The sequence below is a fragment of the Lineus longissimus genome, chromosome 10 (assembly GCF_910592395.1).
Source record: "Lineus longissimus chromosome 10, tnLinLong1.2, whole genome shotgun sequence".
Lineage (NCBI taxonomy): Eukaryota > Metazoa > Nemertea > Pilidiophora > Heteronemertea > Lineidae > Lineus > Lineus longissimus.
Window position 1 is genome coordinate 12,589,488 of NC_088317.1, and position 60,948 is coordinate 12,650,435.

The 60,948-nt window shown below is 42.4% G+C and overlaps 2 protein-coding genes and 2 long non-coding RNA genes across 4 annotated transcripts; 2 read left to right on the forward strand and 2 right to left on the reverse strand.

The window, feature by feature from the left end:
- The first annotated feature begins 40,039 nt into the window (after positions 1 to 40,039).
- Positions 40,040 to 41,162, forward strand: LOC135494914 (uncharacterized). Its single transcript, XR_010448489.1, has 3 exons — positions 40,040 to 40,257; positions 40,587 to 40,676; positions 41,018 to 41,162. It is a non-coding gene; the product is annotated as an uncharacterized LOC135494914 (long non-coding RNA).
- Positions 41,163 to 41,857: 695 nt separating this feature from the next.
- On the forward strand, positions 41,858 to 43,637 carry LOC135494915 (uncharacterized). Its single transcript, XM_064783242.1, has 3 exons — positions 41,858 to 41,940; positions 42,280 to 42,468; positions 42,783 to 43,637. The coding sequence occupies exons 2-3, from the start codon at positions 42,336 to 42,338 to the stop codon at positions 43,004 to 43,006; spliced, it is 357 nt and encodes a 118-aa protein (XP_064639312.1). The 5' UTR covers positions 41,858 to 41,940; positions 42,280 to 42,335; the 3' UTR covers positions 43,007 to 43,637.
- Positions 43,638 to 45,605: 1,968 nt separating this feature from the next.
- On the reverse strand, positions 45,606 to 47,662 carry LOC135494881 (uncharacterized). Its single transcript, XR_010448481.1, has 3 exons — positions 47,059 to 47,662; positions 46,493 to 46,645; positions 45,606 to 45,972 (listed from the first exon to the last, which is right to left on the reverse strand). It is a non-coding gene; the product is annotated as an uncharacterized LOC135494881 (long non-coding RNA).
- Positions 47,663 to 56,027: 8,365 nt separating this feature from the next.
- Positions 56,028 to 57,155, reverse strand: LOC135494352 (uncharacterized). The gene has a single exon (XM_064782269.1). It carries the CDS (start codon positions 57,153 to 57,155, stop codon positions 56,028 to 56,030), a length of 1,128 nt encoding a protein of 375 aa, XP_064638339.1.
- Between the last annotated feature and the right edge of the window lie 3,793 nt (positions 57,156 to 60,948).

Genomic DNA, 60,948 nt, shown 5'->3' on the forward strand with positions numbered 1-60,948 from the left:
AGTCCGGGTCCTGTTTTATTTACTGAACTTTTAGTTTTTCTAGCATCTCTGTCTGTGCTAGTTTTTTTCCTTCTTCTAAAAAAGTCTTCTTTAAAGACTCTACATCAACAGCTGAACTTGCCTCCCTTTGTTTTTTCCTAATGGCATTTTTCATCGAAATGTATTTCTCCTTCTCCTTGAGAATCAAAGTAAACTCATCTGTAGATATGTGAGAATTGGTTAAGGCTTTACTAACCAAATCATTGATTGTGTTCAGTTTTGAAATTGCCAACATTCTGATATTCTCATGCTTTTCAATTTTCCTTAGAATATTCTTTTTCTCCCAGCCTAAGGCTGATGAAATAATGGCACTACCTATTGTTACGCCACCCAAAGCTAAGCCTATCGGTGCCGTGATGACACCAGCTAGAGCGGAAACACCAACATAGCCAGCTGCAACGCTGGCAAAATTAAGGAAATGGCTAATGCCAGTAATTACGCTAAATGCTTTTTTGTACTTTGAAAATATCTTTCTTCTAAATTCAATCTCGCTTTCTAAGAAACTCTTAACATCACATATTTGTTGTAGTCTGAAAGCCTGAGGGTTACTTTCTGTATGCTTTTCAGACCTTTCATAGTTTAAATGACTTTCAGAGTTTAAATTACTTAAATCTGGATAAACCTTGTTGTCTCCATCCATTTAATTAGTGGGAAAAACTAGAATCAGTTGTTCTGTCATTTCTAGTGTTTAGTGTTGATCTTGCAGACACTACAGGTTTTTGTTGTACATTAAATTTTAAAGGTTTTTCTGACCCAACAGGCCCAGCAGGTTTTAAAGGTTTTTCGGGACCAGGCTCCAACTTTGACTCTACTTCTGCCTCTAATTCTCTATGAAATCGTTCTAATCTTTCTTTCCAATTACGTGGTCGTTTTGTGTAACCCCAAGTTCTATTCATTTAATTAAGTAAAATAAAATCAATTCACTGCAAAGAGTAAATTTCTTTCAAGTCTATTATTCAACTTAATCATCTCGTTTATGATTTCTGTCTGACTACATATGTTAATGTTCTGGTTCATTCTCATGTTATTATTTAAATTCGATAATCTATCAAGCAGAATCATATTTTCATCACGAAGATAATCCCCGAAATGCTGTGATATCACTATTTTCCAATCTGGTATTACATCCTGATCTCGAAAGACAAACCAGTTTTCACTTCTCATTTTTACCATGAAATCCATTGACCTATCCAATTGATCCTTAAATAGTGTGTAGTCTACTTTAGCACTCTTCTGTCTGTTTTCTGTCTTTTCAATTGGTCTCATGTTAAACCAAGCAAAGCACAGTTCAGGTTTATCTTTGAATTCCTTGATTGGTAAGACATGATCCAACTCTTCTTCTACTATTCGAACTCTGTTCTCGGGACTTTGTCCTATTGGAGATAGACTCCTCTGGTACTCTAACCACTGTGAGAAGAAACTGTCTGTACATCCTAGATTGAATGATGAATTACCGGTCGGACTTCGTCCTGAGAGCAGAGCTCGATTACACTCTCCCTTAGAAATGCGGTTTAGACCAACTCTAATTTTGTGTCTGTCTCTATAACCATTTTGGTCAAGGTAATCATTTTTGTAATATGAATTAAAACATGATCTGCAGTTACCTCTATTTCCGTTTTTACCAAATTCACCATCACTTAGTAATTTAATTTCATAACATTTATTACATCCCTTGATTTTACTTGAACCACATTCTTTACAGTAATCAAGTAGTTTATTACGCCTGTTCTTTTCAAAATTAATTTCAGGTTTCTTTTCACAGCACTTAACACAATAAATTGTAGGTTGATTTTCCATGTTTTGATTCATCATATTATTCTGATTTATCATATTTTGATTTTCCATGTTTTGATTTTCCATGTTTTGATTTAACATAATCTGATTTAAGATAAACTGATTTATCATATTTTGATTTAACATAATCTGATTTATCAGATTTTGATTTAACATATTATTTTGATGCAAATAATACAAAAACTTCTGAATATTCTGATTCATCATATTATCATGATTCATCATATTATTCTGATTCATCATACCATTTTGATTCATCATACCATTTTGATTATCAAATATTGCTCCATCCATTTCTTTCTTTATTTAGTAGGACACTTTTTTTTTAAATTACGTTTTTCGAACTTGTTCTTGTGACTTAAGTCACTTTAGAGACTTTATTTCATTTCAATGATTTGATATCAGAAACTGGTAACCATTCATTGAACTTATCACTGTAACCCTTCCACTTCACTAATCCGTATTTCTTGCCTTTACTGGTCTTGTACCTGGATTTTCTCGATCTTGTACTCTAGCTGGTCAGGATTAGGAACATAGCTCAATTCCTCTTCATAGAAATATCCTTGAATTTCTTCTTTGTGGTAATCCTCAAGCTGGTAGACGATAGGGTGAGTAAAGATGATCTGTTTGATTTGGAACACCTCCTCAGTGTAGTTGGGCATGTAACCTTTACCGAAAATGGACTTGTACTTTGAAATTCTTACACTGTCACCTACTTTGTACTTTGGATCACCAAATGTCTCTTTGAGGTGAAGACCGTAAAGATTGTACCACACTGTTCCTTCGTTTTCCATCTTTCTGGCGTATACAGGTTTCATACCTATTGATGAGTGAAATGTGTTATTGTAGCCGCTGACCAGGTCATCCAGAACGTCAATCCACTTGTCAGTCTCCTTAGCGGTGAAATAACGCCACATTTTTTCTTTAAGGGTTCTATTGAATCTCTCTACTACTGCTGCCTTCTTATCAGATTTTGTGGAGAACCATTCTATGTCATTTTCTGTTAAGAGTTCCTTGAAGTGTTTGTTGTAAAATTCTTTACCGTCATCAAACTGGATTTTCGTTGGTTTTGCTTCCTCAAATATCACTTTAAATGCATCTCTGATTTCTTCTCCCCTCTTACTCTTAACTGCTAGAGCCCAAGAAAAACGACTAAATAGATCTATGACTGTTAAAATGAATCTGAAACCCTTATTCTGTTTCTCAAATTTTTGCATGTCCACCAGATCTGCTTGCCATTGTTGATCGATGTACGATACCATTGTCTTCCTGAAGGTGAATTTCTTAATGGCCGGTTTGTGTAGTTGGTGAGTTGGTAGTGTTTCTAGAAATTCTTTCACTTCTTTTTGTTTAATAAGTTTTCCTGAGCTCTTCTCTCGTGACGAAGTCATATCTTCCTTGACCTGTTTCCAGATTTTACTCAAAGAACTGTAAGCCACGGGACTCTCGGGGTTGTAGTACAAATCCCTTAGATACTGCTGTGTGTCATCCTTTACATCCATTTAAATGAGTGAAGTATTTATTTACGAGCCACACAATATGTTAATTTCTGGTGTTACCAATTGTGGTAAGACATATTCTGCCCTTGACCTCTTAGAAAAGGAGTATCGGCACAAGTTCCAGAACATAGTCATTTTCTGTCCAACATATTTCAACAATAAGACATATGAAAGGAAATGGATTTACCAAGACAAGAACGTCTACATAGTTAATCCCGAAGCTGTGGCCAGTAATTTGGACCTTGTGCTTCAGTTTGCTACTCTGACCTTTGCTGGTTCTAACACATTATTCCTCATTAATGACTGTGCTAATTTGAGAGACACAAAAAAGAAGGTGTCCGAGTTATGTAATCTTGCCTTTTCCGGCAGGCACTACAATCTCACTGTTTGGTTACTAGTTCAGAAGTACAATTCAGTTGTTAAGGACTACAGAGAGAACATAAGAATTTTAGTCCTGTTCTTTAATAAGGATGAATCAGCCATGAAAGATGCCTTAGAAGAAAACAGTGTTATTCCTAAGGAGAAAAGACAGTACTACATAGAAGAACTTAAGATGAAAAAAGGATCAAAACTGATCATTAGACTACAACATCCATTTGGATTTACTCTTTCCCATCAAAAATCTTAGTCCCGCTTCTCATCAATGGTCTTAGTCTTTCTAACCCTAGTAAAATAATAAATTAATAATCCTAAACCACTAAGTCCTAGGATAATCCATAGGTACTCGTATTTCTTCATTTCATCACTAGGTTGGTAGTAATCACTTAATTGTGGTCGCTGAGGTAGTACAATAGTTCTTTCTGGATGTAAATGATTGTAAACAGTAAGTGCTGAATCAGTATTGTTAAAATCAATAGAAGCGTCTCTTTCTCTCTTTAATTCAAGATTAACAAAGTCAATAGTACTCTTTCTATGCTCCTCCCATTCTGTGGAGGCCTTCTGTAATTGCTCCTGAGCCAAATCATGTCTTTTCACTTCAGTCTCATAGCCATTCTTGTCTAGTTTTTTAAAAAGGTAACCGGATCCAGTGAATGCTAATCCATTGATTATTGCAGATCCAAATAACATACCAATGCCAGCCATTTAATTTCAACGAATTTTAATTTCAATGATGTGTCCCTGAGAGCATAGCTCGAGTTAATACCAATTGGTACTGTACATTATGACCATTAAGATCGATGATGTCACCTTTTTCATCAGTTAAGCGAATATTCAGCTTATTGAATCTTGGTTTACAGGGAATTGCTATTGGTTTCTCAAATGTGTATGCTATTAAATCTCCAAAATTAGCTTCCTTTATTGGTCTTGTGGTTAGCACATCAGATGCTTCACCATTACTTAATACACTATTAGATTCGATTATGTCACAGTGAAAAACAAAATGGTTAATTGGTCTAAAATTGATGGGTTTCTCGCTTACAACATCATCCTTACTTTTATTGTCTAAAGGGTAAGGCCATTCTGATTTCATGCCAAATAATTCATTACTTTTACCAATAAAATAGATCTGATAATGCGCCTCATTTTTTCTCTTTAGGAAGTGTAAGATGGCCTTACCTGTTGGTTCTTCAAGGTCAAATCTGACAGCACCTCTACTCATACTATTTTCTTTCAACTTATCCGCAAATACTTTTGAAAAGCTCTGTAGGTCATAGAGACCATCTGGTAGCGTAATCTCTGCCACATCAAACCCCTTAACTTTGATTCGGTTATTCTCCCTGGCTGCACTTATGTTGTAGAATGTACAAGGTATTACTGCAAAAGTTAAAGTGATGCTACATGCATCTTGAATTTCAGTCTTGAGATTGACTGTTAAATCACTTGAACTCTGATCTGGATAGTCACTTGAATCTATGTTCATTACAGTAACCATTTACTTAAGCAAATTTTCGTTTTCAAATTTACCTTTTATCAAATAAGTAAATTATTCTTACTTCATAATATTTCTGGGTAGGATTCCTTGATCGTAAAGGTACTCTAATGTTCCATTACTAATAGCTACAGTTCCGCCCAGTTTAAGAATTTCCTCTAGGTCGGCCTGACTTGGGGGACCAATATTGATTCTCAAGAACCTTTTCAGTAGCATAGAGTAACCAATTGTTGTTGATGCCAACAGTAAACTTTGATACAGTGTATTTATGATATCTTTCTTTCCTGGTGTATCCATTTAATTACTTAGAAAATCACTAGTAAAACTCATTTATCTAGTATTCAGTATTTAATTTAGTGTTGTACGAACTTTGTTTCAGTGTTGGAGTGAAGCAATCTGAGAATTCTGAATGTTAACCTGGGCATCAGAAACCACGAATATGTGCATTTTGTATGGTCCCTTTCCAGATCTCTTTGTAATAGATAATTGAATACCATCTTTTGTGTTCTGGAGCTTCTTTCCTGATCCGTGTAGACGATTATCTTCAGAAGTTCTCAGGTCCAACCATAAACCATAGTGATTAGAATCACCATAGTATTTCTCCATGGTCATGTTACAGTCATGAGTTTTCTTCAAATCTTCAGACATAAAATGTTTCTTGATCTCCTCCCATTGATCCATCATTCTCATTCCTTCTGGGAACACCTGATTGGCAACACCCTCTATTGTGATCTGCACTTTACTTATGTTAGGGTTTTCAAACTTCTCTGAATCTCTAGCTCCATCTACATAGTCAGACACAAATAGTAATAATAATCCTTTAATAGACATTCTTGGAAAGTTGATGTTCTCATTAATTAGTGTTTCATTAGCAGTAACATTGACTGTCTTAAAATGGTCTACCCAATCATAAAATATTGAGAATCCAGAGTTGTACTTGTTACTCAATTGACTAGCAATCATTTTGTTGGCTACGGTATCATATTCAAAACAAATATTCTCTAGTTTGTAGCCCATGCTAGCTGTGGTTGTGGTGACTATGATTTCCTCCTTTGGTGCTAAAGTTATTTCAATAATCACATCTTCTTGAATTGGAAACTTGTAAAATGGAGCATGATGATGGAATAGTTCAAAATCTAATGGTATTTTGTACTTCTTGTCAAACACTTTCTTTAAAGTCTTTTCATTAGCTGTTTCTCCAGTGACATCAGCTTCAGCGACTCCTGATCTTAATTCTCTAAGATTTTTTGACTGAATACCCTGAAAAACTCTATCATTTCTTTCTTCTTCTGTAAACCACAGATCTCTAAATGTAGAATAATGACTGTATTCGTCAAGGTCAAATATCTGCTCTGTTCCCCACTTAACCACCATCTTTGAAATCAGGTTTCTACCAAGATTATTTACAACACTATTTTTAGAATCACCAGAAATGGTTACATCAGCAGACAGATAAAGAGATTTAGGTACAAAGAATGTATTCTCTCGCAATGCCGGTATTCTAACATACAGTGTTTCTTTGGGGTTAGCAGATGAGGGGTTATGAGTAATGATATGATGCTGCCTCTCAGCTTTTAAACCAAGTGGAATCTTATGTGCCCTTTCGGTATTTAATAAATATCCTGTTGCCATTTTCTATTTATTTACTAGTAAAATTATGTTACATTTTCCAGGCAAAATAAAGGCCTCTAAAAACCACTTGGTTCCACAGTAAATAGAAATACTACAGGTGGCGCCACATGGTGTCAAACTGGTACATCATTCCCCTTACTACACAGATAAACCACCGCATCTAATCCCTTTAAGCAGAATTACATGTATCTTTGACTACCGGTAGTTCAAAAATTCCCGCCCATGACGTCATCACCTAGCTCATGAAGAACTGAACCAGGGCACACCAGGGTACATGTGAATGGACACAGTCGTCGTCAACTAGGGCCTACCAGTGGTTGTCTGCAAGATGAATGAAGATTTCAGTTACGCACAACCCATTGAACTCTAGTATTCCCTCACCATTTCATTGACCATTTCATTGCAACGCTTCACTGGGAATCTCATGAATGAATCATTTCATTGAAGAATGATAGAATATATGTATTGTGGTGGATTGGTTCTTTGGGGTTGTAGGCTAATTTGGGGCAAAAGCCCTGTAAGGGCTTTGGTCAAAATAGCTTAGAAATACCTACATTCCTACCACCACAATACATATATTCTATAGTTGATACGTCACATCGGCAAGATCTGATTTCACCTGCAAATCTCTTAGATCCCCACCCGTTGTCCATGTGCCAGACAAAGTTTGGTCCTGCTGTTGTGCTGCACCACAAGGTGTATGCATAATTAATTTTTGACACCCACCCCCCTTGTTTGTAGGCCTGCTCCCCCATGCATGGCATGAATTCAAAAAGTTAGGGGTGGAGCACCTTCAACTTGATCAGACATGGTCATTGGTTTTGCTCTTGTCTGATATATGATATGAATTATGACTTTAGTGTGAGTACATGTATGCTACGAATAGCCATACTTCAGAAAATGTGATTGAACTTTCTGTATTTGGGCATGTTCACATAATGGGGACTCGAACTGTGACATCAAATATCAATCATGACCAACGTCCAACACATACAAATGTAAACAATCTAAGCCGCGACAGAAAATGGTCATTTATACCCTAAACTAGTAGTTGAATTCTAAGAGAATGAAATTCCTAGATTTGGCCTTCGGGGGAGCAGTATCATCCGTGTATCCACAAATCAGCACGAATGCACTTCTACTGCTCTTCATTTCATGTCAAGAGCATTTTATTTGGTGTGTTGGTTGTGATTTTTTAAAATGACAACATTTAAGTATCACAACTGAGAAAATAACAATCTGAGATGAAGTCTTTGATGAACACCAGGGCCCAATTCCATAAAAGCATTCTAACTTAGCATAATACTAGGCCTTATAATGATTCTAAAACCCTAGTTACATACTTGTTAGCAATCAACTTATTTCTATTCCATAAAACCATTCTAAGAAGCATTCTTACTAGTTGCTTGCTTAGACTTGGCTAGAATGGTGTCTGCATGGGACAACCACAAAACCACAGGGTCAATTTCTCCGAACAATAGGTAGTGACAGGGAGAAAGCTAAATTTAGAGCAGGGTGAGGGCTGTGTTGGTCAAGGCATTTCAGTGTATTCTATAGGCCCTGTACAGAAAGTGTTCAAAATGGCGACTTCAGCTAATGCCGCATCAGGGAAGAGACCACGAAAGCCAAATTATTCGGCGCAAGAAAATATGTTTATGGCCGAATGTTACGAGGAATTCAAGGACACACTAGACAGCCAACACAAGGATGCTAACACCAATGCCCGGAAAAATAAAGCATGGGAAAGCATACTTAATCAGCACAAGGCAAGATTCCCTAATGTGTCGAGATCTTTGGATGACTTGAAAACAAAACTCTCCAAACTGAAAATGGAGTCTCGTACAAAGCTGAATGAGCAGAAGAAGTCTCGGACCAAGACTGGTGGTGGAAAGCCAACAGCCGATCCCACCCCCGCCCAGCAAAAGATCATTGATCTTTGTGAGGAAACCCCGGGGTTCAACGGACTGGAAGGAGTCGAAACGCCAGCATGCCAAACTGCTGCAGCATCAGTTGCACAGGACAGTTCAGGTAGGAGTGTTTGCAAATACATGTAACACAGTTTGGTACCAAGTAGGCATTATTTAATTCAAACCTGAAATTTGCAGAGGTCTATCAGGTAACATCATCAGAGTAACTTACAAAGCGCTAAATCTAATTACTCCATCCTTGCAGTATTTACATTGATACTGTGTTCATGAGTATCATTTTGAATGAATTTTAGGCATGATACTCAGTATAACATTAATTAAGAATGCTTTGAACCCTATCTTTTACACTGTAGGTGATGATGATAGCGGCCTCTCTAATCCAGCCATAGTGCCGGCAGTTCATGCAACAGTGTCATCTGGCAGTTCGGAAATTCAACCAGGCAAGGTTCCAAGGAAGTATGCCTCATTTGATGATTTAGTGGATATTGAGAGAGCAAATGCACTTCTTAAGCAAGAAAATCTTCGTTTAAAACAAAAGAAATTAAAACTGCAGATTGAACTTTTGGAACGTAAAGTAAATGCAAGCACGCCTAAAGATGACAGTGATAGTCATTCACCAGTATATTTCCAATTGTAATGTAGGAAGTTTGCCTCAAGTCAAAACATTAAATCACTGTCAAATCATTAAATGTTCTTTTTCATTTATCTTCATTATCAAGAACCTATTCCAGAATTAAGTTTGGAATCTATTTTGTATAAATAATGCTCGTGCTCTATGTCCGTTTAACTGTCCTATGTATTCGACCAAATCCGGTTGTGGCTGCCCTGGTTCGATATCCTCAACCTCTGGCTCATTTCGATCGAGTGCTATGTTGTGAAGCACTGCTGTTGCTGCTATCACTTTGCATGTATCCTCAGGATTCCTCAGACGACATTCAAGGTGTAGTGTGTTGAACCTTCTCTTCCATCTTCCGATAGTTTGCTCTATCAAAACTCGAGTACGCTTATGAGCTGAATTATAACGTCGTTCAGATGCTGTTTGTGGGTTCAGAAGAGGAGTCATGAGCCAGCTGCGGTAAGGATACCCGCTATCTCCAAGAATGAAGGCATCAACAGCCCCACCCTCCATTAGATCCCATACTTGGCTAGTTCTCAATATCCTGCTATCGTGAGCTCCTCCAGGCCATCGTGCCACGATATTTGTGAATTTTCCCTTGTGATCACAGATAACTTGTACATTAATCGAATGATATCCTTTTCTGTTCACATAGTAAGCTTCGTGAAGGTGGGGAGTGGCGATCCAAATGTGAGTCCCATCAACGCAACCAATCACACCTGGGAAGTGTACGTTTCTCATCCTGTAGAATCCATCCTTGATGTGGGCCGTATTTTCTGCATTAGGAAATTTCACATAATCACCAATCCTTGCTGCAAGAGCATCTGATACACGATGAATCGCACGCCAAGCAGTTTGCTGGGACACTTGCAAAGGGTCCCCAACAACATATTGGAAAGTGCCCGTTGCGTAGTATTGCAGGGCTATCATTACCTGTTGGGATGGTAATAAGGCATGATTTCTCCTGGTAGGATGGGTAATGTCATTTTTTACAATGTCACTTATCAGCAATATGCCTTCTCTGGAAAATCGGTATCGTTTTACCAGTTCCGCATCATCAAAAATGTCCAACGGATTCCTTCTATCACGAAACACTCGTTCCCGCCGCATTGCTCTGCGGAGTTCCACAATTTCTAAGATTCTCCTGGCCATCCTTACACCTCGGAGGTATGAGCAGAAATGACTTAGAATGATACCAGTGATTTAGAAGTACTCCAGACCTACTCTAACTTTAGCATGGAACTTAGAAATATACTAGGCTTAGAATGGTTTTATGGAATAGATATAGTATGCAACTAGAGATAGAATGAAGTTTAGCAACCAACTAGGGCTTAGAATGCTTTTATGGAATTGGGCCCTGGTTCTCTGTTGAATGACCAAATACTGGGGTATCGGGTAGGAGCCGCTCATAAGCAATCATGTTATTTTGTTACTACTGTAAAATTGAAAGGGTCTCAGGCAGGCCTACTCTCAACGATTATAATTTTTCACCCAAAATCCCTTATGGAAATGGGTCTGGCCTGTGACGGACACAACAGCTGCTTGTATGGGCGAAAGCTGTCTGTGGACAAATGAGCGGCTCCTAGCCGATTTTCAAGTAAAACGGACATGATTTTTGACATCACGGCTAGGTCCCTGTCATGCCTATTATTATGGTCATGATGGTTGTGTGAACATGCATATTATCATTATAATTAGAAAATTATGGATTTCTTTTTCGAACGCGAGTTCAATACCAATACCATCCTCTGAAAATGTTTCCATTTACCATTGTTTACAGGCTCAACAATATGGCAACCGGCAGTGCCAGTGACATGGCAACGGACGATATCATCGCTGTTCATGTGACATGTGGCGGACTAAAGAAATTGGTTACGGCGAAAAAAGCCAACATTGAAACTGAAATTCGTAAGATCATGGTAGCTGATCATAATGTGGTGAGCGTCCAATACTATGACAAGGGTTGGGGTATTGGATCGATATTACTTTTGATGACATTGAAGCTAACATGAAATTGCAAATAGTTCAGAAAATTGATTTGGTGATCCCAGTTCAAGGCGATTCGGCTGATCTCTCAGGCGGTTTTGATATGCTCAACACAAGTATCGTGGATTCGGCTGATCGGACAACAGGCAGTGCAAGTTTCTTAGCTGACACGAGTGTGGAGGAAGATAATCGTAGCATCTTGTCTACATCTACAGTGGATTATTGTATCCTTACAAAGAACGACACTTCAGGGTAGGTATTGAAAAAAATATCAACACCACTACCTCCAGTGCTTTAGGATTCATGTATCGGCTTAGTTTGAGAAAAAAGAACATCTGTTCAGTTTTGTCCATTCAGAATCAAGAGTGTATCGGATGATTCCCAAGCCAGCAATATACAGAAACACTCTTGCCTAAAGAGTGTACCTTCGGATGAAAAGGTGTGACAGGGAAAACCCTGCTCTGTTTCAGCATTTCAGCTCATTTTCGATTGGATAGATGGAGAGTTTGTCATTGGAATTGAAATGGACCAACTTGCAGCTCATGAGCTGTGTGTCTGATCACATGTAGCCTTGTTGAAATATTCATTGCATGCCTTTTGTTCCATTCCACAGGAAAAAGCCTTGGTCATCTGACTACCGCGTTCCCAAAGAGCAGTTTTCCAAGAAACTCAGGAAGCACCTCGAAACTGAACATGAGGCAAGACCGCTAGGGAAGGGACAGAAGTCAGAACTATTTGGGGTTTTGTATAACGACCTCAATTATAATTATGGAATTCAGTAAGTTTTTCTTATGATTTAAAAGAGAAAGCTAAATCATGTGCTGTGTACTGTTCAATGCCCAGTAGTTGTACCAATTACAGGAGTTCAACTAAAAGGGGGCAGGAAGGAAATATGTGTCCCTATTACCAAGTTTGGAAAAGCTTGACCAGTAAGGATGGCACGCGTTATCTTCCTTTTGGTAATGCTCAAGAAGTACTGGTTTAATAGACCTGAAAGTTACAGGTATAAATAGAGGAGGTCATAATCAAAACATAGAAAATATTATGGTAACTGGAGACAAATCGATATAGGAAGGCTTCTCTTATTGAACATGTTGAAGGAAAACCTGCAGGCTGAACTGAAAATAGAGCTTTTGATGGACTTGCTCCTTATGGCATTTTGTATTTTTAGAATATCCCCAGGCCAATAAGTTTGATTCAAAACAACTTTAGTCTACTGGTGTGATTAGAAATTTTATTTTCACTCCAGCTATCCAGGATCATCCCAAAAGAAGGATATTGCTAGCGCGTTATGCGCGTTATACCCTTGCCTGAGGTCAACCCTTCCAGGTTCTAACCCGACGGTATGTATCAGACTTTCACAAAAATTAGTTCTAGTTGTGATCCCAATGAAAGAAATTGGGTCCGGGGTATGCTATATTGCTAGTGGGTAGTATCCATTCTATGGACTCAGTCCAAATGGAATGAGTGACTTTGACCGAGTGCCAAAATGTGCAAAATGCAAGAAAAAAGCCGCTTTGTAGATAAAATGAAAGGATATTGTGTAAGTACTGATAGAATTTGCACCAGCCATCAGTCACATAGTGCGGTTTGCTTACAATAACAAGCTTATTTTACCTTCCAGGACACTTTGTACTCCCAGATAGGCACAAACTTTCGAAACGCACACTACAGAGGGGCTGATAGTGATGTTGAAGAAGTTGCAGCGAAGAAGAAGAAGACGAAGACGACTCAAAAGGCCACCACATCTGCCACTGGTGCCGAGAGTACCACTACAAGTCCATGGTCGTTGCCCAATTTCTTACCTATATCACCGCCTGGAGAAAGTGAGGCAACCATTGCCAAGCATAAGGTAAATTGTTTGTTTCCCATGCTTGATGACTGCCTAATTCTTCTACTTGGTGAGCCCAGAGATTGTGTGCACTGTATCAACACTATATCAACTTTTCAGACTGTGGCTTGGCATTTGCTGGTGGCCATCTTTAGTCTCATGACCCCCTCAGTGTTGGATTTGTTAACTTTACAACCCCCCCCCCCACACACGCATAGTGATTTCTTGAATTGGATGGTGTTATTGCCGGAAATCTCAAACAACCATTTATGATGCCTACCAGATGTCACGGAGGATGGACTGTTGGGGTTGCATTTTGATAATACTGCATCCCATAGGCATTAATTGCACACAGATAAAGTCAATGCAATAAACTAAAGCTGCTGCATTTATGTTCCAGGAATGGATGAAGGTAGAGGCGACTAAAAAGAACATGGATCAAACGAAGATGAAGGTGTTGATGGACCGTACCTTTGCGGATCGTCGGAGGCTTGTTGTAACTGAAGGTTACTCTGTACAGCAGATAAAAGAGCAATACCCGTCGCTCTTCACTGCCAAAGAGGTGTGTATTCTAAAATACTACATTTCAGGTGTATGTGTCAAGGGTTAAAAGGCTACTTGGATTTGGTCAATCAGGGAAAAATTGAGTCAATGAATGGAAGCAACAAACGACCCTTCCTGGGAAGAGAAAAATTTTGGCATCCTTGTGAAAACTTATCCCATATCAAGAACTGTCTGTTCTTTCAAGAACAAACCGCTGGTGTGCCTCTTTCTCTTCATTTGTGTTTGAGAGCTAGTCTGTGGTTTTCCCACATCCACCGCAATCTACATGCATTGTCATGGGAGTAAGATTGTGCACAGGTTGCCCTATCCCAGGCTCTACAGTTGACTTGTAGTGTCAGAGTTAATAACTGGGGAAAGGGGTTTGCCATCACGTATTCCTCATATGAATAAAGGTTGAAAAATGGATTTTAAGAATTTGCTTTTGTTTCAGTTTGCAGAGGAGTACTACAGAATTAGTGACCGATATTTAGACGAGTTTGACCTCGCCCTGGTCAATAAGGGGGGGGAGGATTTTGCAAATTCCTGCCAAGGGGAAAACGAAGGAGGACCTCCAGCGTCTGACTGATGACTCTGAAGGTAAGTTATTGATAATTGCAATTATGGTTTGGATATTCCCTGTAAAGAGCCCATATCAACCCTTAACCTGGTCATTCACACTGATGGAACTGATGGGTGGTTCCAAGAATTAGTACCTACTGGTACTGAATTAGTTTCATCTGCCACTATCCGGGACACAAATTACATTTGAAAATGCCTCTTTACCTTTGCAGTAATCCAAGCGTCATTAATTAAATTGGCATGCTTGCTAAAAGAGGATGTTTCTTGGCTGGTTGCCAAGGAAGAAAAGGTAAGGTCCAAGATAAATCCTTTAAAAATATGGTCTTCAAAATTCATCATCGGAAAATGATGTACTGTACATGCCAGTTAAAGGACACCAGTAGATTTGAGGGATGCAGTGCTCAATGTTAACCCTGCACCCCACTGGTCTAGTGATCAGGGGTCAACATAACATATGAGATGCCAACCTCCTACACGTCGTCCTTTTTGTGCTAAGTTTAGTTCAACCATGATGCGTGTCCTCCAGAATCATTGATGCAGATGGTGAAGCAAGAAACCACTTAACAAACCTGAGAGCTGTCCTGGCTGATGGTTGCCAAATTAAATCTATTTCAGGGATCTAAAAGGAGGTCGGGTCATAAAATTTCATCAAATTATTTCTTTTTCAGGCACCCAAAACTCCCTTCCCACATATTATTGCTGATGGGGTTATTCTTGATTCTAAGGAATATCGGCTCGTTGCTGATGACACAGAGTTCTTGGTGGTCGGTTCGTTGGCTGAAGCGGTGAAGCTAATGATGGCTTCCTATTATATTTTCAATATTAACTACCCACCACCAATCAAGTGTACCTTGATATTTCTCCAGAGAGTATTCCTGGGTGTGCTCGACGACCAGAAGCTGCCAATGAAGCTTCACACGCTCCCGGACAAGATGGAACGAGTTGCACAGAACAGTGCTCTCTGCCGGTTTCATTTGTTGGTCATATGTTTAGAGAATTGATGAGGAATCTTGAATAATCTATGTGTGGGTGTGGCTAAGATGCATAGGTCTGCCCGGCCAAGTTGTGTGCAATAGTCTGATAATTTTGATCAATAATTTGAAAAATTCGAAAGATTTAGGGACCCCGATCTTGTAGACTCATGATTTCCTGAGCAAGTGAGATTTCACCGTGGGCCAAGCCTATTTTAAATGATAATATGTATCAAGCATAGAAAATGCTCCAAGTGTATGTCAGGCTTAATGAAGCAAATGTGATTGTTTCTGTTTAGAGAATTGATGAGGAATCTTGTATAATTTCTGTGTTGGTGTGGCCAAGATGCATACATTTAGGTAATGAAGCAAAGGTGATTGTTTCTGTTTAGAGAACTGATGAGGAATCTTGTATAATTTCTGTGTGGTTGTGGCCAAGATGCATACATTTAGGTCTGCCAAAATGTGTGCAATAGTCTGATAATTTTGATCAGTAATATTTTTGATAAGTGATTCTGGCTACGGTTATGGCAAACATAACTAGGCCTATAGATTTGTCCATGTTGAAGTTTTGATAGCAATTCTGCCGACATAATCCGCCATAATATTAATGTACAGTCGTTTTGACATTGACTCGGAACACAATAAAGTACGGTACAGGGAGGTTCAGATCTGGCCCAACTCCCACTCCAAATTAATCGGAGTCTGAGTAGGAGTCAATCAGAACCTCTCTGTTATCAAGTGTTTGGTACTGCATGGTGGCAATAATTTTTTAGAGCAAAGTGCATCAGGAGTATTGGATTGTAATGCGTAGTGATTTATAGATAGGAAAAATAACTGCCATATTTGTCAATATTTTCATCTGATTAGGATATTTGATGATTCATATTGAAGCCGGTGTCTGGGTGAATGACCACAATATCCAAAGACTGTGCTACAACGTTTTCATATTTTTGAGGTATAAATATGTCTGGGGGTCATTCATTTAACTACGCATAGAATTCGAATATGAGTCCCCTAAGCTGTACAAAATTGTTACTAAAATGTACAGAGAAAGTACATGCATCAGATATTTTTGCTAGACCCCTCCCCCTTTCCTGCGTACATAATGAATGGATGGTCCCCTTAATACATTAAATGTTTGTTCAAGTTTTGAAACGATTTTAAAATAAAGGTAATTTTTTAAGTAAAATGAGTATTCGGGTGAACTTCATTCCACCAGCAGGGACATCCTGATGATATCAGGCGTTTTTACCGCCCAGAGGTAGGAGGGGCGGTAAAAAAGGATGCAGCCGGGAAGGCTATTTGTCAAATGAAGACGTCGCTATCTTGAATGGAGTACAAAAATCGATCTTAACTTGAGACAAAATTGTCTTGAACCGTTTGTCCCCATGGGCAAGATTCGTTTGTCTCAACTGGAGATAAAAGAGTCTTGAAATTGAATCGCGATGAAAGAGTCTCGATTCGAGAGGCAGACCTTCAAGACTCTTCTTATCTCCACTTGAGACCAACTAATCTTGCCCTGGGGACAAACGGTTCAAGACAATTTTGTTTCAAGTTAAGATCGATTTTTCTTTCTGTGTATTTCATATACACAATCAGGTTACCCTTTAAGAAACCACTATCGGACAACTTGTAAAACCTGTAAGCGTTATAGCCAAACAACTTCTATCTCCAATTCATTCCTAATTTTAGCCAAAAGCAATGTCAAAATCTGGTCATCTTGCCATAGTCAGATAGTTCGTAGTGCAATTGTTGGAGCTAACATAGCCCACGCTTTCTCTTAAACATCGTAAACACCTGTGTAAGCTGATGGTACAAGGTAGATAATATCTCGAGCTTGAACTTCCAGACCGCGGTGACCTTGGGAAACCCTAACTATCTAGAATTACAGAAAAGTGCAATGACGCACACTCTACGGGTTTGAAGATCCATCCGTTCGTTCGGTATTTATTGATTTTGATACCTAAATAAGGGTACGTTTTTAGAACGTACCCTTATTTAGGTATCAAACGAAAAGGCACGTGACCTAACGCCAACCTATTTATGTAAAGTGATAATTAGAAGGTATATAGTTCAGGAAATGTTAATAAACAATCATTCCTTATCGTCTTTTGAGAGCATTTTTAATTGTAAAAAGGATTTGCCTACGTCACAGAGTCTCTGCAATGGTCATTTTTATCACAGTAGTCTCGCGCAGCCAGACCTTCTTCACTTATTAGTCTGGCGCAAGCCAGGCGTTCATTGTACTAGACCTAGACGTTTTCCACCACAATGTATCTGCGCCGAAGAAACACTGCGCAAGATTACCTTGAGCTGGAGCTAAGAATAGATTATGCTAATGAGCATACTTCCACATTGAGTTTTCCCAGAATGGTGCATATCGCACGGAGCTACTTAGCCTGATACCATTAAGCCCCGCGTAGTGGCGCTGAGGAGGCCGCTGTAATCAAGAGAGTGGTTGAGTCACTCTATGTTATGACGGACCTAACCAAAATTGCTTACATTTTCGCATTGTTACAATGAAAGACCTAATCCTGAAACCACATGTCTGTTGACTGTGCTTTAAAAGAGACTAGGTATCATGCTTAGTGCTTTAAGAGAGACTGGCATCATGCGTAGTCTCTCTTAAAGCACAGTCAACAGACACCACTATACCCCCTCACACTCATAAACCACAAACGCCCACCTCTTCCTGCTAGCTTAAAGCTGAACTGCATGCACAACACCAGAGCACCCCATACGGCAATAGTAAGAAATTCAAGCGACCAAAAGGCCCTTATGAATAAGGCGTGAAACATGATAGACCTCCAATGCTTCGATGCGCTTGATTTCACAAACCAGCAAGCCGTGGTACGATGCGGACCTTCGCCGAGAATTCTGAAAGAAAAAAAGAAAAAGGCCCTCTAATCGGTACTCGAACTCGAGACCTCTGGTTTTATTTGCCAACACTCTTATCCTCAAGGCCACTGGACTGGTTGAAATGCCTGTCGTTTTATACGCCTTTATAGAATGTGCAAACATCTGTGTGTAATCTTTGTTCAACATCTTTGAGCGGCTTCCAGTGGGCAACTGCAGGACAAAGTCATTTTTTTTCTTTGCTATGCGTGATTATGTAGGCGGAGTCTACGTTTTCTCTTAGCAATGTTCACCTTTGTCTTGGTGTCTTCTTCTAGTACATGTACTTGAGAAAATTTGTGGTTCATCTCTCAAAAATAAAGCATAATCAACATTCATATAAAATATATTTACTGGCAGCAGTTCACAAGAAAGCCCATTTAGCTCTGACGGTTACTGCCTTCGTATTCTGAGCCCGAGTTCCCGGCTTCGAATCCCTGGAAAAGAATTTGATTTTTTTCTCTTCCATAATTCTCCGAGGGAGACTGTCCGCATCGTCCTGTGGCTTGCTGGTTTTTGAAATTAAGCGCATCGAAGCCTTGGAGGTCTATCGTGTTTCAGGCCGTATTCAGAAGGACCTTTCGATCGTTTGATTTTCTTGCTATTGCCGCATGGGACGCTCTGGTTTTGTGCGTGCAGTTCAAATTTAATACTTCTGGATTATGACCGCCTCATTGTTGAAAAGGGGCTTGACAAACTACACACTGAACTGGTCGTTTAAAACCGAGAATAAAGTATTTACATGTCAATACATTTCTATTCCTATTGTGGGACTTCACCCAACCAACTGGCAGTCTAGGCATTGTGGTCACTGACCTATCGTATTCTATTGTATAGCCAGAGGTCGCTGGACACTATTGTGATGGGTAGGTGATAAAGCTTGGAACCAGTGATAAACCTTGGAGTAGTCAGTACTAAACCGTGGAATCACTGTGCAAGTACCGCGTGAAATCGGGTGCGTTTCTTCCACGATTTATACCCTCCCAACTGCCAATCTCGTCCCAGCTGACTTTATTAATGGGTGGCACTACACAATGCGGAGGACGGTGTCAAGGGCAGCGTCAAATTGGCCCCGGGCAACCGACACGAAGTAGTCTTTCAGTTCTTGGCACATAATCTATACATTTATGGGTTTGTATGAATCCAGAGAAGAAGTCTACAGCATTTTCACTGCATTTAATTCATAAGTGCACCGATAGGTGGCGCCACCTTTGACACCACTGGATCCTGAAAATGGTAAGTAATTGAACAAGAAATGGCAAGATGTGTGCGATCTTCAAACGGGTATAAATCGGTTCAAAATGAATGATTTGGGAATAACATTATCACCAACAGATGGCCAAATGCATCTAGTTTCTTTATTGGATGTAAAAACATGGGGTCATCGCGGCTATTTTTTCGCTATATGTTCTAGAATTTAGACGAGCATAATTGATACACGCAAAACTACGCCCAACCTCGCGTGGCAGATGGAAGGTATGTTATGTAATGGTCTGGTCTGGTCAGTTCCAGTGACTGTCCCGAGTTGGCGCCACTGGCCGATAGCCTCGGGGTGGCAGTGGCCGGACTCGAAAAAAGAGTCTGAAGTGAGCGCTTGTTTTGTATTAAACTAGAAGTCAATAAAGAATTACCGAATTCTAAAAGTTTATGTTAAGTAAGTTCCCGGTTAACCGGCAAGCAGAAAGGCCGGACGTTTTATTGGTAACAGCTATGGGATAATTCGGTTAGGAATCAACGCCGAAAAAGGTGATTTTGCCGCTCAGATCACGTTCGGTTTTGAGATACGGTCGGCGCCATATGTATTTTGACATGTAAATTGTGATGACGGATGCTGCGTCTTGCATTTCCGAAAATCTGTGAACTCCTTTAAAGTTTTGTCATGTTTACAAGCTTCGTAGCGGCCGTACTGTGTGTGATTTATTAGTACTGATATGTTCATGTGCCAGTGAAGCCACAGTGGCACTATTGTTGATGATATTTTGCCTGTAAATTCGTCAATAACGCCAGTAGCGCCCGCGTGTTTTGGATTATAGGCTGTTCTAAAATAAAGTTATTCCATGATTTTGATCGATAACACGTGGTCATTGCCATTTGATTTTGCATTGTGTTTGAGCACGCATGACTGATGTTGACTACATGAGTTTCAACGCCTTGTATTGAAACAATATTGCGATATTATGTTTTGACGCCTTGTAAATAAACGTTTTTCGCAATCTCTTCATGCTGTCACAAATGTCAGTGCAAGCTTGATACCATTATACTCTACTTTAGTACCGAGGAAAGAGGGGGAATATTGTAAGTGTCCAGATTTGTTGTTTCTGTGTACTGTTCTGAGGGTGTCTACACAGACTACAACTTGTTCTAAAATAATATGGCAACCCCAAGTGGACCAGGCCGAGGAAGGGGGCTGACCCCTAGGTTGCTTTTGGGACCTGGTGCTTGGCAGGGCGATGGAAATGGTGATGATGCCAGTGGTACAGGTAGGCCTGGGGGATCGCCGAGAGCACCTGGTGCGGACACTGGAAATGACCCAATGGCAACATTCCTGGCAACATTCACCGACTTGATGAAGACGCAATTGACCCCAGCTAGCTCAGCCAGTGGTACCGATCAGTCCTATACCAGCAAGGCCAAGGTACAGGCGCCAAAAAATTATCAGGTTAGCCAGAATTTCCGAATATGGCTGGAAAGATTCAATACTTTTGCCACTCTGACCAAGATTCCAGCCGCAGAGCGCCGAGAACAGTTAGTTTCTCGCCTAGACCACCAAGCTTATGTAGCCGTAGATAATTTGCATTTGGTGCATAGCATGTCGTATGAGGAATTTTGTGGAGAGCTGACCAAGAGATTTCACAACACCACCCGTGAAGATTATAAGTTGAGATTGAGGTCTCGGGTGCAGAAGCCATCAGAATCGTTTGAGTCATTTTCTGATGCCCTTCAGGAGCTTTCTTTGAACGCGTACTCTGCTAGTGGTGTTGAGTTGCAAGGGGAAATGGCCCTTGATCAATTTCTGATTGGTGTTTCGGCGGTGGAGGCTGTCAAGCAGCAACTTTTGATGAGTTCTCCGACAACTTTAAGCGAAGCCATCCGTAAAGTTCGACAGCTGGAAGCAGTACAATTGGTCCTGAAGCAAGGGGCAGACCGTGAGGCGAGTAATAAAGACTCCGCAAAACTAAAGCCTAAAGTGGCCAGTGCAGCACCGCAAGTAGTAGATAAGGGGGCATCAGGCCCTTCAGACATGGCCAAAGTCCTTGAGTTATTAACCAAGATGAACGACAGGATAACAACCTTGGAACAACAACAAAAATCTCAACAACAGCCGTCCAGAAATTCCGGTGGATATGGGGGAGGAGGGTTTAGACGGTGTGGTGGCAAGGCCCACCAGGCACGCAACTGCCCAGCCGTGGAGTGCTACTCCTGCCACCAGAAAGGACACATATCAAAGGATTGCCCAAAGTCGGGAAACGCTCAGGATCCAAAGTGTATCCTGGCGGTGATTGAGCGAACTGTATTTCGTCTCGCATGTTCACCTTACGGTTGGCTTTTTTGTGCGCTCTCAGGTAATTATCTCCGTTTTTTGCCTATTTCTCGCTATTTTAGATTTTCTATACAGCTATCCCGTTTCTAAGTTTGTGCTCGTCCTTTTGCCAAATTTAGAGTTCGGTAAGGGCTATTATAAAGCTATAGTGAAGGTTCCAAGTTTTAGGTTACTTGGCAGTTTGGTTATTTGGTATGGCGGCCATTTCGGTTTGGTCATGTATACAGAGGTATAGGAAATGCATAGGTAAATGCATTATGGAAATAGGTCTGCTAGGGCAGCAAAACATTAGGTTTTACATTATGTAACATATCGAGGGTTGGGTGCGCACATGCGCTTTCCCGTCAAGCTCGCCGCGTGATTCGTGTTACGTGACACGCCCTTTTGTGCACGCCGGAGATCCTTTGTTAACTGGCTTTTACACCTTTCAACTGGTTTTATAATCCCATTCATAATCTCTGGGCGTGAGTTTAAATTCAGGTCTGGTGGCAATCTTGTTTCACTCCCTTCTAGGCCGTGGCTAGATTGCTTCGCTCCTAGAAGTTTTCTGTCATGGCTTCCAATAACATATTATTGCGGAAAAGGCACTCATTAGTGGGCAGAGATTTGCTGCCCATTTTGAAGCTTCTCGCCCGTTTCAAGGACGACGACCTCCCGGACCCACTTGCTCGTATACGCCTCAACCGCCCTACCGAACAATTGGACGTCCCCGACATAGCAGTAGCCTTTCAGGAACTCACGGGTGAAGATGCGGTAGATTTTTTCAGAATGTCAGGTCGAGAAGATTCGGTAGGCAACTTCCGCCTGCTGCTACATTCGGCCATTGTGGTTGCGAACGAGTATGGACAGCCCGTTGGACAACAATTGCATGAAGACGAAGCACCAGTAGCCAAAGCCCCTCGCCTCGACCGTCAAGAACAGGATGAGGAAACCGCGCCGCGTTTACGGGAACGAATTCTAGAACTAGAAAAGAGAGAAAAGAACCGAAAGGCAGAACCGGTGGAGGCAGTCCTGAGGAAGGTGAGGAATTTATCCTTACAAGTAAAGCCCAACGTTACCCTCATCCTAGCCACTTTAGACGAACTAGTGGCGTGCGCCAAGGACCAAGATCACAAAGATTTGCACCTCTTTTACGAGCTCGGCAAACAAGCTGAACGTTTCAAAGATACTGTTGATATCCCCACTTTTTGTCTTTCCGCATTGGGTGGAGGCCAGTCTGACGTAATAATGAAAGCTTTAGCCAAGTGCAAAAAGGCCAAAAAGTTGGTAAAAAAGCCGCTTCGTTCCAGGTCACAGTCTCCACCGGTTACCTCTTCTGCCGTATCCTCTTCCCCCCTTCAGCATGTTTACGCGCAGCCTCCCCCACCTCCCCAGCATCAGTTTGGCTTTGGTGGCTATGGTGCCGCTTACGGTCAGGGATATGGCGGGAGAGGTAGAGGTCGCGGCAGGGGTTATGGCGGTTATGGTTATGCTAGAAATAACCCGGGCCCATGTAATTTTTGCGGTGAGGTTGGGCATTGGTACAAAGAATGTGAAAAGATGAAGTTGGCAAAGGCCCAATTTGACAACAAGAAATAGGTCTAAGGTAAAATAGTCCGGTACGCTAAGTGGTATAAGTGTATTGTTTAGAAAACCGTTAATAAGTAAAGCAATTTTGATTTTGAACATCTTCCTCTCTCTCAGCTCAAGGGATCTTACCCCTTGCGGACCTAGTTCGCGCGAGCTGTGAGTTAGGAGAAGTTCTCCCTTTGTTAGTCTGATACGCCTGTAATGAGATGTTTCTACATTTTATTTTGGTTCTTGCAGGAATCCCCCCCTACTATCTCACTGGGGCACTTTAAGCCAGAGATTCCAGAATGGGAATATGCGGTGAAATTTAATCCAATTGCTGCCGAAAAGGTCAAGAGGTTACAGGCGTCTTGGACTACCATTGGGGAAACTTCTCCTGACTTCACAGCTCAACAATTCAAACTCAATCAGGTTGTAAATGATGTATTACTTCTGCAAAAAACTCCGGTGCCTTTGGACACTTTGCCTTTAAGGGACCCTGAACACTTTGTCGCTGGACAATTGCATCAAAATATTGAACTTTGGAGTTCCATAATGAACGATTTCCCAGAGAGCGAGATGGTTCACACTTGGTTGGAAAAAGGGGTTGATGTGCATTCTTTCTTTAGGCCATTTAAGGGTGAATTCAAGGGTCAGAAATACAATTCAAACGAACCCCCAGTTAGTTTTTTTTCCCTAACTCTGTCCATTGTCAGAAACAAGCTGCTTTTATTTCCGAAACCTTGAATGATAGAATCAAAGCAGGTTCAGTCAGAGTTTGGGGTAAAGTTGGGGAGTGTCCGCCCCCTAAAGTAGTCATGCCCTTGGTAGTTGAACCTTCAAAGCCGAGATTATGCAATGACCAGAGATTCCTTAACCTGTGGATTAAGGATTCTCCCTTCACATTAGATACATTGAAAGAAGTACCGCGATTGGTACACAAAGATGCTCTCATGTTTGCCACTGATGAGAAATCGGGGTATGACCATATTAAATTATCGCAAACTTCGCAAACGTATTTTGCCATGGAATGGGCAGGTTGGTACCTAGTTTGTACGACGCTTCCGTTCGGATGGAAATCATCGGCTTATGTTTATCAAACTGTAGGCTATGCAGCTACAACCTTCTTAAGACATTTGGGGATCCCAACCATCCAGTATATTGACGACAGATTCTACGTGGTCCCTAAGAATATTGACGCGTCAAGCATTCCTTTGCTTTGGGTCTTTTTGGTATTATATATCCTTACAGAACTAGGTTACACGTTCTCCTTGCCAAAATGTGTTTTGCAACCTATGATGGCGCTCAAGTCCTTAGGGTTTCTAGTAGATTCTAGCAGGCAGGCGTTTCTTCTGCCATCTGATAAGAAACATAAGTTTAAGGTTTTGCGCGAGGAAATTCTTCGTCAGCCCTTCGTCAGCCTTAAAACGCTACAAAGATTCGCGGGTAAATGCATTTCTATGATGTTGGTTTTTCCGGCCGCAAAACTATTTACGAGAGAGTTGTTTAGCGCAATAGCCAAAGCTTCGAAAAACAGTAAAACCATCCCAATCTCTGGCCCCCTACGGGACGAGATACAATTCTGGGCATTTTTGGATGATTGGCATGGGCATTTTTCTTGGAGACCAGAAAAACATTTACATTACGCTCTGGCTACTGATGCTTCGGGATATCGCTATGGCGCGGTCACTCTATCAGGGCCACAGGTTGGTCATACTTTAGGTGATTATTGGGCTGCAGATGATATAAGGCCGATTCATGTCAAAGAGGCCGACGCCCTCTATTCTTCCCTCTTAGCATTGAGTACAAATATAAAAGACCACCGGGTAGACGTTAAAGTCGATAACACAAGCCTAGTTTCGTCGTGGAATAACAAGGGTTGCAAGGACAACGCCTTAAATGAAATGCTCATAAAATTGTTTCATCTTACTCAGCAATGAAATATTGATTTACGTTTGCAGTACATTTCTTCGGCAGAAAACCCAGCAGATGCTCCTTCTAGGGCGATTTCAGCTCAGGACACTATGTTGGCAAGTGAAAAATGGTTCCAATTGGAGTTACTCTATGGCCCGCACGGAGTAGACCTCATGGCATGTGACTCAAATGCAATGCGTTCAATACAGGGCGATGTTTTGAGACATTTTACCCTGCACCCTTCACCTCTGTCAGCGGGTCAAAATGTTTTCGCCCAGGAAATAGCTAAGGAGCTAAATCCTTACGTTTTCCCACCTATCGCTGTCATTCTACCCCTTATTCAGTTTTTGATCCAGCAGGAAATCCCAGTTTGCACGCTTGTGCTACCCATGACGTCACCCGCGCCAATATGGTGGCCACTATTAAAGCCCAGGATAATTTCACAGGTTTGCCTTGGGGTTAAAGGAGAAAAGGGCGTAGTATATTATCCCTCCAAGCAGGGGTTCATCAGAGATAACGTCGGTTTGAGATGGCCATTAATGGCTTTTCGAATTAGCTGCACATCATAATGTGCGATATCCTTCGAATATACTCTGTGGATGACGCTTTAATCTTGATTATTTCAGAAAATCAGCGTTGACATGGGGGCAATTGACAAGCGGCTCCAGGAGTTGGATAAGGCGGCTTCCGCAACCCCCCTTATGAAGAAAAGGCAATCCCTAAAAAACGAGCTGTTGCAATTTTTGGCACAACTGCCTAAGAGGCCAACCCTGGAACGGGTTTCTCCAAAAGATCTAACACGATTTTTAGTATGGAAAGACAAAGCCGGTAGGACACAGATCCATAATGCTTCCTGTATATTCCTCGGGCATCATGGTAAATTCCACTGTGGGTGTCCTACCCGTCTTGCCTTCGGTACGTTAGAAGGATTAGTCCGGTCCCTGAAATCCATTATTTCTGAAGAAACCGACAGGGGCAGCACGTGGGATATTTTCTCCGGGGTTGGGAATCCGGCTGATTCACCTCCTGTGAAATCGTATTTGAAGTGTGTCAAACGAGAGCAAGGTTTCTCGCACGTAGTTGCCAAGCAGGCAAAACCCTTGTTCATGGATAAGCTTCAAGCTATTTCAAAATATATCGATAACCAGATTAAAAGACCAGATCTATCCCTTAGGGAGCAATTCGTTTTGTCCAGAGACCAAGCTTTTCTCAAGATGCAGTTCTTTGCCGAGGATAGGGCGAGTGATTTGGGAATTTTAAAAACACAGGAAGTTAAACGCTTACCCGATGGATCAGGTCTTGTAATCTCTCATTCTCATTGTTAAAGAATGTCCAAATCATCTTATTTGCCCGGTAAAGGGAGTTCAGCAGTATATCTCCAAGGCACAAACCTGGGGAGTGGATCTTACGGTCGGATATTTATTCCGTCCAGTCTCAGAAGCCGGTGTAGTGTTGGATGCGCCTATTTCGTACAGTGCAATTTACGATAGATTAAAGATTTATCTAAATACATTGGGAATCAACCAGGGTGAGACCCCTCACGGCTTAAGAGCCGGCTGCTCCATTACTTTGCTTCTGTCGGGGGCAGCTTCAAGCCCGGCGGAAGTAATGTCTCATGTTGGTTGGTTCACAGAGGCATCAGCAGAGTACTACAGTCGGTCAGATATTTTGGTAAAAGCGGCTAATGTGTCCGAAGCCCTGGCTGACAGTTCTCGTCGGCCAGAAGCGGTTAAAACACTTTACAGTAAGTTTGGCGATGTTGATAATTTCCCAGCAGCGTTCCCTTGAGCAGATTTCGATGTATATTTTTATGCATTTTCGTATTGTAATTATTGCATGATTGTGTTGGTTAGAGTGTGGCCTCGCCTTTTCGCTACATGCATCATCATACTAAAACCATACCGTGTAATCTTCTGTGGAATTTAAAATACAGTGTTGAGTTCTTATAATAAAGCAATGTTAGAATTTAAGTTACAATTTCTCGTTACCTTATTTTCGAATTCCGGACTAATTAGTCCCTAATTAATAATTAATTATGGCGGATTAATTAGTTAATTTTGTTTAAGTATTGGGAAAGGAGTTATGAAGTAGGGCATGTTTCTCCGGGATGGTTGAGAGCCCGGGCGTGCGCGCCTGTACATTTTCACACCCCAACACTTAAATGTGAAGATCATACACAAGCCTGGAGACACTTTGGGTATGTGCAGATCCAAAGTGTATCCTGGCGGTGATTGAGCGAACTGTATTTCGTCTCGCATGGACACCCAGAAGGAAGACAGTTTGGCGTGTACAGGTTAATGTAAACCCTGTGTATGATGGCAGGCTCTGGAGCCACTGCAGTGGATTGGCTTTCCCCTCCCTCCCCGCCCTAGTATCCGGATTGCTTTAGAGCCGTGTATGTATCTTCGCGCCATTACATTTTCACACCCCAACACTTAAATGTGAAGATCATACACAAGCCTGGAGACACTTTGGGTATGTGTAGAGGGATTTGGCGGGAGGCAAACCAGTCCTGGAGCAACAGTAGGTGCCCCACATGCTGAGATCGTCTGTGAAAAGGTTGAAAAAAGCATGTCAGTAGAGTCGATTTTGAACCCCGATGCCAGTGTGTTTGTACCAAGACCTAAGCAACAGCCAGCCTCGATCGGGAGTATTCAGTTGACTGACAGCAGCCTGTACATCAGTGGAACAGTCGACGGCCAGTCTACACCAATTCTGATAGATACAGGGGCTGCTGTAACAATCATCAGTCACGAATTATGGGAGACCTGTCATTCGTTTGGAAGACCCCTAGAACCAGCAGACGGTTCTCTCCAGTCAGCTGCAGGAGAAGATTTGAAGATCGTTGGAGTTGTTGACATTTGTTTACAGATTGGTTCCCTCGATTTCAATCATCCTGTTGTTGTGGTCGAGAATCTATCGCACTCCTGTCTGCTCGGAAGTGTCTTTTTCTTAAAACATAAGTGTGCTATTAGATATGATAATTCCACCTTAAATGTTAGTGATCAAGAAATTCCGTTGCGCCGCCAGATGGAGGAGCCAAAACTCTGCCGGATAACCCTGGGAAAATCTGTAACCATACCAGCCCAGACAGAGATGATTGTGCCTGGGAAACTTGCTTCTGTTTCCACATGAGCGTCAGCGCTAGCGTTATAACGCCGCGCATCACGCTGCGTAATGCGCTTTAAAATCCTTCCAATGAATTTCCATAGAGCCCTTTCCACATGAGCGTTGCGCTAACAAAGCGACGCTTTGACCACGCAGCGCGGAACGCCTATATGCTCCTTTGGGCATTCGAGCGTTGTAGCGCAGCGTGATTTACCAAGCGAATTCAGCGGAGTATTGATAAACCTATTGTTATTTCAATGAATTATGTCATGTGATCATCAATGGCTTGGTCATCTTGCCGAAAACTTCCAAACCGTCAACATGGGAAGGAGCGAAGTGGACAGGAAAATTGAAAAATTGATTGTGGAGGTGGAGAAAAATCCTGGTCTATACGACAAGAGTTCAGAATTTTTCAAAGACGCTCTATCTCAAAAAGGATGACATCTGGAGAACGATTTAAGATAGAGTTGGATTTAACAGTAAGTATATAAAACATGATGAAAATCAGTTATTCACATATTTACTACAGATAGGCATATGTCAGAAGAGTTTGTCCGATCTAGTTTGCATGACCAAATTAATAGGTATCTTGCCAAGGCACAGATCCTACAGCAGACACGAAATAGCGCTTGTATTTTTCTCGTACAGCAAGTGCTTCAACTGGTGGCCTGCCCCCGATCCTGTCTCGATCTCTCATAATCGTGGCGTTCTGGTTGTCTTTTTGGCTGGTTTGCAATGCTGGATCTTGAGGGGGTGGTGGAGCTGGGATCCCTTTCATTTGCAGCATGTTGTGCAGAATGCAGGTGGCCTTGACTACATGATCCACGTTATTTGTTTGCAAGGGAATCTTCCGATGGTACAGCATCGTGCGACAAGAATACCAAAACAGTTTTCTGATATTCCTCTAGCCCGCGACAGCCGATAGTTGTAAATTCGTTCATCATGAGCTAGGTGGTTGCCAGGTACCGGACGTATGAGGTGTTCCCCGGACGGGAAGGCGTTATCACCAACGATAACATAGGGAACTTTATCTGTATCAGGGAATCCTGGCAGGGGCCTGTCCTCTGGGATCTGAAGCCTGTTGTCTGCCAATTTTTTCCCCAGTTCACTTTTCTTTAGAATTCCACCGTCGCTGTTGGAACCATACGACCCAATGTCAACCACCACAAAACAGTATAGTCCACCAATGCGAGAAGCACTACAGAAAATGTCTTCTTATAATTAAAGAACATAGTTCCAGATTTCTTAGGAGCAAATATGACCACGTGTTTCCCGTCTAGCGCCCCCAAGCAGTTAGGAAATTGCCAGTTGTCTTGAAATCCTTCCGCGATTTCTGACCATAGTTGATTCGTTGGTGTTGCCATGAAGAGAGGTTGCAGTCGGTTCCATATGGCTTGGTATGTTTCGACGACTATTTTAGAAACCGTGGCTATGCCAATTCGGTAGCTGAATGCAATGGTGGAATACGAGTCACCGGTTGCCAGGAACCTGAAAAGACAAACGTAGACAAATATAAACGTTTTTTTTTTTTTTTAGGTGTCAAGGAAGTGAAACAAAAATGGAAGACAGTACGGGATAACTACATATCTAAATGCCACGAAGACAAATAGCGGACAAGCAGCAAAGGCAGTGACCCAGTACAAGTTTGCTGGGCTCCTAGAGTTCCTCAAGCCTTCCTTGGATGATCGTGAGTACGTACAAATAATCGACATCAAACGACCGCCCACGACAAATTAAATATCTTGAATGTATCAGCGTTCGTGTGTTTGCCAAACATTGATGTCATTGAATCTTTTATTACAGAACAACAAGCAACCTTGGTCAAGATACCCAAGAACTAGATGAGGTTGATGACGATGGTATCGCAGCGGAAGAGGATGCCAGATCATCTGATGGTGAGAATGAGGACGTCTCTGTCTCTGTGGCATCAGCGAGTAGTGTTTCCCGTTCAAGCACTCCCACACCCTTTCGCAATCCATCGGCATCGTCAAGTAAGAAGCGGAAGTCAAAGGATGAATTCGACGAAGTAGTTTCCGATTTTTTTTCGGAGAAAAAGAAGCAACTCCAACAAAACCGTAATGTACCTCTTGCACAGCCGAAGAGGAACTTGATGACATCGATAGATTTATGAAGTCAATGGGCGACATTGTTCGTACGCTGCCAGCACGAGCTGTAGCCGACATCAAGTTCAAGATTCATGGAATTGTCCACGAGGCTCAAATGAGGCATGTGTTTCCTGTTGATGAGGTTCATTTCAATAGGCATCAGAGGAGTGCATCTAACCCTGTACCTGCTTTTCAGAGTGGTCAAAACACTTCCCAACAATTTGGCCAATGTTTCGGAAGCAATCAGCCATCTCCATCTTGCACAGTGAGCAGGCCCATGACCACCGACGAGTCTCAGCAGCAATGGTCATTGCTTTAAAGAAGTCCTGACCTAAAAAGGTACACTATTTTGTACATGTAAGAAGATTGAAAATAAATTTCTTACCTTACACATAGTCTCTCTTCTGTGCCAATGGCCATTCGCCAAAAGGTATCTTCTTTCTGTATATCATCCTTAATAAGGGCATGAATTTCATGAAATGTTGCGGGCACCATACGGAAGTAAATGAAGAACTTGTCTTCATAGGAGAACAGCTCTCGCACCAAATGGTGATATTCACCATATTGACGGCGAGACTTGTTTATATCGTGCACCCAAAAGTCATGGCGTCTCTTTCTCGATTTTCGACGTTTCACGTACAAATATAGAGCGAGCATTTCGACATCGCTGTCCGAATCGGCCATGTTGACTGTCTGATCACGAGGTACATCGGCTTCGCGGGCGTTGAATGTACAGCGTTCCGCCTGACGCCTGCGCTCATGTGGAAAAGGCATAGCGCGGCGTACTACGCAGCGCGTTTTTCGGGCGTATCACGTCGCGCAATGCGCAGCGTTATAACGCTAGCGCTGACGCTCATGTGGAAACAGCCCTTTAAGGAGCCAAGTCGAGTCATTTGATGCCAGGGGTAGTTGAAGCAAAACGAAGTCCATCATTGTTCGCAACTGGACGTACTTTGGTTCAATCAGATCATGGTAAATTGCCTGTCCGTGTTGGCAACTTCACTGACAAACCAATCAGGATCAGAACTAACCAGACCATCGGGTGGTTACATCCTGTTGCAGAGGTCAGTGTGAGCAAGGAGGACTCAAAATCACAGCATCTGGAGCAAGTGGAGGCAAGCGACGAGGGAGATAAACAGGAGCACTCGGCTGCAGCTTTTGCCACAGCCAGTGTTGGGACGCCTTGTACACCCAAACCTGTGGACTCTCCTGAGAAGTCCGAGCGACTGAAGATGCTTCTCGAAAAGCTAGAAGTGGATGACATTGCTGTAACAGATCAACAGCGGGAAGTGCTGGTGAAACTCATTGCGGAATACCAGGACGTCTTTTCGATGGATGACTTCGACCTTGGGCATACCACCGTCATCGAACACACCATTGACACAAAGGATGCTCAGCCCATTAAACAAAGACCGCGACGGGTACCACCCCATATGCAGCACTTCGTTGACGAGACGACGCAGGGCCTGTTGGAAAAAGGTCTGTTCAGAGAGTCTACAGGACCGTGGAGTGCACCGATAGTACTGGCTCGGAAGCAGGATGGAAGTTCCCGCCTGTGTGTCGACTATCGCAAATTGAATGAGTGCACTGTGAAATCAGCCCAACCGTTACCTAGGATTGATGATACTCTGAGCAAACTAGCTGGATCATGTTGGTTTAGCAGTCTTGATTGTGCCAGTGGGTACTGGCAGGTAGGCGTAGCGCCAGAGGATCGTGTCAAGACATCATTTGTCTCTGGTGTGGAACAATATGAATGGCTGGCAATGCCATTTGGACTCACTGGTGCTCCGGCTACGTTTACGAGGCTGATGAACCTTGTCCTTGGTGATTTACAATACTGTCTAGTATATCTCGACGACATTATTGTCCATACAGCTTCATTCGAACATCATATTGAGGAACTGCGAGAAGTCTTGGAACGCCTGAGGAAGGCCAACATGAAATTAAAGCCCTCCAAATGCAAACTTCTCCGTCGAAGTTTGAAGTGGCTGGGGCATATCGTAAATAAACAGGGCATCAGAACTGACAATGACAAGATCCAGCAAGTACAAGAATGGCCAAGACCAAAGGATGTCGCTGAAGTTCGATCGTTTATGGGTCTCTGTACCTATTATCAGAAATATGTCCAGGACTTTTCTGAAATAGCAGCAGCACTCCATAGTTTGACGAGGAAGGACAGCAAATTTGAATGGTCACAGGCTTGTGAGGAATTCTGCAAATTGAAGGATGCTTTAGTCAAGGCCCATGTGTTGAGAAAGCAGGAATGTTCGTGCTCGATACTGATGCAAGTAACGTTGCTGTTGGAGCCGTATTATCACAGAAACAGTCGGACGAGTCTGAACGGGTTATAGCGTATGGTAGCAAGAGTTTACAGGGTGGAGAGTTGAACTACTGCACGACCCGCAGAGAAATGTTGGCACTTGTGCGGTTCACCAAGCATTTCAGATACCACCTCCTTGGAAGAAAGTTCTTAGTGAGAACAGATAATGCTGCAGTACGATGGCTACTGAACTTCAAAGATCCGTCTGGACAAGTAGCACGGTGGCTTGAGCATCTCGCTGAGTTCGATTTCGAAATTCAACATAGACCAGGGAGACTCCACAGCAATGCGGATGCGATGTCCCGAAGGCCACATAGAAACCGTCAGCATGGAGACTGTCCATCATGTGGACCCACATCCTCGCCAAAAGTAACAGTCAACGCAACAACAGCAGCGAGGACACCCAGCTCATCGAAACCCGTGAAACAGAGGCAAACACCAAATCCTTCATCAACGCTTCCAGTTCCGATGGATTATTCATCTGAAGCGATTGGAAAAGCTCAAGTGGAAGACCCAGACATAAAGGAAGTCTACCAGCATGTAATGGCAAATGAGATGATGATTCCACAGAGTGCCTTGAAAGGATGCAGTGCACGGACCAGGGCAATATGGGCCCAGCGACAGTTGTTGGAGATTGACGACGGAGTTTTGTACTTTGTATCTCCCGATAAGCCAACTCAACGCCGTTTGGTCCTGCCAGAAGCACTTGTGGAACCAGTCCTTGTTCAGGCCCATGATGCTGGTGCCCATCTTGGAATGAGGAAGACTGACGCCAAAGTCAGAGCGCGCTGTTGGCGCCCAGGCCTTAGACGTCTGGTAGAAGAATTCATTCGTACATGTGCAAAGTGCCAGAAGTGCAAATCGCCACCGCAAGCAACCAGGGCACCATTACAGAGCATTCCAGCTGGCAGAAGAAACCAGAGGTTGCACATCGATTTCGTGGGGCCCATTAACCCGCCATCGAGAAGGGGCAATCGCTACATCATGGTGATTGAGGATGCCTTCACCAAGTGGCCAGAGGCTTGGCCAATGAGGAATCAAAAAGTATCTACCTGTGCTAGAGTTCTTGTAAACGAGTACATATCACGATTTGGCACGCCAGAACACATACACTCAGATCAAGGTGGCAACTTTGAGTCAAAGGTGTTTGGTGAGATGTGCCAACTTTTGGGTATTGAAAAGACTCGCACAAAGGCTTACCATCCCCAGTGCAATGGCCAAGTGGAGAACATGAACAAGACGCTCAAGAAAATGCTGACGACCCTTGTGGATGAGCAGGGACGCAACTGGGATGAAAAGCTCCCATCAGCTCTCATGGCATATAGATCAAGTGTTCAAGAGTCAACTAAGGAGACTCCATTTGCCATGACATTTGGTCAAGAAATGCAGATTCCCTTGGACCTAATGATAGGGACGACAGACTCTACTTGCCCAGAAAAGACCAGCTATGTGCAGGACCTCCGTAAAAAGATTGAAACTTCTTATCGAACCGTCAGGGATAATTTGAAGGCAGCACAGAAACGTCAACGGCTCTACTACGACCGTAGGATGAAAGATGGGTCGTACAAAGAAGGTGACTTCGTTCTCTTGAGGAATCACCACCTCAAGCCTGATGAGGTCAATAAATTCCATCAACCCTGGAAGGGACCATACCGCATAATCAAAAAGCTTTCGGAAGTCAATTATAGGATAGTAGCACTGGAAGGAAAAACCAGGCGAAGAACAGTCGTCATCTGAACAACTTGCGACCCTTCCATGCCAGGGAGACAGAGGTGTCGCCTGAAATCTGCCGAAATAAAACGGAGACTACACAGGTGAAGAAGGCACAGTCAGACGTAGGCCTACAGGATACAGAGAGACACAGAGAGGCTGGAAGCGAATCTGACTCTGAATCAGAGGATGAAATAGAGCGTGTGTCCACATATTTTGAGGTGAGATTGATAAAAAGATTGATAAAAAAACAACACTACAACGTTGTAAAGACGACGTTTCGGATATTTTGAATCCTTTTTCAAAGTCTAATGTACAGACAGGAAATATATGTTTATATATAAGTACAACAGAAGACGTGAGGATGATGACGGACGTCATTAAAAACCAGGACTCCCTGTCCACGTGTCTATTTGTTGATATCTAAAATAAACAAAGTCATTGATTGGCCGGAGGGCAGGGGTCAAAGGTGAAGGCACTGTTGAGTTTACGCTTCGGGAGTTTCCGGAGTATCTCCACATATTTTGAGGTGCCCAGAGTAACCACACCACCGCAAGGTGTTCTGCGCAAGGAATTGCCACTGGAAGTGACGTCGCCGGATGTGAAAGGCCGCTTTGGCTCTCCCCAACCTGGATCCCTGGAGGTGCCGAGTCCAGTTATGGAGCCATCAGGTGCTGCTTTAGATTCACCAGATGGGGGACCTGCTTTAGATGTCCCTAATCCAGACCTGGATGAAACACCTTACAGAGAGATCGATGATACTATCCCATTCGACCCAGCGGAGGAGGAACCAGCCAACACTTATCGTTTGAGACCACGTGGAAATCTCCAGAAACCAACACGATTCCGTGTTTCAATTGGGTCTGCCACCAACCGACAGGATTCTGAGTCCTTGCAGTTGAAGAAAAGACAATGGCTAAAGCGAGCCAAAAAGCTTAAGTTACGGCTAGCGATGAGTTCATAGTTCGGTGTAATCTATATAATCCAGACTTAACCTTGTATCTTTTGTTGATCAGGTGAACTAATCATCCTGGTATACCCTATCCTTGGGATGCTTTGTACCCCGGGGCAGTGCATTCTCCGCAAACAATAGTGGTATATCTACGATTGGTATTAGTGGCTTATAACGTACATATCCCACGATCCAAATCAGGCTGCCCCACCTTTCAGCCAGGGGTGGAACTAAACAGACATTGCGCTACAGTGGGATAATGATGAACTATAGCAACGAAGTATCTTTTAAGTTATGCGTGACGTCAGAGTGACGTCATTTTGTAAACAAAGGTATCCATCTATTTGCAAAACCAGCCCGTATGAATGTTTTAGATTTGCATTAGGTTTGTAGTAATCATATAGTTTCATGACTCTTCAATTATTCTGATTAATCTTCACGCAAGTTTTTGACAGTTTTAAAGTTGTCAATATTTGCGGCAACCCATTTTACTGGAGAACTATATCAGCTCATCCTCGTTTCTCGTGCTACTTTTTTAGCCACTGCCTCTGCCGCTACTAAAACAGCAGCACAGGCACGTGAAACTTAGAGACCCCCCCCCCCCCCCGTTCGGTTGCCCCCTTAACTGACAAACAAACCCCGACTACACCGACAGCAAATCTAAAAACGATATCATTTTACATTTGGGGGGGGGGATGGAGGTAGTCAGTCGAGGGGGCCTGAGCTGAATTGAAGGGGTAGGGGGCAATTGAGCTATTATATAATTTCTCGCGCCTGTGCGCAGTAGTTTCGAGATCTCGCCAACACCCTCCGCCAGCCTACCTCTCTGGCTGGGCACCACCTCCACAGCTAGGAACCTCTCTGACCAGGAACCACACGTGACTGGTAGTATGAATACAGTATCACTTCCAACCGTTTGAAGAAATGGCGGTGCTGTTGGTTGATATGTTGGCGTGCAGTAGTAGCTCAGCTCATGCTCCGCGTGCGGGTGTAAAAGAAATGCTGGTCCCCATGAATCTAGAGCTGTGTTCACACTAGCGTTTTAATACGAATTGAATACGAATTAAAACCTGAATTCGTATTAACTGTTCAGACTGAAATCGTTTTGGAATGATGCCAAATCGGTTTATCGAAAACGGTTCCAGCACCGTATTGAATTCGCATCAGAATTCGGATCGCCCGATACGCATTCGGTGTGAACAACTCAATGCGCATTAACAAGGCTGCCCTCCTGTGCGCATGCGCATTATGTTATTTCCGTTCTAGCACATGGAGAACGCATGATCTGTCATTTCGTTGTCAATAGTGCATGTAGTGTCAGATTTCTTCCGTTTGTCAGCTTTGCCGGCGTTGCTGTTCCTCATCTTGTTGGACATGTTGGACATCCATCTCCATGTTGCTGTTGTAGTAGCGACATTTGCGCCTCCTGATCAGGAGAGTCGATTCGTTCTCCTAATGGCCAATAGGCGGCGATACCGGTTAATGCGCATTGGCATGTTGTGTGTGAACACCCCAATTAATGCGAATTAACATTGATTCGTATTCCGGGGCACGTATTCCGGAATGCGCATTCAATACGTATTCAGTGTGAACGCAGCTTAAGTCCAGTCTAGAATTCCTTTGTGAGGAATATTAGTTCTTGTGGGAAAAGGGCGATATATTGTTCCGCTGTGATAGAATCAAATGCCCTCCCTTTCCTGATGCCCGCCTGTATTGTTCTTCTTCGGATGAAGGGTCTTGGCCTCTTTAGAGTCCTATTGAATGGTGCCGGTGTTCTATTGTTGAGGGCATTTAATATCAGGGGGCATCTGATTCTATTACACCGGCACCTTTAAATCATATGTTGGGTTTCTTTGTTATAGAATATAATAGGGCCTACATGCAGCATAGCACCTTTCCTTATTGCCCTGCCCTTACTTAGAGTAAATTATACTATACACCTACAGGGCCAGGGGCGTAGCTAGCTTTTTGGTCTGGCGGGGGGGGGGGCAAAAGGCTCTCTGGGGGACAAAATGACCCTTTATGAAATCTTTTGGCCAAAAACACATATTTTGGTGACCTCAGGGAGGGGGCATTTGCCCCCCCCCCCCCCCCCCCTCTGCTACCTACGCCCCTGCTTTCCCGGGCCTGCTATATACTAGTCTCGTTACTCTAAGCCTCCTCTAAGCCCTGCCCGAAACCATCACTATTGTATTAGGTATAGGCTATAGATCACTCTGAAACACTAATTACTTGAGAAGTGTTCTGAGCACATTAATATTGGGTTTGCTGCCCGATGTCCAGCTTGTTCCAGGCTTCTGTCTAGGAATAAGGAGATAGCGACACCCCCCAGATCGAGCCAATGACTGTAGAGCACATCCTGGGAAGATGCCCAACGCTTGCAGCTTGAGGAGGGAGACTTGTCCGGCTGACGAACACCAACTCCGCTTCTGATTACTAGTAAGTCTGGAGAGTCTGTTAGATGGAAATGAACACAAAGAAGAAGAATTTCCAGGCTGAAGGGTCCAAGTAATGAAATGACCACACGATTTAGTTTTAAAGATGTATTTATTAATCAATCAATAGACATCATTTGAATTGCACCAATTTTGTTCAGTGGACACATTCGCATATCTATTAATAAAAAAACTCCTGATGAGAATTGAACATTTTACACTGCGACTACAATCAATGAATACCACTCTTGACTTTTTAAGTAAAATGACTATAAAGTTATTACCACAATCCACCCAATATTGAATATTTCAAAGAAGTTTCTTCCAAACTGATCAATAACCCAATCTGTTCAATATTGGGCAAACTGTGTTAATTACAGAACATTTCATAGTCATTTCTCTTGAAATGGTCGAGAGTAGGTTACCTCCACAGCCAGGCACCACCAAGTGAAAAAAGCATTGTATGTGTCCCTGGCCTTATACATTTGATTACTTGAACAAATAAAACTTGGAGTCTGTTCAATATTGGGTAAACTGTGTTAATAACAGAACATTTCATAGTCTTTTCTCTTGAAATGGTCGAGAGCAGGTTACCTCCACAGCCAGGCACCACCATATTTTCCTCAACTTCAATGCGCCTGCGTTACCGGAAGTGATCAAAACGGAAACGGAATAGATCCAAACGGAGCATGCGCATCCGTGGTGCCTGGTCAGAGAGGTTCCTAGCTGTGGAGGTGGTGCCCAGCCAGAGAGGTAGACTGGCGAACCCTGATCGATCTCGCGGGATACAGAACGTGCGACATTCGATTTATCGGATGGTGTTCATGGTGTTGTAGTATTTCAGTTTTGCTCAATTCCATTGCTATTTACGGTTTGAAGTACCGGTAGGCTATGAAACGTAGACCATGTCACAGTTAGGACCGCATCAAATATCCTGACCATGGAATTTGGTGGTCAGTATAGCCAGATGGTCGCCAAGGTGTTGTTTTTTTGTCACCTAATTGTCCTAAATCGATCTGAGATTGTGAGAAAAAAGCATGCATGGCCGTCGCCCAGCCCCGGCCCAGGCCCAGCAGGGCACGTGCCTAGCTAGGCCTACCACCTGTATTGATTAATGAGATGCATCCCCATGCTGCTGCCGTAAATGTATGTAAATGCTCGATGCGTGGACATCTTCATCATTATTTGTCATCATTGACATAGGCCTACACATTGATGTAATGGTAGGCCTATAGTCCCCCCCCCCCCACCATGCCCACCCCCTAGGCCTAGCCTACCCTGTGTGGCCACGCTTGCCGGGCAGGCAGGCCAGGCCGCCCCCCTGGCCCTAACCATAAATTCAAAATTTCACATTCATTGACTTAGACTGGCGTGCCTGCCCTTCTGCCAAAAGAGGTAATTCATGAATTGTGGCGTTTCAATATTTCCCAGGCCGATTACCCTGTCATCGCATTAATTATTTCCATGTGATGTCTTGTCACAAGTCACCTCATGCACAGTGATTGACCAATTCGAAAATGACATAGAACATGTATCACGTGAACGTTCAGGGGCGTAGCCTGATATCGCAGTGGGGGGGGGGGGGGGGTTCTTCGCCTATTTCTTGAGCAACGAAGGCGCTAAGCCTGTGAACATGAGACCGAAATCTGGCAGGTCAGCACTCCCAGTTACGAAGGACTGTATAAGGTCACTCAGGCCTCTCAATTACATGATTCCTACACCGTACAGGATGTCCCCAAATTAGGTCTTTTTTTTCTTTTTTTTTTTAAAATATGACCCCCTGAAGCGTTTTTTGACCCCTAACATAACCAAATCTCATCCAAATGGCCTCATTTTAAAGTTTTCCCCTAAAATTATGATTTTTCAGGTGTATGTGGTGATATCAGTCACTAACTTTGATTTATGACATCGCTGTTCAGGCAAATTGGCGTGATGAAATGTCCCCAAATTAAGCCAAAAAGCAAAAAAACATGTCCCCCAAAATAGGCTAAAAAAATACAGGGTGTAGAGGTCTCCACGTAATTGAAAGGCCTGTCACTCTATCGTACAATGGCCCATTTGGATAGAATCATGGTGTTACAAAACTCAGTAAAAAAGTATTTCGTGTTTGTTAAAATCATAAATCGAGTGTAGCCTGCATGGAGGCTGTATTTTGTCTAGGCTAAGTCATAGTTTTGACTATTAGTATTTGTCACTTTATATGTTTGTTTTTCAGCATCATCCAATGGTAATGATGACAATCCTTCTGGTGAGAATGCAGGGCATTATGCACGAATCAAAGAGTTGGCTGCCTCCTATCGCAGGGAAAAGAGGAAAACCTATCCTAAAAAGAACTTAAAAACCATATGTGAAGGCTCCATCCAGGGACATCAATGGTGCTATAGATGGTCCATCAGTTCCCAGAAGAGAAAGAAAAGGGAAGAAAACCTCAACGACAGGTAGATTGTTTTTGGTTGACAAATGCCTTCACCTCGTCTGAGCCATCAATATTCAATTAGGCTTTATACATGGAAAAATATTGCTGCTAGACTAGTCTTACATTAGTGCAATTAATTGATAATTTCATGTTCTGGACAAATGGTTTATGCCTACAAATACAACCCTATCACTGCTATATCTCGTTAAAATTTCTCACCAATCTTTAAAATCAAACCAGAAAAATTAGTCTTTTCCACCCTTTTTATGTAAGAAATTCCATGGAAGAAATTGCATCTTTTCTGGCGTAATCTGCATTTGGCCTTAATTTCAAAATTGCTTGTTTTTCCAGAGAAACTAAAGGACTTTCCTGAGGAATTGCTACCAAGTAATAATGAAGTAGAAATCGATGCACCTTTCGATTTTCAAGTGTTCCAGCAAGGTTTGTGATTTGTCTTTTAAGGTCTTTTTATTCATCAGCTAGTTGGCTCTATTCCAAGACACAAATCAAGTTGTGTATTTTATAAGGAGTAAGTTTCCGATTTGACCTACCATACTTTTTACGGCTGCAGAGGTCAAACGACGTTAACTGATTCATCTAAATTTTGAATTTTGTGTTGATCACAAGTCGGGTAATAGTTTGCAAATGATTTATTCTTTTTTAAAGGTAAATTGGGCAACACTGGCTGCTGATTAAGGCAAATAATGGTATTTTCGAATCAACACTTAGGAACTTTTTTTTTCTTTCCCGGTAGTATTTATCAATGCACTTTTAATTTACAGTGAGAGCTGAACTTATGGAGCTTCTGAATGGGATTCGGGCTTCCAATAGTACTGAAGTGCCAGGCACTGAATCTGAATGGAAGAAAAGGCATTTTGTTGCGCATGCTGACCGGAAGCAAAGACAAGAGGAGAGTTGGGAGGAGGTGCGGGAGCTAGTATTGAGGTCAATACTTAGGAAAATGGGAAAACATAGTTCATCATGTGCAGTTTGTGTCTCATGTGCGTCGTCAGCTGTTATCAGGTATGATATATTTATAGGAGATAAATTTGTTTTCAAAGTGTACATGTAACAGGCACTAAAAATAACTGAAGGAACACAGCTCTTTAATCAAAACACAACTTGTTCTCTAGAATGTGATTCAGAGCCTGGAGCTGAAGATAGAAGTTGCAAGAACACCACGGTTTTCCTTGTGACATGGTCAACCCAGTTTGTTGACCACGTTTTCCAGCCTTCTGCCCTATCTTCGGGAGTTTTTCAATTTGATTATATACACACTTTCATTCTTTTCAGATTCTTATAAAGTTCATTGGTTTAAATAACATGACATGATTTGAAAGATAGCAATTAACACGACAGTATTAAAGGGGCTTTCTTCATATTAGCAGTTTGTGCAGTTACGATGCATGTCGAGTTCACTGCTATATCGATCAGTTTAAAAGTTTATCATTTTCATTTCAGATGCTTCAAAGAGTCGAGCTTCTCTACAAAAGCGTCTTGAAAAGGAGAGAAAGCAACTTCAGCATTGTGTTACACTGTACAATTCAAAAGCAGACTGTCATGTTTCTGTGGACGAAGTCACGCAAGAGGACTATTTGTTGCCTTGGCATTATCCTGCAGGTTGGCATTCACTTCATATTCATTTACCCACAAACTTCACTTAGTACATGTAACACAAAGTCCAGGACACAAATAACTCCAAGTGGTAATGTCCTGCAGTCATTTTCGATTGTTCAGAGAAATTGATCCAGCTGTTGTTTATCAAGCAATTTGAGGTTTAAAGCCTGGGTCGGCATTTTGCTCTAGGCTTACTGGTACATTGGTCTTCAAGTGATGTAAAGTACATTCTACCTTGTACATTTAACACAATTTGGTTGCAATGTAGCATTGGTTGCAAGTAAAATGTTAAGTTGCGCCTCAATCTTATAGTCACATTTCTGACATATCCAGCATGTATTTTTACCAGCGTTTCGTATGTACATGTAGGAGGGATGGAGCAAGAAACTTTTAGCCTGTAGTCCTAATATTTGTTTCTTCAATTCAGGGAACAAGGGAGAAACATTTGCTTTGAAGAAGAAAATAGTTGATATACATGAACACATGACCAGGTACATCGAGGAATTGCCTGTGCTCATTCAAGAGATGGTATCAACTGTTCTTTTCTTCAAGAAAAAAATCAACACCTTGGAAGACAGAATCAACACCGTGAACAATGAGGCCATCAAAAACCAAGGTAGTGGCCATGCAATTATTTTTACCCAACATTTGTGGAGGTTGATGCATACATGTACTTGTCTTGCTGTGGCACTACCTCTGAATTAATCTGGGCTGTGGATGCTGATCTGGATCTGATTGCAACTTCGTTCTTTCCCAGCTCAGGTTCAGTTTACTAATACAAATGTACTACGCCCTGCTTTGAATTAATTCAAACCGAATGCCTTTCATTAATCTAACTGGACAGACATAAACTATTGGTTTGCAGATGTATGTGCATTACCTTTGTTGATGACTTCAGAATTTTAATGTCCAGCTCTCCTTCTATTTAAGAAAACCATGGATTGGTGAAGTTGCTGCTGGAATCAAAGGAATTCTACACAGACCTTCTCCTAGAAGCAACAGATGTATTTGAATGTATAGACACTGACATAGAGATCGTGGTGGATTTTGAGGAAGGGGAGGTGCAACCTGGTGGTGAAGAATCAAATTCGGAGGAGGATGCGTCTAGCTCTGAGGAGGAGGATTGTGATGACATTGGCATTGAGTACGTGTAATTAACCCTTTGAAGCCGGATTTATTTCAGAAATCCCGATCTTTTTCGACTTGATTTGGTCTAAGTTTGCCTAAAAGGGTATAGTGTCCCCAAATGTCACTCGAAGCTAACAAAGTATGCCACGAGATGCTAACATTTTCGGAACTCTGTGGCATCTCTTAAGGCCCTTGCAGAGGTTCTCAAGAAGCATGTTTGTGAATAAGGTGACTTTTTGTAGTGAAAGTTCGAACTTCCAATGCAGTTTATTGGGAAACTACGCTACAAATCAGGTAGGTGTTGTGACGACCCTAAAATGACGTCGTATGGCAAAAAGTGTCAACTGAGGCAAAACTGTTCAGTGAGAGTTTTTTTTGCTCGTCTGGCGCTCAGGAATCTGCCAACTGTTCGACGATACAGCGATGTTCCGGCCCTCGGGACGAACTTAATCATGAGGGGGGTACCTGCTGCTGGTTAATTTTTTTATCTGACCGCAGGGGGCTAGGCTGATGTCCTGCAACTCCCAAAACGACTTAGAATTATTGCCGGACCACTGGGGACCTTGGAAAATGCCTTTTGTGTAATCTGATATATTGTGAATCCACCAATTATGTATAAGCAGATTTGTATTACTGGCTGAATGTGAATTTCAGCAGCAATAAAATGATTCTTGCATCAAAATACATGCACTTGTTTTCATTGTTGCTCACCTTGGGTGAACACAGCTGATCAGGCTGCCTACATGTATAAAGAACCATCAATTTTTGCCGGAAATGAGCAGACAGGTGTGTCAAAGATGTGTATGGTCAAGTAGCATCTGCCTCATCTTGACTGAGAAAGGTTGTGTATTCAAGTTGCCCTTGTCCTTGTGCCATCCCCTGAAGGCCACGCTCTGAAGTGACTGACCATTGTATTGTCCTGCATGTACACATATACATGTAGCGGGCTGTTGGATTACTGAGAAAAATTAAACTACTCTGAATGACATCTTCAAAGACCGTACTTCAGTATGCGGTAGGTGTATTCTGGTTGGATGTGACATTGTCTCAAGTAAACCATCATTCTGAATTACATACCATATGCAGCTGCAGTATTTTGGTTAGAAGTGACATCATATCGTACATGTAGGTAAACCCAACTCTTCTGAATGACATTTTCAGAGTCATTATTTCCATACGATCAGGCGTATTCAGGTTGGATGTGACATTGTGTCGAAAGTAAACCGACCATTCTGGATGACGTCTTCAGAGACGGTATTTCCATATGATCAGGCGTATTCAGGATGAATGAGACATTGTGTCGAAAGTAAACCGACCATTCTGGATGACGTCTTCAGAGACGGTATTTCCATATGATCAGGCGTATTCAGGTTGGATGTGACATTGTGTCGAAAGTAAACCGACCATTCTGGATGACGTCTTCAGAGACGGTATTTCCATATGATCAGGCGTATTCAGGTTGGATGTGACATTGTGTCGAAAGTAATCCGACCATTCTGGATGACGTCTTCAGAGACGGTATTTCCATACGATCAGGCGTATTCAGGTTGAATGTGACATTGTGTCGAAAGTAAACCGACCATTCTGGATGACGTCTTCAGAGACGGTATCTCCATACGATCAGGCGTATTCAGGTTGAATGAGACATTGTGTCGAAAGTAAACCGACCATTCTGGATGACGTCTTCAGAGACGGTATTTCCATACGGTCCGGCGTATTCAGGTTGAATGTGACATTGTGTCGAAAGTAAACCGACCATTCTGGATGACGTCTTCAGAGACGGTATTTCCATATGATCAGACGTATTCAGGTGGGATGTGACATTGTGTCGAAAGTAAACCGACCATGCTTGATAATGTCTTCAGAGACGGTATTTCCATACGATCAGGCGTATTCAGGTTGAATGTGACATTGTGTCGTATAAAGTAAACCGACCATGCTGGATAATGTCTTCAGAGACGGTATTTCCATACGTTCGGCGTATTCAGGTGGGATGTGACATTTTTTTAAGCATTTTCAATGACATCTTGTGTATATTCTGGGTGGGTGTGACAAATCCTTAAGTAACCCAAACATTCTGAATGATGTCTTCAAAGGCAGTATTTCCGTATGTGGCAGGTGTATTCTTGTTGGACGTGACGTTGTCTAAGTAAAGTGTTACCTTGCTGTTAGGACACTCCAATATCGTCTGCAATTGAAAGGCGTCCTGGTTGTGGAATTCCACCCAAACCAATTCAGCACTGGTGTCCTTATTAGAGAGGTATCCACCGAGGGAGGCTCCAAGTCCAATGTACATGTAAAGTACCCTGTAATTTGCAATCCTAGCACATGTAGCCAGACTTCTCTATTGATGCCAATTCAAGAGAAACTCAGTATTAAGTGCCGGTCTGGATATTGTCTCAAGGTATGAATTCAGGGACCATCTCACAGGTACATGTTTTTTGAAGCAAAAATGACTCAAGTCACTTAGTCTTGGGTGTGACCACACTCAAAAAGACTAAATGACTTACCCGTAGTCTTTTAGGCTTCAAAATACTTTTGAGATGGTCCCTTATAATACATGTAGTCAAGTCGCTGGGAGGTAGCAAAGATAAAGGCAAGACTATATATGTATCTAATAATATGAAAAACGCCACGTTTATTGAATGATACATGTATACAACAGCCACAGATTGTCTGAAAAAACAATAATTCCACAGTACATGTACATGTAACTTACATTTACTTTTAATGAGACCTTTGAAAGATATGATAAGTTTACATTGTACTATATTTGTGCGAATTCAATATTATCCATTATGTAATCTTTCATCAAAAGTGATCATGTGAGTTTATGTCAGAATGAATAATGCGTGGAGGTGAAGAAGGAATACCGAAATACGTGAATTCCACTGAACAAAAAAACACAGGCGGGAGGATTTGCACAAATTCACATCAATTTTTTCAACAATCGAAAGACATGAGGTGCATCACTTCTTGTGCGTTCCGAAACCTAAAATAGAGGAAATTAAAAGAACCACTATTATTCAGATATTAGTATCACACGACATCATATCATTTTCTTCAAGGGTACACTACCAAAATATATGGAATTAAGGCGAAGAAAACAAGCAAATCTCAATTACACTGCATTCATGCTGCAACCTCATACTGGTTTGAGATGCCTTTGAACCAAAGACTTCCACTGCTTTGAAGTGTTCCCACCAATTTTCTCACCAGCGAAGTGTTTTTATTGAATAGAAACCGTTCTGTAATTGCAATACAAAAGCCTTTTGAATGGACAGGTGAGTTTTATGACATCTTTTAATGTATCATCTGAAGGAATTTCAATAAATTGATTGTCAATCCTTCCATTTGACTCCACAATTCTGATAAACGATAATTATGTGATAAGCTACAGTTGTTCGAATTGGGCACTACCTCTAAGAAACTGCTGCATCAGCTTGACTCACAACCACTACAACATCAACTGCATAGAGCACACAGCCATAATCCTTTCAATCATGATTTACCTAATTTCTCTTTGTAAGAAGAGATGAGAGGAGAAGTTACGTCTTCCGCTTTCACCCATGAGTTGTGGGACGCATCATATCCTTGCCACTTTATGTAATACGTGTTGTTTTTGGGGTCGTAGTTGTCTATTCTCTCAGCTGCGCAATAGTCTCCTGCAAAATAAGTCAATTACATTTCATTCTGATGGCCATGCGACCAAATTGTCCCCCCCCCCCCCCATTGGATATGAGGATACAGGGGTCAGTTCCTCATTAAACCTTTCAACAACTGAACATTTGGCTAAATGTTTCTTTGTAATCTCATTGCATCATGCACTCCGAGGAGTCCATTATTTCAATGGAAATATCACATAACTGTTTGTTTTTGCTCCGCAAATTAAATTTCTAAATCAGCTTATGGTTGCAAATTTCTAAATCAGCTTATGGTTGCAAATTTCTATCAAAAATCCTATCCTCCTGATGATGTGATGCAATGATGCCATGAAGACAAGTGCTACATTTTCTATATATCTTATGACCACTGTTATTTCCAACACGGCAACTTGAATCTAATAAAAATTTCTTACCCTTCGCCTTGCTTGCTTTTCCCTTGCTGGCTTTTCTTTTCTGAAAAAAGTGGTACGTGTTTCCATTGATAGTGCTTCTTACATGTACATGTACAATAAGAAAACCGCACGAGTGTCTGATCCGAGTATCCAGATTGCACGAGATGATTTTCTACGGCTTGAAAAGCTCTCGACCTGCGTAGAAAATCATCGAGTGCAATCTGGATACTCGGATCAGACACTCGTGCAGTTTTCTATTTATCATATACGTCTGCCAGATCACTGCACTTAGGGTATATGATAAAAGTGCTTAACGACAGACAAAGTCAAAGCCAACAATGCTGGACAAGATGAAATCGTAAGCATATAAGCTCACCCATGTGAGCCAAGAATAGAAAATGCCCACAACGTTACCATGACAAAAAAGGGAACTATTGACTTTCACACTAGAATTAGAAATTACAATTAGAAAATTAGACAACCAAACCATTGGGTACATGCGTACTGGTTATCAAATTGGATATTGGTGGTGCAATAATAACACACACTCAGGTTTGATAAGAAAGAATTTGAAAATACACTATTATTTCTGGAGGCCAAGGCAAAAATTAGAGAGTACAGTCGTGCTCGAAAGTTTACAAACAATTCAAAGGATGATCTAACCCTGTCTCTTTCTCTGCAACTACAGAACGTGGGAATAGTATATAGTTTACAGGAAGTCTATCATCACATCTCGTCATCAACTAAAAAACATACTTCTGTTTCATTAATTTCATTGTTTTTATGAGCTCTATTTGAAAACAATGCATATTTCAGAGTGTCATAAGTTTACATACACCTACCTTATCTACTAGTTGTTTGGCCTTGAGGTGGGCAAATATGTCATACAATGGCTTTTATCTTGTCTCAACTACCTGTTGACCATCATGATTATGTCATAGCTCAGGTGGCGCCACTGTAGCAGTATAAAAGGGACTGGGTTTCTGCTCAGGTCATTTGCCAGCTTAGAGCCATCATGGGGAAGTCAAAGGAGTACTCTCAAGATCTGATAGAGTCGCCTGTCCACTTGAACCAGTCTGGTACTTCACTAAGAGCCATTTTCAAGCAGTTTGATATGCCACGGGCGTCAGTTCAGACAATAAAGCGGAAGTACAGGGACCCAGGGACAACAGCAACCTTACCAAGGTCAGGAAGAAAGCGCAAGCTGACAGCCAAAGATGAGCCCACATTGGTTAGAAAGGTGCACATTAACCCCGAGACGACCAAGAAACACCTCTGCCAGGAATTAGAAGCTACAGAGACAAATGTGTCACTGTCCACTGTCCAGAAGGTCTTGCATCGTAGTGGACTACGAGGCTGCAGGGCAAGAAAGAAGCCTTTACTTCAAAAACGCTACCGGGAAGCAAGGCTGAAGTTTGCGAGAGAACATGTGGGCAAATACAGAGCCTTCTTGAGGAGTGTTCTTTGGTCTGATGAGACTAAAAGCGAAGTCTTCGGCCACAACTACCAGCAGTACGTTTGGCAAAACGGGGGGGGGGGGGATCCAAAGAACACCGTACTGACTGTGAAGCACGGAGGTGGCAGCATTATGCTATGGGGATGTTTTGCTGCGGAACCTTGACAAACATGCCACAGGTTTTCCCATAAAGTCATGATGACAGATTGGACATGACAAGAATTCGGTGATGGAAACTTGGTCACACACATACCTTAGCTTTGACTGACTTCCTATTGTTCACAGGTTGAGAAGTTGCCTCAGGCCTACTTGCTGGTGCAGCCTGTAGTGTAAAAGAGAAGGCAAACAAATCTGGGTCAGACGGTCTAGCAAAGAGGTCACATGCCACAATCTGAAGATTATTGTCAGTCACTTTTAGTGGCAGTGTATCTGCTCCTCAATCTTTTGGGTATTATTTGTACCTCTGCATACAACCATTGGCAATGAAATCAGAAAAAAGATTTCAAAGATGGCTGCTATGCAGCCAGAATTTTCGCAAAGATGAAGAAGTTAAAATTTAGAATGGCAATTCCCAATGATGCTAACATTGCACGATAATATATCGCCAGGTCTGCTTTGTATTGTATCCCCATTTTACTATTTCTGTCATGTAGACATGGCGCTTATTTAATTACCCTTTAAAAAGTGGCAGTACTGTACTGTCATCATAATCCTTGTGGGTCCACTTTTAATAACCATTCCTGGTCCTCAGTGGTTCAGTTACAATAACAGCGTGGGTGAGGAAGTCACTCATAATTCATTAACTAAATCAATGTACCGGTAGGCCTACATGAAGGCCTGGTGGGCTGCTAAGCTTCTGTAAATGCAGTGCTAGATACCATGGCTATCTACATTTGTACCATACCATCATCTTCTCACGCTGTGGCAGTACAATAGACAGTTTCGAGAAAGACCCTGACCAAACTCCTCGCATGCGTGGAGAGTGTCCAGAACAATACGAGAAGGATTAAAACTTTTTTCTCTCCATTGTTTGGTTGCAGAGAGAGGGAAACGGGAAAGAGTCACAGTTGCATCCTTTTTTTTCACAATCCAAATGTCAATTTTGTTTGCACATGTACCAAGTTTGAAGGGAACCTTTTCAGACTCATCAGAGTAAGCCTATGACTGTAATGTAGCTGTAGTAAAAGTCCAGATTTCCAAGATTACATAACAACTTGGACAAACTATAGCCTTGCTATACGATACTCGCATTTCATGATTTTGGCATCAACATTATTCAATTGTGATTGTCGTCACACTGTGGGCTTATAATAAACCGTGAGATGCACTTAATGATTACCTACCCATATCGCGATATCACAAGTTTGCATCTCACAGTTTATGTGATTTATAATAGCCCACACTGTCACTGCGTCTGCATGGCCATGGCCATGATGGCCCGTGAGTGTGAGTGTCAGTGAGTGTGCTCACCTAACATAACATAATAATACCAATACTAGTAATAGGCCTACCCATCTCCTATAGTACTAGGTGAAACAAGCAAACAAATCAAGATTCCGCTTATTATTAAATGTCAAGGGTCCATAAATAACTTTATACCTCTGTCAGTCTACACAGCCTGCTGTTCATGCATTTCATTTCAGTTACATTCGATGCATCATGTGCATAGGCCTATGTTATTGACATTGTATGCAGGCTGTACCGAAAGGGGCTGGCTGGTTTGGTTGGCCAAACGCCGCCAATGTCGATTATGTAAAGAAAACTTCACAATAATATTGATACCTGCTAAATCTTCACTAACCATTACCTATTACCTGTAAGGCTGTATGAGACAAGACCACAATTGATTTTTTAAGCCTTTTAGCAGTTAAATTGGCAATGTTTGACCGCGACGCATCAAAGAACGCGTGGTGTTGTGAATCTGAAATTTAGATTATGTTATTGTAGTGCCGGCCACTTTTAGCGAGAGGCCGTACGGGGTGACCCACGGGCTGATTCAGGTGTGCACTACCACAAATATTCAGGTGCGAGCATGATACGGTGCATTATGCATGAAATGTGCACGAAACCGGACAAGATACGGGATAAACTTACTTTGTAGACTTCTGTTGTTTTCTGCCCCGAGACGAGGCCTGCGAGGGCTTTTATGCGGTCCGGGAGTGACGTCACTGGGCCCTCCACCTGCTGACGTCACGGGATACCGGCTGTTGGCGACGCGCTCGATACCCCTCCGCACCACATTATTCCGGATAGTCGGGGCAAGTAAATGGTGAAAAATAAAATGGTGATTGACCACGGAAATTTTTTGATAATCGACAGATTAGACAGACTTTGATATTTCCACTCTTTTCTACGGAAGCGGTACGGAAGCGTATTAGTGCCAACAAAAAAAAATTAAAAACTATCTCATACGTACGACTAATTAAGTCGTTCGTTCGAGTTAGTATCGCATTCGTTCGACTTTCTATCTCATTCGTTCGACTTTCTATCTCATTCGTTTGAGTTAGTATCTCATACATATGAGATAATAACTCATACGTACGACTTATCATCGCATACGTACGACTTATTATATCATACGTATGAGATATTATCTCATACGTATGAGTTATTATCTCATACGTATGACTTATCATCTATGAGTTATTATCTCATACGTACGACTTATCATCTCATACGTACGACTTATTATCTCATACGTATAAGATAGTATCTCATACGTATGAGTTATTATCTCAATATGTACGACTTATTATCTCATACGTACGACTTATTATCTCATACGTACGACTTATTATCTCATACGTATGAGTTATTATCTTATACGTATGAGTTATTATCTCATACGTACGACTTATTATCTCATACGTATGAGTTATTATCTCATACGTATGAGTTATTATCTCATACGTAGTTGAATACATGTGGACTCTTAGTCTCGCCACCAGAGGGCCTCCGCTACGCTACGCGTATATCCGCCATTTTGATTCTCACCACGTGCGCACCGATTTTTGCTTGTCCTGTCGATCGGCTCTGATTAGCTCGGCATCTGTACAGTTTGGTAGGTATTGTCAGTCCAGATGGCCAGGTCAATATGACGAGAACGCCCAATATTAATATTGTCTCTCAGATACCTGGGAAACGCACGAGATTGAGAGCATCTCAGTTTCAAATTTTTTGTGGAGGAGGTCCCCCATTAGGCCTAGACCCCCCGCCAAAGTTCGCGCCTGCGGTGCTCACATATTCGGGCTTCGCCCTCAATAGAGCCCCCCCCCCGTCCAGCTACGCTGGATCCGCCCCTGTAGTCTGTACAAACGATGTCTCTTATAGGCCTAGGCCGATCATATCTTGATGAGGATCATGGAATGAAGTGACACAACTGTGTAGTTATAAATCTCAAGCCTCAAGAACCGACACACTCTCGTCTTTTATTCAACATATATAGGGCCTATATTTATATTCAATATTCTGAGTTTGAAAGTTGGCGGTGCGGGTTACTGATCAAGATTGTATAGGCCTACGTTTATTGTTTCAGGTGATGGCCGGAGAGGAGAAAAACAAACTGAGGTGTCGAGTGTGGCTACGTTCCGCCTACTCTCAAGTTTGCTCAGGTGAAGCCTCTGATAAAGAAACCATCTCTTGATAAAGACATCCTCAGCAATTATCGGCCAGTTTCCAATCTCACCTTTGTATCAAAGCTCGTTGAAAAGGTGGTGGCTTGTCGTTTGCATGAGCACATGTCGTCGAATGGTCTGTTTGATACCAATCAGTCTGCATACCGTAAGTGCCATAGCACCGAGACAGTTCTACTGAAGATTACGGATGACATTCTTACAGGCATGGACAATGGAAATGAGGCAATTCTTGTCCTTCTTGATCTCTCTGCCGCATTCGATACTGTCGACCACAGTATTCTCATTGACAGGTTGCAGCAGAGACTTGGTCTAAAAGACACTGTGTTGAGGTGGTTTTCATCCTATCTCCATGGCAGGACACTGTCGGTTGCTGTTGGTGGTTGTTGCTCTGAGCCGATCTCCCTTCACTTCGGTGTGCCTCAGGGCTCTGTGTTGGGACCCATTCTCTTCACCATCTACAACTTGCCACTTGGTGATGTCATGCGGAACTGGACCATTCCTTTTCAATTGTACGCTGACGACAACCAACTTATAAATTTCATGAGGTGTGGTGATGTTGGAGAGTGGTGTGGTTGTTTCCCGCACTGAGGATTGCATATCGGGGGTTGGGGGTTGGCTTGTTGCAAACAAACTTGCTTTAAATGCTCCAAAGACGGATATGCTGAACATTGTATCGCTAAGAAGGACAGGTTCAGTTCAAGGTATCACTGTAAATGGAGTCTGGGTCCCTAAATCAAGCATGTGAAGGATCTTGGTGTTTGGCTGGATGAGGGCATGAGCATGCAAGCTCAGATAAAAAATGTTTGCAAGGCCGCCAATTTTAGCTTATATAAGATAGGTAGGATCAGAAAGTATCTTAATCAGCCTTGTACTGAGCGGCTTGTTCATGCCCTTGTCACGTCAAAACTTGATTACAATAACGGGCTACTATACGGATTGCCTAAACGATCCCTTGTTCCTCTCCAACTGTTACAGAATCGAGCTGCGAGGCTGGTCAGTAGAAAACGGAAGCGTGAGCATATCACACCCGTGCTAAAAGAACTGCACTGGCTTCCGATTGAGGCACGTGTTCAGTTCAAGGTGCTACTTCACTGTTTCAAGGTGCTCCACGGACTGGCCCCTGGTTATCTCCATCTACCTCTCGAAAAAAACTGTTCGTCATACGAGGTCCTCATCTAGTGTCAGGTTGCTAGCAAAACGCACCAGGACCTCGTATGGCGACAGAGCCTTTTCTGCATGTGCCCCCTTCCTATGGAACCAGCTCCCCTCTGAAATCAAATCAATCCAAAGTACCAATATTTTCTCCTTCAAGCGTCAGCTGAAAGCATGGCTATTCCGTGGAGCTTTTTGAGGAGTAGCGCCTTGAACACGTTTTTTCACGGTGGTAAGGCGCTCTATATAAATTTTACATTACATTACAAGGCCGTTTTGTATGCACTCCAAGTGCATGAACTTGTAACCATGAAGTTTCCCTGCCGCCTCCAAATCTTTCATTATAAACAAAGCAACGTCAAGTATGTCAGCCTTATTCTTGCGTCTGCATAAGCCAGACTTGGAGAGGATCCGGTTCAAGGTCCGGAGACTGAGTATGATGCCGTCGACATGAGCTAGTGTTTTTATAATCTCTTTGTAATTGAGCCCCAGATAGAAATAGACGCGCACCTTGTCACCAACGGCGTCCGCCATTTTAGAATTCGACAGAACCAGATCCGTATGGCGTATAGTAACTGGTACGTATGAGATAACAAGTCGTACGTATGAGATAACAAGTAGTACGTGTGAGATAACAAGTCGTACGAATGAGATAACAAGTTGTACGTATGAGATAATAATTAAGTCGTACGTATAAGATGATAAGTCGTACGTATAAGATAATAAGTCGTACGTCTGAGATAATAAGTCGTACGTATGAGATAACAAGTCGTACGTATGAGATAATAAGTCGTACGTATGAGATAATAAGTCGTACGTATGAGATAATAAGTCGTACGTATGAGATAATAAGTCGTACATATTGAGATAATAACTCATACGTATGAGATACTATCTTATACGTATGAGATAATAAGTCGTACGTATGAGATGATAAGTCGTACGTATGAGATATTATCTCATACGTATGAGATAATAACTCATAGATGATAAGTCATACGTATGAGATAATAACTCATACGTATGAGATAATATCTCATACGTATGAGATAATAAGTCGTACGTATGCGATGATAAGTCGTACGTATGAGTTATTATCTCATATGTATGAGATACTAACTCAAACGAATGAGATAGAAAGTCGAACGAATGAGATAGAAAGTCGAACGAATGCGATACTAACTCGAACGAACGACTTAATTAGTCGTACGTATGAGATAGTTTTTAATTTTTTTTTGTTGGCACTAATACGCTTCCGTACTTTTCAGCCAACTGGCAGAAAAAACTCAAAACACGCCCCCTATTACCCAATTAGCAATTCTGTGAATCTCAGAATCACGCCCCCTATTACTCAATTAGCAATTCTGTGAATCTCAGAATCACAAACGGAGGGATCACTTGAGATAGTGTACGCCCACTAGCTCCTCACTATTGAACGAAGCTGAATCCTCAGCTAAACAAATACGGAATGTCCTCAAAGAAAAAAAAAAAAGGATCACAGGGAAGGGAACAAACCTAGGGAGGGTGCGTGATCCCTCCGTTTGTGATTCTGAGATTCACAGAATCACAATCACACTTCAACTTACCAGGTAAGTCTCGTGTAATTTTTTAATTCTGTTTCATCTCATTATCACGTCACTACGTGATCACTTGAGACTTGAAAGACTTGAGGACATGAGTAACAATAAACAAACTACCTTAGTTACTGTATTAGAGTATGTAATAACTCGACTCTACTAGTACATATTATATTGTATGAAGTTGCATAAGTCACCAGAACACGACAGCAAACCACTATTTAGCAGGTAGCGCTTTAATTAGAGCCTGTCCAGCATTGGCATCATTATCAGATGTGTTAACCGGCCTATCATAGAATTTCGCAAAAGTTTTTGCATTTGCCCATCCTCCACAATGCAAGACATCGTCTATCGGCACACCAATCGCTTTCATTTTTGAGGTAGAGGCAGAACGGCAAGAATGTGGTGAAAATGATGTAATGTCAACACCAGAGTCTCTTAAAGAACACGACACCCAACGGGAAAGTGTGTCACGGCTAACCGCCTTATTAGGTTTCACATAACTAATAAACAGAGCACCATCCGTACAGGCATCATCTGTCCGTGAGACATAATGTCTAAGCGTGTCAACAATGCACAAATCAGGCCTATCCGTAAATTCTTTTAAGACAATGGCCTTCCGATGTCTGCCTGGCTTAGTTGTTTTTAGCAAAGAATCCACATAGAAACTGCACACACCAACTGAAAACTTGAGATTCTCCCTTTTTAATTTATGTAGTGTGTGTAACCTTTGACCTGTAAGTAAGGCCAATAGGGTAACTGTCTTTTGCGACAACTCTTTGATGGAAGAAGTGTCCACTTTTTCAAGGTAAAGAAGGACGAGATTGATGTCCCATGTAACCGTATAGCGTGGCAATGAAGGTCTTTCGTTAAAGACACCCTGGAGGAATTGACAAACTCTTTTATGTTGTCCGCAAGGCACATTTCCTGGAAAGATGATTATGGTAGACAGCGCTGATCTTGCACAATTAAGTGCACTATGTCCCAGGCCAGTCTTATATAGTTGTAGCAAAAAATCAAGCACTTTGCTCACAGATGGATGTCTTTGATCACACCCGTGCCTGAGACAGAAATACTCCCATTTCCTGAGATATGAGTCATAACCGACACGTGTCCCGCCCCGCCAAGACCGTAAGATAACCTCGGCGGCCTCTGCAGAAATGTCTTCCTCTAACAACGACTCCCTGACAAGGGGCAGGCCAAGAGCTTTATTCGTTTCCAAAGTGGGTGGAGCTTGTCTACTCCCGGTATTCGTAGGAGATGCTTCCTCGCTTGAATGATGTGGGGCTTGTCTATCAACAGCTTCCTCACTGTCGCATACCAAGGCTGAGTGGGCCAGTCTGGAACCACTAGGATGCCGGAGGTCTTGTCCTGGATGATCTTTTGAAGGACTCGGCTGATTATACTGAAAGGTGGGAAAGCATAAAATGTTTCAGTTCCCCAATTCAAGGTGAATGCGTCTACCGCCTCTGCATCCGGATCGGGCTTCCAGGATATAAATCTATCCAACTGATAGTTTTTTCTCGATGCGAAAAGGTCGAGCTTTATATCGAATTTTGGATAATGTTGCATGATATTTCTGAACTCATCTGGGTCCAACATCCACTCTGTTTCATGATCAAAGTGCCTGCTAGCCCGATCCGCTGTAACATTATCAACACCCGGAACATGGGCAATAGAGATCCACAAGTCTCTATCCCTAGCCCAAACCCAAATCTTTCTGGCCACTTCGTTGCATTGCAAGGAATGGCTCCCACCAAAGTCTCTTATGTACGCCAAGGTGGTCATATTATCAGTGAATACTTTTATATGTTTATCTCTTTCATGAGGGCACAGCGCCTTTAATGCAAACCAAACAGCAGTAATTTCTTTCACATTTATATGCATACCAGCCTCATCTGGTTTCCATGTGTCCCCATTGGTCACACTAATATCCGGTCTTGAGAAACCGAATCCAGCATCTGAAGCATCAGTCCAGATTGCAAAGTCTGGGTTGCCAAGGGAGAGTGGTTTACTTGTACTGTCAATGTTTATGACCCACCACTTCAGATCAGACTTCGCGAGGTCAGACAATGTCATCCGGGCTTCAAAGTTGCCATGGGAAAGCCGCAGTGCACTGATTTTCTCATTCTCAAGTTGCCGGTAATAAAGTTGTCCCATCTGCACACCCGGACATGCTGCAACTAGTTTCCCAGTGACTTCAGCCACAAACCTTATCCTGGGATTGGTTAGTTGGAGGAGTTCATTACATGCATCTTTTATCCCTAGTCGTTTATTGGCTGCAACTTTCACAACCATGCATAATGAATCGATTTCAAATCCCAAGAAAGTAGCTGTTTGCTTGGGGTGTAAAGATGATTTCTCTGGGTGGATTATGAAACCCAACGTCTGTAAGCTTTCAACAATTAGGCGAACATTGCGCTGGCATTCCGACGAGCTTCCAGCGCAAGTAAAAATGTCATCAATGTAGACTACCAGTTGTACTCCACTTCTCCTCAACATTGCCACAACAGGCTTCAAAAGTTTGGTAAAATATACGAGGACAAGGGGCAAGTCCGTTGGGAAAGACCCTGAACTGATATTTTGTCCCTTTTCTATGGAATCGGAGGTATTTTCTGTCCTTCTCTGAAATGGGTACAGAGTAGTAGGCGTCTTTGATATCAATTGTCGCCATGTGACAGCCTGGTGTCATCATTTCAACAGCTGTTTTCAGCGATTCCATTTTAAAATGGTGGTATTCAACAAACCGGTTCAAATATTTTAGATTCAGGATTGTTCGAGACGTCCCATCTTTTTTGGGGCGGGTGAAGACAGTAGAAATAAATTCACCCTCCTTATTTCGGAAGAGTACCGTTTCATCACATTCTTCGATCACACCCTTTTTTTTTTTTTTTGTAAGAGTTGCGAGATCTCTTTGTCAACTATTGCGCCCTCCTCCTCGGTGAATTTCGTCTCATGAGGGGGCTTAACCTGATATGGTTGTTGTATGAAGTTAATATTGTATCCCGACACAGCGTTTAAAATGACTGGGTCAGAGGTATAGTTTTTCCACCTATCTTTGAATTTAGCCACTCTGCCGGCTTCAAAGTTCTCAACTTCAGATCTTGAAATCTTAATTGTATTATCTACAAATTTCTGGTAGTTCATGCATGCAGAAGAAGGGAGACAGCAACTCACCACAGCTTTTGGAGAGCTGGGTTGCGGAGTGACAATCCTAGTTTCTACTTTCTGTCTGCTGTCCCGCTGCCGGGCTGCTTCTTCCATGATTGTCTGGGCCAGGGCTTTCTTGAGTTTCTTCCCCTGTATTGGTTGTTTCGATAATTCCCCCGGCCGTATTGGGGGTTGTAGCCTCCGTAGTTTTTTGAACCATAACTACGGTGGCCTCCTCTGTAACTGATAGCGGCATCTCTGCCGACATCATCCGTACGACCAACTTTTTTCAAGGTCTTTTCTATCTCGTCCCCAAACAGGTTTTTTGTGAGAGGGACCGTTTCGGAGGTCAAACCGGCATATTTGGCTTTTAGGCCCGGTTTGATCAATTCCCTCCGTCGCATTGAAAGGGAATAATTAGAATGGCCAAATAGCGCTAGAGCGTCGGTGAGCTTTCTAATGATCGGCTTCCGTTTGTCCTTGCTTATTAGCTTGGATATTTCTTGAGTTGCTTGAGCAACTGCAATAGACCCTTTCACCAGATCTTTTTGGCAAAACCCGAGCCCTTTGTCCTGGTTTTTCAACTCTTTGGACAGTTGCGTCTTAGCTCCGGGTTGACCTGTGGGACCGTCAAAGCCTCACAGTTCTTTGGTTTTGCATAATTTGCCTGTTTTTCCTTGATTAGGTCAAGGGCCGTCGGTTCCCAGAACCGTTTATTTATAATTTTGGCAAGAGTCGCCCCTAGCTCAGGGCCACACTTCTCGGTCTCTACAACCTCATCTGCAATCGAGGAAAACGGATCATCGTCCTCAGATTCCTCATTATATTCGGCAGGGTGATCGTCATCAGACGATCCTGCCAGCAGGGCCTCAGCATCATCATCGTCGGCCATTTCAACATCATCGTCAGCACCAGCGTCCAGCGCTTCTTGTGTGACTTTTCTTTTCTTGGGCTGCTCAACAATATTTGCTTCGCCCATGCGCTTATCAAGGCGCTCTAATGTCTGGGACATACCCAGCAGAATTGCACCGAGGGAAGGTCCCCCGGCATCCTTAGTATCCGTGGCACCCTTATTAGAGGGGCCCGCTTGAACATCATCATCATCAATGTAGTCCAAAACTTCAGAATCCATGATAAAATCCGAAATGGGTCACAAGTGGAAGTAAAACAAAGAACGTCTTGCAAGGAGCGTAGCAAGGTCACAAGTGAGGAGCTAGTGGGCGTACACTATCTCAAGTGATCACGTAGTGACGTGATAATGAGATGAAACAGAATCCATTTCGTCCCGATGGTAAGCGATATATTACGACAAATGAATTGGGGCATTTCGCAATCTTGAGACTAGAGGCGCTGATTTCGTCACTTTCGCAATGCATTCGAAGAACCTCCGTTGGCGTCGTGATTACGTTCGGTTGACTCATCACCCAGCGGAATAGGAAAAAGTAGGCCTATCATCCTGAGCTTGGGGGCATTTCCAATCAAACGTGAGGCGGAGAGAGTAAAAAAATCAATGTGCAGCCAAAGGCGTGGTGGTGGTTGGGGTCCGTGGGCGGGCACGTTTATGGGTGGGGATCAGGGGAGGGTACTCTTCCACTATTTTCCTTGTGCTTGCAAGCTGACTCGGGCTGATATCTTCAGAGGACTACAATAACGATTACACTGGACCGGTGTAGAAGTTTAAAATGTCCTAGGATAGAATGTCCGGGAAACAAAGGATTCTATTATGCGCTTCAGTCATGGTCTCGATAGACCAGATAATAGGACCATAAAAATATTATTATTATAGCAGAATACAATAGGGCCGGACACTTTTTCCAGGGGACATTTTCTACTTTTACACCGGCAGTTCGTACTGGTCGGGGCGCACGGTCGAAGCGCATAACGGGGACGTCAAAGGCAGATGTTCGGTAATTCAAAGCATTGCCTGCACTAAAAAGGGTAGGGCCTAAATGCGGGGTCTATGGTAGGGTGGAATCGGAGGGGGGGGGGGGGGGGCGGGCGGGCGGGCGCCCGGGGAGCGGGGACGAGCGGGCAGTGACCATATATTAAAACAAAAGATCAACAACCTAACCTCCTTCACTATAACGGACTCCTGATTGGCTGTTCATTAATCGTAGAATGCCCACGATATAAAGGCCAGATGTCAATCGTACATATACCACGTTTGTTTGGAGGAGACTACGTTGCCCGGGGAGGGAGAGGGAGCTTTTTACCTCGTGCCATGGTGTTAGGACACTTGTTAAACCTATTGACAGCCACAATATGATAGTATTATTCCACAAGTGAGTGGACATTTCAAGAGACTGTGAGATTCTATGGACTGTGAATTACGTATTTTTGTGCTACTGATGAACATTAGAGCAGTAGTGGTTAGAATTATTTTTTAAATTTCGAGTTTGCGAATCATGGAATTGTGGAAGAATCGATGATATTGGCACATAATTGCCATGTTTCAGTTTTTGCTGTTGTGACAAATATGAGGCAGGACTAGTAGGCCTATTGAAAAGTTCTACTGTGGTCCTATTGTTGTACAAGTGTTGTACCGGTCATTTAATTTGATTGTAATGTTTAGTGTTAATTAGTACACATGTTGATGTTTGTCATGTGTCTGAAGACCATAAATTGCACGGGTGACTGTCCCTCCTTTTTTGAAGGGGATGGTGTAATGGTCTGGTCAGTTCCACTGACTGTCCCGAGTTGGCGCCACTGGCCGATAGCCTCGGGGTGGCAGTAGCCGGACTCGGAAAAAGAGTCTGGGTTGGAGAAGCGACTGTCTGAAGTGAGCGCTTGTTTGTATCAAACTAGAAGTCAATAAAGTCAAGATTACCGAATTCTAAAAGTTTATGTTAAGTAAGTTCCCGGTTAACCGGCAAGCAGAAAGGCCGGACGTTTTAGTTACATATTGAGGTTAAACTGGGGATTGAGACTCGCTTCAAATTTC

What these genes read in the sequence shown, in the direction of transcription:
- LOC135494915 (XM_064783242.1), top strand. Translation starts at nt 42,336, where the DNA reads ATGACCAGGTACATCGAGGAATTGCCTGTGCTCATTCAAGAGATGGTA. An exon ending in TGAGGCCATCAAAAACCAAG is followed by an intron (nt 42,469 to 42,782) that starts GTAGTGGCCATG and finishes CTTCTATTTAAG; the next exon opens with AAAACCATGGATTGGTGAAG.
- LOC135494352 (XM_064782269.1), bottom strand. Translation starts at nt 57,155, where the DNA reads ATGGTTGTGAAAGTTGCAGCCAATAAACGACTAGGGATAAAAGATGCA.